General features: G+C 43.5%; 2 protein-coding genes and 1 pseudogene across 3 annotated transcripts; 2 read left to right on the forward strand and 1 right to left on the reverse strand.

Annotated features, from left to right (window-relative positions):
- Positions 1-15,307: 15,307 nt before the first annotated feature.
- NEFM (neurofilament medium chain) lies at positions 15,308-19,940 on the forward strand (the record flags this gene model as incomplete). The annotated part of the gene is made up of 3 exons (XM_080926580.1): positions 15,308-16,381; positions 17,124-17,248; positions 18,596-19,940. 3 exons carry the CDS (start codon positions 15,308-15,310, stop codon positions 19,938-19,940), a joined length of 2,544 nt encoding a protein of 847 aa, XP_080782706.1.
- Positions 19,941-38,801: 18,861 nt separating this feature from the next.
- On the forward strand, positions 38,802-39,738 carry LOC308428361 (CD48 antigen-like; annotated as a pseudogene). Its single transcript has 2 exons — positions 38,802-38,873; positions 39,098-39,738. The product of its transcript is annotated as a CD48 antigen-like (transcript).
- A 5,770-nt stretch (positions 39,739-45,508) lies between these two features.
- NEFL (neurofilament light chain) lies at positions 45,509-49,048 on the reverse strand (the record flags this gene model as incomplete). The annotated part of the gene is made up of 4 exons (XM_080926581.1): positions 45,509-45,648; positions 46,179-46,498; positions 46,844-46,968; positions 48,002-49,048. The coding sequence occupies 4 exons, from the start codon at positions 49,046-49,048 to the stop codon at positions 45,509-45,511; spliced, it is 1,632 nt and encodes a 543-aa protein (XP_080782707.1).
- Between the last annotated feature and the right edge of the window lie 23,041 nt (positions 49,049-72,089).

Here is a 72,089-nt window from a genome sequence, read left to right on the forward strand (position 1 = left end):
GTTCTAAAATATGGTAATTTCTAGATGCAGAGGCCTGAGAAGAAACTGTCTGGTCAGGGGACTATTATGGTATGGTAGATAGAAAACAATGAAAGAAAGAACAGTTCGGAAGTATTCCTGAATATTCCATTAGGTTTCAGAGATAAAGACATTTGCATCTCGATGACACGTTCTCTAAGTTGACTTGGTATATGTACAGCACACACGTTGGACCAGTGGCTACACTGCTACGATCCAGAGCAAGCCTCCGCCCCAGCCCCCAGCAATATTTAACTAAAGACCATCATAAAAAGTGGGTCCTGGGCTGGAGAGATGGCTCAGTGGTTAGAGCACTGACTGCTCTTCCAGAGGTCCTGAGTTCAATTCCCAGCAACCACATGGTGCCTCACAACCATCTGTAGTGGGATCTGATGCCCTCTTCTGTTGTGTCTGAAGACAGCTACATCATACTCACATATATAAAATAAATTAAAAAAAAAAAAAAAGAATGGGTCCTTTCAGGTCCTACCTCTTCCATGACAGAATTTAGAATCTCCCCCAGGACACCTGCATTTGAGAAGCCTCTTGTCCTCCATTTCATGTGTTTTATTTTAAAACAAATACAGACTCTCTTCTTTAAGTGTGTGTGTGTGTGTGTGTGTGTGTGTGTGTGTGTGTGTGTGTATGTGTGTGTGTGTGTGTGTGTGTACACCCATGCCATGGTAGGCAGGGAGATTTTAGAACACAATTTCCAGGGTTGATTCTCTCCTTCTGCCTTCTCAGGCTGCATCTGTGTGCACTAGCTGGTGTGGGAGCTTCCAGGCAATTGTCTTGTCTTCAGCTTCCATCGCACCAATGCAGTTGTGGGGTTACAGCTGTGAGCCACCACATCTGGCTTGCTGTGGTTTCCAGAGAGTGAACTCAGGTGGTCAGGCTTGAGGGAAGAGGAGGAGAGTGCTTTTGTTTGTTTTTAGGACAAAGGAGCCTTCCTCCTCCTCCTCCTCCTCCTCCTCCTCCTCCTCCTCCTCCTCCTCCTCTTCCTCCTCCCCTTCCTCTTTCTCCTCCTCCTCTTCTTCTCCTCCTTCTTTGTTCCTACATTCAGTTAATTTCTCAAAAGCCTTACCCTTCTCCAGATGTTGTCATTTTCTTCTACTTGTAAAAACAGCACCAAACAAGAGCCAGGACCTAGGATCAGCTTCCAGTCCTTGCTCCCTATTGCCTGAGAGCTAATTCCTCTCCCAAGGTAAAGTTTAAATACCCTCATAAATACAGCTCGAAAAGCCGACATCCCTGACAAGCAAATCTGAGTGCTTTGGAAGTATAAAATGTGATGTAAATGCTTAATTAAAAAAAAATGGTATGTGACACCTGCTATTTTTATCAGCTGTCTAACAAGAGCCCACACATATGTTTCTAAAATAACTGGGCTGCCAAGAAAAAATAACCCAAGATCTGTATGCTGCCCTCTGTCTTCCTGGGCCATGTGTAATTTGACCCCATTATAACTGCCCCTGCCATCTGGACTGGAAAACACCAGTTTGCAAGGCAGATGTTCCTTCTTAGCCTCTAAAACCAGAGGTTCGGGCTCTGCACGGGTGTCCCCAACAATAATTAGCAGTCTCGAAGGACGTTTTCCTGCCCCTCCTTCTATGCCAATCAGAACAGAGCAGATTCGATGTAGGATTTTAGCTGAACTTCAGCAGCAAAAAACTCCAAAGGTCAGTCAATAGAATCCATAAATGTGTGTGTCACGCCCAGCATGCAGTTTACTTGGCACCTCCACATAAGGATTTTCCTTAGGGAAGCAGAAAGCCGAAAATCAAATTTTTTTCTTCATATTGATTGGAAAAGACCACTTGTGAAATAGATTCTCACACCTTCCTCTTCACCTCAGCATGTACTGTCTAATCACAAGTAACCACGGGCTTTGTGAGGAGAGTCCTGAGCCCTCTGGTCTCCCTAGCTTTCCTTCCAGGTAACACAGATTTGGTGATGATGAAGGTGGACACAGGGGAGAGAAGCCAAGAGCCCCGTGGCTACCATGACCCTTAGCACATACATACTCTTGAGAAGCCACATTCCTGACTCCTCCAACCTTGCTCTTTGCTGCTTTTTGGCCTACACTCTGGGACACAAGGATGAAAAGTTCTCAAACAAGTGTCCTGAGAGGAAATCAAGAGGCCAAAAGCTATACTTGAGAAAACTGTCCATAACAAGGGCCCTGTCCCTTTCTCTTCCCTCGAATCTCAGATCCCTATCTCTGAGACTTTCCCTGGTTCCATTTACTTCAGTCTGCCTAGTTACAAAGCAGTTGCTTTATTCATAAGACAGTCCTACAGAGACGGAAGTGAAACAGTTCCATCCTCGCTCTGATTCAGAGAGCTAAGAGAAAAGTTAAAAAGTAGCAAGAAGACCCTGCCTTTCAGGGTCCCAGAGCCCTCCTGCAGGGACAAGATACACCCAATGGATACTGTGAAAGAGGAGTCTCCCTGAACAGCATGCTGCCAAGGGCGATGCTACGGGAGCCTGAAGAAGAGGAGGAGAGAGCGAATGTCTTCTTCAGGAGGGAGAAATGGAGGTAAAGCCCAGAAGACAGATTTTAACTGGAGAGTGGATAATAGACAAAGCAGTCCAAGCAGTCCAGTCTTAGAATTCAGTTCATCCTGTCCCATTGCTTGGTCAATTTCTTCACAAATGATCAACTGATTTTTTTTTTTTTTAAATTCTGATTCTGATGTATCTAATTTCTCTCCCTCCCTCCCCCACCCCCCCTTCCTGCCACAGAGTTACAAGCCCTGGCCAAGATGATGATATATTTCCAAGATCAGCTTTGTCATTATGAATCCTCCTACCCGGCTAGATTAACATCTTTACTTTGTCTTTCTTGAGTCACTATTAAGAGAGTGAGGCAGGCTGTGCACCCTGCTAGCTCACTGAGGACATTCCGATGGTTAGTGGTTCTCTGTGAGGGTATATTGAAGGTCACACCTTCCAAAAATGGAGACTTATTTGTCCACCAAAATCTACTCTCCTCCTACAGTAATAGACTTTTGGTTAAGCCCATCGTGAACGGCCAGAGACTATACCTACCAGCATCCCTGGACTGATCTCTGTGACTTTGTTCCTGCCCATGGCAGATAAGCACAAACTATGTGTGTCTTGCCAGAGGATGACCCTGAAAAACATATTGTGTGTTTCTTCCTCTTCCTGGAATTGCAAAACGGATTTGGCTGAAACCCAGTTCTAAGTCTCTACAGGTAAGGTCTTGGGGTACAGCAAAGAAGCAAACTGAAGGAATCCAGAACCCCAAAAGAGCAACACAAAGTAAAAGCATCCAGTGAAAGCTCAGGATCAGCACAGGGAGGACCCATCCTATTCTCCTAGCAGGCCACTGTGCCAGTCTATCATGGGTGTAGCAGAGTATCTCGTCACCTGGGCCTAGCTTTCTCACTTCATGAGTAACGCTCATGCTCACGATGAAGACGTCATCTCATTTAGATAGATCAGATATTCTTGCCATGAGCAAACTAAAGCCAAGGTCAGCCCAAGGTCACTAGACATGCTAATGTTTTCTTGATCACTGATTCCCAAAGCCACAGTCTTTACATTCAATAATTTCATCATTTCTTATTCCTGCTGTTGTGAACACACACACACACACACACACACGCACACACACACACACACACACACACACATACACACGAAACCTTTCCCCTTTGGGTGTTGATACGAGTTTGACAGGGTTGGATTTTACATTTCAAATATAGATCCCAGATGTTAAATTAAGCTGTGCACCGTGGCCTGGCTTCATAATTATTGCTATTACACATTTGCTGCTACTGTCAGATTGCAAGACACACCGGAAGACATAACTGCAAAACAGAGTTCTGGAATCCAAGGTAGACATGTTTGGCACTTGAGGATAATTTACACCCATAATGTAATTTAAAACGAGGTGATTTGCATTCAGATTTGCACGTTGCAGTATTTTCTCTGATTATAAATTTTTTAAATGTTCTCGAGAGCACAGGAAGTTTCTGAGCATTGTGACAATTATTGTTTCAGATAAATGGTGTCGGGAAGGAGGCCTCCTAGTCTTTTCTGAAGGCTTTGCAGTCAACCAAGAAAACAGCAAGCCGTCTGTCAAATATTCTAATGACAAGCATGTTCAGTGCGTAACTGTTTACACCCCCACATCATTTTTGCAGAAATATATTTATAATTTCCCTCTGCTTCTCACCTATTGATAGGGAAGCCTATAAATGAAAGATTCCAAGAGTCATAAGTCTAACCACTTAAATGGATAATAAACCAAATGCTATACTAACAAGAAAATTAGGGCTTTGAGTTATGATAAAGGGATTTGCAGATTATAGGAAACATGTGTGTGGTGGGGAATCTCTAGAACTGAGAAGGAGCCATTCCCAACACCTAAAAGATCCTCAGTGAGGAGGATTTCAGCATCATTTCTCACTGCTGTCTTAAAAATGAACAGTAAAGCATTTCACCTGGTTATTAGGAATATGAAGTATGTTGTTTGAAATACGTTCCCAGCATACCACAAGAGCTCAGTAAATACTGGTGACATTGTTAAGCCTAAATAAAGGAAAATGGACAATTCTGCTTGTTACCACCACTTAGCACAACTTCAAGACATCTCAGAGGATACTTAGATTGGACCAGACAAGGAAACGATTGAATAGTTATGTCCAGGTTCACAAGGATGAAGAACAAGACGTCAGTGCAGTTCAGATTTGAACTCAGGCAGCCAAATTTCTTTAGATTTCGAAGATAAAGATTTCCTCTCTCGTCCTACAAAGAGACTTCATCTCCCAAATCTATTTTGGTAGGATTTTGGCTTTGTGCCCTGCCAGATACAGCACTGGTAGCCATACCATGTCACGCCTGAGATCAGAGGGAGATGGAGTTTCACCGGGTTGCACGCACTGCTCACCATAAGTCAATCTGTGTGCTTCCAGATCCAAGAGCAAAGAGGATGTGCCTGGAATATGGAAAAGGAGCAGAAATGGAAATCAGAAACCATAGGTCTGCCCTACACAACCACTGCAAGGGTTGCCTATGACACGGCCGCCTTCTCTCCCATGTCACATACGGGGAAGGGGTCCGATAAATACATCCACATAGTCATATGGGAAAATGTTGTCACTAGAGGAGCTGCTGAAACCGAGCATTCGGCAGCGCTGACTGCGTTGTCTGTAACTCTCACTGCCCGTCCTGTGAGCTGAAACACATCCGTCTGTGCCCCCTTTACTCCGGCAAAATTCTTCCATGAAAGAACCAGGCGTGTTTCTTTAGGTTTGCATGACACGTACCCGTGTGTTCTGCCAGCCAGGGTGGAGCGATGACTGGCCGTGTGACTCTAGGACTTACTGAGTATGGTCTAATCCACCAGGTTCTTTACAGGGTCATGCTATGAAATCAGACCCCTTGTCGTTGTTGATTTACAGATGAAGACAAAGAAGGTTTGAGTGGTTAACTTACAAAAGCTACAGGAATACAGCATTAAGAAGTCCATTGCCCATCTAGGAATATAAACTCAATTTAAATCGAATGTAACGAAGTTCCCTCTGTGTAGCAGAAGCATATTGTGCTACAGAGTGAAAGTTGCCCAACTTTAAATTCGTCTTTTTAAGGTTTGCTTTTGTTTTTGTAATTATGCATATGCATGTATGTTTGTGTTGCAGTGTACAGATGCTTGCAGTTGCCTGAAGGGGCCACAAGAAGGCGCCACATGACCCAAAGCTGTAATCTGCCCAGTTTGGACGTGGGAATTCAGGTCTTCTGCAAGAGTAGTACATGCTCCTTTTTTTTTTCCTAAAGATTTATTTATTTTATGTATATGAGTACACTATAGCCGTCTTCAGACACACCAGAAAAAGGCATCAGATTCTATTACAGATGGTTGTGAGCCACCATGTGGTTGCTGGGAATTGAACTCAGGACCTCTGGAAGAGCAGTCAGTGCTCTTAACCACTGAGCCATCATCTCTCCAGCCTAGTACATGCTCTTAACTGCTGTGTGATCTCTCCAGCCTCTACCTCCATATCCTTACATTTGTTTTCCCCCCTGATTTTTGTACTCTAGATCATACTTTCTTGATACAGATGTTCTCTGTCTTCTACCTCACCCTTGTGAACATCTACTTCCCAGACCAAAGGTGGTCTCTTGCTGATATGATTAAGAAAACATCCAGGCATAATGACACACATCTTTAATCCTAGCACTTGGGAGGCAGAGGCAGGTAAGTCTCTGAGTTCCAGGACAGCTGGGGATACATGGTGAGATGCTGTCTTGGAGAAGAAAAAAAGAAGAGGTATTGGGAACTGAATTGAGTTCTCTCAAGGTTCTCATGTTGAAGCCCTAGTCACACAGCACCTCAGAGTAAACAATATCAGAAGAAGAGACTTTAAAAGAGAGCAATACATTAAAATAATATCAATAGATTAGTATTCTCATTGGTAACCTCATCGGATCAGAAAATGGTAGCACAGACCCACAGAAAGTGATAGCGGTGGGGAGACAGGGAGAAAGAGACATCTAACCTGCCAAGGAGACCTCTGAAGACATTGACCGTGCTGATACCTGTCCCAACGCAGTGAGCCCCACAAACTTCGAGAAGATAAAGAAAAAGAAAGTAAAATAAGATTAGATACATTTCTGTTGTTTGCACTGGGCACGTGCTATTTCAGAGCATCTCTAGAAGGCCAGTCAAGGAGCCCGAGATGGGACGCTTGTCCGAGGTAATACGGAAGGTCCACACAGCTCCCATGAGAGGAGCTCTCGGCAGCAGGGCAGAGGTTAGTAAGGAAAGAATCTATAAGATAGAAGGATTCCAGAGCACACATAAAGGGGTAATGGATTCAATCTAGAATCTCCGTAAGGGGTGCAGAGCTACCAACACCCTGACTCTGACTCAAGGGCAGTGAATGAGTTCCAGCGTTCCAGACCCAGAGCCCCAAGACTGTGTGTTCTTTTAAGACTGAGAGTCTGTGGCAATTTGTTACAGCAGGCGTGCAAGCATCACACTGCCGTTTCACACTGCCGTTTCACTGTTTACTGCATTTGTATTTCTTCTCCAGCCCCAGGATCTCCTTGGCCACTTCCCAAAGATGCACATTTAATCTTATCTGGGTTATTGGAATCGCTTCCAAACTGATTACTTTCAGTCCCTTCTGTCCTCCTCTGCCAAAGTGATTTTTCTAATACGGCACAATCAGGTCAGTCTTCTAATCAATTAAATGCTTTGTCTGGCCCTGGTCAGTTGTAAGTACAATAGTTTCATGACAAACGAGCCCTCCGTGGCTGCTCCGCAGCCCCCTGCAGCATTCGGTAAATGTCAACCTAGACTTTCTGCCTTTGCTCTCTTGTCTCTTCTCACCACCTAAAACTTCAAGCTTCTGCCCCATGCTAAGCCCTCAGGACTCAAGCACATCCTGCTTGACGGTGTTGCTCTTTCTGCCTACGTCACGTCTCACAAGTCATTGCAGGTCCCCCCTCCCCAAAGTAATCTCATCCTTGTCACCAGCTGTTTCAATTTCCCACCCTGTTTTTCTTTAGATACCCTGGAGACAGTAGCCCCTGCAGTCTTCACTAGCCTAAATTTTCTTCTCTTCATCCGAGCCAGGATTCTGCATCTCAAACAGCTTCCCAGTGCCCACATGTTGCTGATGTGATTTGGGGGCAGGGGAGGTAGATCTGTGTGAACTCATCCACACAGACACTCATTTGGTAATCACTCTCAGCAGAACAGTGCGACATTCACAAACTTGCAATACACACACACACACACACACACACACACACACACACACACAGAGCTGACTGGATGTCTACCATCTAGCCTGTGTTAAGATGTTAGAGAAATGACCAGCAGCAGGAATGCCTAAGTAGGTTGCCAATCATAAGTTTCAGAGACCAAAAGATGACCTCATACCTAGAGAAACAATGGTGGGAGGGGGGGGTCTGATAGTTTTAGTTTTCTAAAAGCATCATGGGAGGCTCCTGAGACTGACAAACCCTAAGTCAGTGACTCCCTCTGCTGCAATGTAATAACTCTGCCCACACCTAGTGGCCTCATCAAACCATAAGCACACCTTGAGAAGATAAGTACCTCAGTCGTAGGAGTTGAGTTCTCAAAATATATTGAACATGGCAGGTGGACAGGGCTGTGCGTGCACTATTAGGAGTCAGAAAAAAAAAAAACAGCCAATTATTATCTGTGAGTCACTATGGATGGCTAAGGAAGCATTTTTATCATTAGGCACTGAGTCTCTAATAATTTTATGTCATATAAATCCAGGAGCTGATTGTCGCCATGACTAATGCAGGGTAGATGTTTCTCTTCAAGGTCAACTCTTGCTCAAGGAAAATGAAAAGCAGTTCTCTGCCTTGACCATGATAATGGGTTAATAGAAACAGATTTATACGAATGGGAACGAGTGAGTCAGAGCACTTTACTGCATAAATAACAAAAAAGGAGTTAAGACTGATTCGTCTCCAAGCAACATATGTAAGTGCAATCACAATTTAGTGGTTTTCGTATATAAAATAGACCGCCAAGAGATTCACTTAGAATTATTCATGGCTGGTTTTCACGGTTTCAGTAGATTTTTAAAAGCTTCTGCCTTGCCAGACTTCCCATTGTAAACCTTTACCAATAAGGATAGTGGGCCAAGCTATTTCTATGGAAAATATAAATGTTATGGGTCTCTCAAAGTAGATGCAGTTTAAAGAACATGAGATCCATAAAAGAGAGAAAGAGAGGGATGGAGTGGAAAGGGGAAAGAAGGAAGGAATGACCAGGAAATAAGGGAGGGAGGGGAAGGAGGGAGGGAGGGGAAGGAGAGAGGGAGGGAGGAAAGAAGGAAGGAAGGACTGCCAAGATAAGATTAAAAGATTTTCTTTATAATTCAGATGTAGACAAAGTAGTAATAAGTAAGTTGGCGAATGGTAAATTATGTGTGGAATGAATTAAAATCTCCTAAAAACCCAAAGCATTTGTAAATGTGAAGAATAGACACTAGGGTCTTAGAGCATGGACCAGAGTGTATTTATTACATGGCCTTCAAATTACATAGAAAATTAATTTAGGGAAAAACAATAAAAATGACAAGTGACTCAAAATGTATTTTAATGTCTTTAATAAAGTCACAAATGAAACAGAAATACTAATGGGAGATATTTTAAATGGCAGATTGCTTTTAAAGTTGGAAACAATGACCTTCAGATGACCTTGCAGCTCTGTTTATACTTCCTTGAGTCTCTGAACTTGGTTGCTTTTCCTACACAATAACAAGGTCATCTGAGGAAGTTATGTTGATTAAATAAGTTAATTCAGGGAAGTTTTGACAAAATGTTTAACACACTGGGTGCACGTAAGTGATCAGTTATTATCGTGACCCCATTATCAATAATCTGCCTCTCTGCAGCGTTCATGGTTGTGTTGAAAGTTCTAGTTTGGACTGAGTTTGGCAGTCTACTGAGGGAGGTTTTTCTTGCTAACAATGCCACCAGAAGATCTGGGCCCTGGTCCCAGCGTCACCACTTTGCAGATGTGCAGTATTGAGCAAACCCTTCAGTCAATTTGATCAACTGTAAAAGAAGAAGAATCATTTGTGTTCTGCCCCGCCCCCGCCTACATCCCCCACCCCTGCCCAGACCCAGTGCTAGTACCACCATGTGAGGTTGGTGTTGATTTATGTGAGCTTGGGTTCTCTCTGAAGTGGGGACTGAACCCAAGACTTCATTTGTGCTGCGTAGGTGGATGAGTGGTGGGTAGCAGTAAGCAGCTACCACTGCTGTTAACCCCGCACTTCCTTTGCCTTTCCCTTCTGAAGCAGGCAGTCCTGGAACTTGTAGTTCTCCTGTGTCAGCAGCATCCTGAGTAGCTGGGATACAGGCTTACACGACCAGGTCTGACTTCTTTTCATCTTACTTCTTAGATATAAAGTTGTGTTTGTATGTAGAAGCCTGACAGTGGTATTGTTGGGCTTGGGTCCCAGTAAGTAGAGAGGAGTGTAGACTCAGTTAGCCCAGGATAGCCTGAACTCAGCATAGTAGCAGTACCTTTGAACTCTTAATCCTCCTGCCTGTACCACTCAAATGCTAGGATTACAGTCAGGGGCAGCCACACTTGCTCTGTCTAGTCATTCTTGAGCTACAGAACCTCTAATAATCTTTTTGTGTAGACTGGAAAGTTCGGGTTAAATACAAGGCTCAAACACAGGTTCTACGGCACACAGCACTGTGTTTGCCATTTATTTTGCAAATAGGCATAATATTACATAACCGAGTACTGCAATCTATGTTTAGATTCATCTAAAAACTAGAAAAAGAGATGTAACACTGTCTCTCTGCATTTTGTAAATTTTTATTTTTTGTAAAATTTTATTTTATACCCGATAAATGAATGAAGTATTTTAAAATATATGATGTTCTTGGCACTCCAAGAGGGACTCCGCTCATGAGCCATTGTCAAAGGTTTGTAAAAGATCCCAGCTTTTCAGGATGGTCAAGACTAAGGGGAAAAGCTCAGGTTTTAGATGATAACAATTATTAGATGAGAGGTTGAAATTTATATCCCTATGTTTAGCTCAGAAATTTCACCTCCAAACCATAGATTACAGATGTTACAGTTACAAAGTTCTGTACCATCTGTCTCCAGTAAGAGAAACCTATTTCTCTGAGTCAGGCCGCAGGATGCTTGAACTAAGATACAATGTTACAAGGCTGCCCTGGGGTAAACGCAGAGGCACTGCAGCTTTAAGAGTTGAGGTGCACCTCAAGAGCTGTCCTGACTCGGTAAAGCCAGCTTGACCACTAAAACAAGCTGCAAATTAATATAACAATACCTCTCCGATTCATCTGTGCTGAGTACTTGCTATAGAATTTCTCCGGGTGAAGCTCTAGCGTTTTTTTAAAACCTAAGTATCCTTCTTCTGGCTTTTCTGGAATTGCAGAGTACTAGCATTACACAGCAAAAAGGCAAGCCAGCAAGCTGGTGTAAGCGGACAGCTAAAGCTTAGCCCCGGAAAACATGGCATTTCTATGGAGAAAAATTTCAAGCTGACTAAGTTCACATCCATAAAGATGGAATGTTTTAAGATTTCTGAAGGCTTCAAACTAACTTTATAAAGGCAGTGACTGGTAGAAATATAATCTAATATTCAATGTATAAAGTATTTGGTAAGAGAAGTAAGCATACTCAAGAACTCGGGGGACTTAATGCCAGAAAAGAGATACTGCACCAGATAAATTTGTTTTAATTTAAAAACAATAGCAGCATACACATATGGCCCAATTTTTCTTATAAAAAAAACTTTCTTTCTCTCCTGGGGTTATTTTCACATTCCTACCAACAAATGAAATGAACAACCCTGGCATGCTTGTAAACTTTGACATCTGAGACTCAAGCAAAAATAAGTAAGTGGTCTGATTTTCTTTTCAACTCATATTCTCCTTTCCAGCAGACTTCTGTTCTGTGCCTCTTACGCCAACCACCCCTTAAATAACCAAAGGAGAATTCATAAAGAATTATTTATTATGGGCTCTAGAAGTAGATCCCAGGCTATAGCATGGGACTCACACCACAGCAGGATGCTGGGCAGGCAGATGGGACCGACACACTGGGCAGTGTTTCCCTCCCTCCCTTCCTTTCTTCCTTCCAGAGCTTCGTGTTGCCACTCTCCATCTGTGTGTGTGTGTGTGTGTGAGAGAGAGGGGGGGGTATAAAAATCTTAAAAGAAAAAATAAAAAAGGAAGAAAAATATGATCTATATTATATGTGTGTATCTTCATTTTTGACCCAATAAATGAACCTTTTGTGCAAATATTGTATTTCCATTTTCAATCAAGAGCTATCTTGACTCTCAGTAAACCCACTTGACCATTAAAAACATGCTGCGAATTAGTATAACAACACCTCTCCAATTCATCTGTGCTGAGCTCTAAATGTAGGACTCCTCCTGGAGATGCTCTAGCATTTCTTAAAACCTAAGCCTCCTTCGGGCTCTTCCAGAATTGATTCACAGCACCAGACCCTATAAATTCCTTATAGTACTTTCATCTTAATTCAAGTTAACATTCATGTTTATTCTAGTGAAGGAATTAGAAATAGAAAGAAGATGCTCTTCAATTTTCCAAAAGGCAATTCAAAACAGACAGTGTCTTATGCAACTATTCAGAGATAATTTCATTAAAGCTCTTACATCTGAATTATATGTATAGCTTCCTTCTCTGGAATAAACCATAAAAGTACTGTAGTAAACCCAGTGCCAGCCCCACAGTGCAGTAAAGTCAGATACCTCTTTTTTTGGCTCATTTTCTCTGTTGCTAGTATGTTACAGTACAGCTGCTATGATGTCGCCAAGAGAAAATACACAAAACACTTTTATGAAAAATATTAAGGAAGTAAATTTTCTTCAAAAACTCAAGGGAGAAAAAGAAACAGGAATCACTGCCAAAGTCATTTTAATAATAATGATAATTTTAAAAGACTGCATAGTGCATTTACCCTTCAAGTCACCTTCGGGACAATTACAGAAAAGAAAGGACAAAGGGGAAAACTGCAGAAAACTAGGGAGGGACTGAAGCCATAATTTTTAAACTATTAGTGCGTTTCCCCCTTAACAGAGAAACATATAAGTTCCTGCACCATCCCTTAAGGCCCAGATTAATCAATAGTTCAGGTGACATTGTAGCTAAGATGTTAAGCACCAGGTTTAGCCTAAGTGATTGGCCATGACTTTATTTGCAAGCAACACTTTCCTTTCTGCAACTGGCTGGATGTTTAACAGTTTCTGAGCTGGTTTAGACACGAGGCAGAACAGGCTGATTGTGAAGTTAAACACATGCTTCCTTGTAAAATGTCTGCAGCGTCATCTCATTGCCAAAGCCCCACAGAAAACTCGCAGCTGAAGCCTGTTTGTTACCCATGTGCCTCCGCCACAGGGAGCTCTTCCCGTTCCTGTGCAGTAAGACACTGCGGGCAGCTTTCCGTGTCTTAGTAAAAGCAGGCAGCCACACAGAGCTCAAGGATAAATGCCGCAGAGTTAGGATGCTGCAACATCTACATGGTACCCTACTGAGGCCCCACCCTGCTAGCCCACGTCAGACAGACCCACCAAGTTTTTCGTTTCCATTTGCTTTTCCGTAGGAAACTGATGCATTTGGTTCGACAACATTTACAAGTTAGTCCTCCTCACTTTGTGGAAGTCACTCTCAGGGACTCGAGCCTGGGCTCTCTCTGCTTGAGCAGTAAGCAACTCTCTGCCGAGCAGACCTGCTTCATACCCAGCCCCTCACCCTCCACCCCCGCGGCCCGCAATGCTGCAGTGTCACATTTGAGAAAAGTAACTCCTTAAATGAGCCCTTAAAATTCCCTTCTACCTTAAAATATATGGGCCGGGAGCTTATAAGACTACAAAAAGCAAAGCCTCAGAAGGACCGGCATCTGTGACTACTTACTGATTAATACAACTCCATCACACAATGAAGCAGAGATTAGAGAACATATACTGAAAAAGGAGGAACACCAGTCTGCTGCCTCTGCTTCCAAGCACTGGTTTATTCTGGTCCACAGCAAGCATTTCACAAGGGCCACTCCTTCCTGTGACCCCCCCCCCCCCAGCTCCCGGTGTCAGGACTGCATCCTCACTTTCTCTGGCAGGACTCTAAACTTTTTCACTCTTGAATTTTCCCAAACTGTAACCCAAAATAGAAGGGCATCTCCAGTTAAAAATACACAACCAAAGGAAACCCTCCGTGGAATGTTGGTTTAAAGACATGCTTAAAGAATGGTTGATCTATTCCAAATCAGTCATTGAAAATCTACATAAGGAAATAAGTTGCATTTTTTAAAGGGGAGGGGGAACACCTGGTTTATTCCAGCCTGAGATGTATCGGCCCAGTTACCTTTCAATTAATATAAAACTAATCCAGTCACCCCGACAGCTGCTACAGCAAACATTAGTATCCATTGAGAACGATGACTATGCAACTTTCAAACTTATCATACACGCTATCTCCCTGGATTTTTTTCATCTCGGATTTCCCCTTCCCAATGAATAGTTGACCTTCAAATTTCAGGCCTTGTGCCTCGTTCTCTCCTCCTAGTATCCATCCTGTGTTGGTAAAGTCAAACTGAGTTTCAAGTCTCTATTTTCCTTAACTGAGTTTAATGAATTTTTAGTTGTTTTCAAAATCTGCAGCTCATTGTGCCAACTCTGCACTGCAGAGAAATCTTAGCGTGGGATTTCCGGCTTGATTCCTACAAGCAAACAGTCGCTACAAACAGGTTTAGTACTATTCACTGGGGGAGATGAGCCAGAAGTGACCCTCCTCTGGGCTCTGAAACCAGCAGCATCCAAAGGGCTCCTCTGGGCGCTGTCCTTGGTGCTGCCGGGTCCTTGGGTGTCGCAGCGCCTTACCTGCTGAAAGCTGCATGATGTCCCCCAACCTTTAAGCAGACTGGAGCGCCACTTCCCACTTTTAAGATAAATGACTAACCCAGCCTGTCCTTTGTCCCCTTCCCGGAGATTTCAGGCGGGCCGTTCCACAAAAACTCTTTTTCTTTTCCCTTCTGCATAACTCTCAGCTCATCTCGCTGCTTTAAGACAAGAAGCAGGGGGAGGAAAGGGAGGACAAGAAAGATAAAGATGGATGGGGGAAGGAAAAAGAGAGTGGGGGGCTAAGGAGTGAAAGACGAGGCTGCAAAGAAAAAAAAATCCCAGGGGGAAAGGGCTTCATGGGAAATGCCTGGTGAGAAGAACTTTAAAAAAAAAAAAAAAGTAGAGGGAGGGGAAGAGGGTGTGTGTAATAAAGAGCAGCAGAGCCTAAGGCCAAAAGTAAGGAAAAAAGAGACTAAGAAGTAGGTGGCCAAAGAAAAGCCAGGAGGCTGAGAAGAGCTGCCAAAGGGGCCAAGAGTGGCCGAGACAAAGAAAGGGCGCTGGGAAAGGGCACTTGCTCCAAAGCTGGGAACTGCAAACTGCAGTTGAAAAGCAGAGAATCTACTAGGTGACAACTGGTCTGGAACCCAAGGGAACGCTAGGAAAGGGCCGGCCCGGCGACACCCAAGTGTGGGGTCCAGTGTGGCTCGGGCCCACGTGGAGCGTGGAGCGGCCGCTGAATCACCGCAGGGCTTGTCTCCCCCTTTCCCCCACCCCGGCCCGGTGCCCGCAGTCCCCGCCTCCTCGGCCGCCGCCTCCACGGGGCGGGGCCCTGGCCCGGGACCAGCTGCTCCGCTATAAAGGGGCTGCGGCGAGGCCGGCAGAACGCTGTGACAGCCACACACCCCAAGGCCTCCAAGATGAGCTACACGCTGGACTCCCTGGGCAACCCGTCCGCCTACCGGCGGGTCACCGAGACCCGCTCCAGCTTCAGCCGCGTGAGCGGTTCCCCGTCCAGCGGCTTCCGCTCGCAGTCCTGGTCCCGCGGCTCGCCCAGCACCGTGTCCTCCTCCTACAAGCGCAGCGCGCTCGCCCCGCGCCTCGCCTACAGCTCGGCTATGCTCAGCTCGGCCGAGAGCAGCCTCGACTTCAGCCAGTCCTCGTCGCTGCTCAACGGCGGCTCCGGCGGCGACTACAAGCTGTCCCGCTCCAACGAGAAAGAGCAGCTGCAGGGGCTGAACGACCGCTTCGCCGGCTACATCGAGAAAGTGCACTACTTGGAACAACAGAACAAGGAGATCGAGGCAGAGATCCAGGCGCTGCGGCAGAAGCAGGCCTCGCACGCCCAGCTGGGTGACGCTTACGACCAGGAGATCCGAGAGCTGCGCGCCACCCTCGAGATGGTGAACCACGAGAAGGCTCAAGTGCAGCTGGACTCTGATCACTTGGAGGAAGACATCCACCGGCTCAAGGAGCGCTTCGAGGAGGAGGCGCGGCTGCGGGACGACACCGAGGCTGCCATCCGCGCGCTGCGCAAAGACATCGAGGAGTCGACGATGGTTAAGGTAGAGCTGGACAAGAAGGTGCAGTCGCTGCAAGATGAGGTGGCCTTCCTGCGGAGCAATCACGAAGAGGAGGTGGCCGACCTGCTGGCTCAGATCCAGGCGTCGCACATCACGGTAGAGCGCAAAGACTACCTGAAAACAGACATCTCCACGGCGCTGAAGGAGATCCGCTCCCAGCTCGAGTGTCACTCAGACCAGAACATGCACCAGGCCGAAGAGTGGTTCAAATGCCGCTACGCCAAGCTCACCGAGGCGGCCGAGCAGAACAAGGAGGCCATCCGCTCCGCCAAGGAAGAGATCGCCGAGTACCGGCGCCAGCTGCAATCCAAGAGCATTGAGCTCGAGTCCGTGCGAGGCACAAAGGAGTCCCTGGAGCGGCAGCTCAGCGACATCGAGGAGCGCCACAACCACGACCTCAGCAGCTACCAGGTAGGAACCGCGGCTGCGCGGCCGGCCTGCGCCAGCGCCAGCGCCGCGCGCCCCCGACAGGACACACGAGCGCGCACCCAGAGGTCCTCTTGGTCGCGCTCCCTGGTGGCGGCTTTCCAGTGCGCGCACGAGCGCCGCAGAAACGAGTTAGCTTTAGACCATGGTCCTTGCTCCGCCCCTCTTCGTTGCCCCACCCACCTGCCGCAACTACTTAGAAATCCCCATCTCCTTTAAAAACTTACTTCCCCACTGAAGATTCTACTGTAAAAGTAAAAAGGCACTTTCTGGTGGTTGAGAAATACACCGTTTAATAAGCAGAAGCACAGATACTCTCTTGTATTCCTGCCTCCTTCTTCGCCCCACCCCTTTCCCCCACCCCCACCCTCACCTCACACCCTCAACCCCTCCCCCAGTCCCTACCCCGTCTCCAGCCAGGATGGACCCAGCTCTCAAAGATGACTTCAGTCCAGAGTTTGGGTGGGGATGGGGGGGAACCAAGTCCACCAGGGACCTTCCTTAGATTCCACAGTGCTCCCTTCGAGGGACGTTCTGGGTTTACCAGTCTCCCTTCCTGTTGTACCTGGTTGATTTTTGTTGGTTTTGAATTCTACTACCATAAAAGAAAAAGCAATAGCTAAGAGAGGTGGGGCGGGGGGAGGAAAGAACTTGGGGCGGGGAAGGGGGATAGCAAGTATTAAGTATCATGTAAAGGAAGTTTCTAGAGATTCCCTGTACCTTTTAGGACACCATCCAGCAGCTGGAAAATGAGCTTCGGGGAACAAAGTGGGAAATGGCTCGTCATTTGCGAGAATACCAGGATCTCCTTAACGTCAAGATGGCCCTGGACATCGAGATCGCCGCATACAGGTACAGGGTCGGGCAGTGGAGGCACCGCAGAGACTGCAGCAAACAGCCCTCCCCGAGAGGCCTGGTCCCCCAGCTCAATTACAAATCAAATCCTACGTATTACAGATACAGTTTCATCAATTTTATTCAGCTTTGAAGAGTGACTATGAGGAGCAGGGGGAGGGGGGAGGGGTTGAGGGAGGGGACCCAAACATATTGTCTGGAAAAAAAAAAAAAAAAAGCCCAAAGATGAACAAAAGAATGGTACTTTTGAGTTGCTGGGGGCCATACCAATAGGTTTTAATTCTTGTTGTAAGCATCTGTGTGTCTGTTAAGCAGATGAGGTTTGACTTTCTAATATTTCATCTGATGGCTCTCCTTTATAGTGCCAAGGACAAACACCAGGTCATTCTTCTCCTGTTCTTCCATTACAGCTTACGGTTGCCATCCTCTGGCTGAGACTAGATATAGACACATTAGAATATAGGTGCACTTACTTACTTTAAGTCTATGGATGATATACATGCATTCAATCTGGCTATAAATATAAATTTAATATATATTTATCTACATATGTAAAGTATGATGCTCTCATATCTAGATCTATATAAGCATATATGTATAGAAACATACACAACTAAACATACAGGCAAATATAGGCGTGATCTCTTATCCGTAAACTAATGGTTCTAGGTCTCCTGAGTAATGCTTTCTTTCCTTTAGCCAGATTCAAAGCATACAGAAGGCAATCATTTCCCGTAAGGCTGTTATAGCAAGAATAAACTGCACTTACTTTTTAAGGGGACCAAATGATTTTTACAAATAGACATTCAGTCACTGAAATCGCAGAACAAATTATAACTTGGTCCACCTATATTAGTATGTAGCTATAATTTAAATTCATCAAAATTCTGACTTGTGCCCAATAGCTTTAATCTTTAAACTGAACACTTTATTTGTTTTTAAAATGCATACAAATCTTGACAATTCAAATGATGAGGGAGACCACCGTTTAGAGGACAAAGTGGGTTGGCCACTAGGGACCATTTTAGCACATTCATGCTACACCAATGGTGAGCCTGCTGCAGAACTGGATTTACTAGCTGGGTGTGGTTCATTGTCTACTGGGAGTGGCTAGACACTGCAGCAGAGCGCTGACTGGCACGCTTGGAGAATCTGCCACTGAATATGATCACCATGTCCCATGTGGATGAGATGACAGTGGGCACTCACTGCACTGGTAGCAAGAATGTTTTCTTATGTGGTTCTATTTATTCAAAAGTGCCCACGACATTAAGCTTGTGGTCATGAAGATTAGAAGACAAAATAAGTCTTTACTGATGTCTCATCCTCTGGTTCTCTCCTTAGGAAACTCCTGGAGGGTGAAGAGACCAGATTTAGCACATTTTCAGGAAGCATTACTGGGCCTCTGTACACGCACCGACAGCCCTCAGTCACAATATCCAGTAAGATTCAGAAGACCAAAGTCGAGGCCCCCAAGCTCAAGGTCCAACACAAATTTGTGGAGGAGATCATTGAAGAAACTAAAGTGGAAGATGAAAAGTCAGAAATGGAAGATACCCTCACAGCCATTGCAGAGGAGTTGGCAGCCTCTGCCAAAGAGGAGAAAGAAGAGGCAGAAGAAAAGGAAGAGGAACCAGAAGCTGAAAAGTCTCCCGTGAAGTCTCCTGAGGCTAAGGAAGAGGAGGAAGGGGAAAAGGAGGAAGAAGAGGAAGGCCAGGAGGAAGAAGAGGAGGAAGATGAAGGTGTTAAGTCGGACCAGGCAGAAGAGGGAGGATCTGAAAAGGAAGGCTCCAGTGAAAAAGATGAAGGTGAGCAAGAAGAAGAAGAAGGAGAAACTGAGGCAGAAGGTGAAGGAGAGGAAGTAGAAGCTAAGGAGGAAAAGAAAACTGAGGGAAAAGTCGAGGAAGTGTCTGTCAAGGAGGAACTCAAGGTCGAGAAGCCTGAGAAAGCCAAGTCCCCTGTGCCAAAATCACCCGTGGAAGAAGTAAAGCCAAAACCAGAAGCCAAGGCTGGGAAGGGTGAGCAGAAGGAGGAAGAAAAAGTTGAGGAGGAGAAGAAGGAGGTTGCCAAGGAATCACCCAAGGAAGAGAAGGTGGAGAAAAAAGAGGAGAAGCCAAAAGATGTTCCAGATAAAAAGAAGGCTGAGTCCCCAGTGAAAGAAAAGGCTGTGGAGGAAGTGATCACCATCAGCAAGTCGGTAAAGGTGAGCCTGGAGAAAGACACCAAAGAGGAGAAGCCTCCGCAGCAGGAAAAGGTGAAGGAGAAAGCAGAAGAGGGGGGGAGTAGTGAGGAGGAAGGGGGTGACCAAAGCCCCCAGGAATCCAAGAAGGAAGACATAGCTATCAATGGGGAGGTGGAAGGAAAAGAAGAGGAGGAGCAGGAAACTCAGGAGAAGGGCAGTGGGCGAGAGGAGGAAAAAGGGGTGGTCACTAATGGCCTAGACGTGAGCCCCGCAGAGGAGAAGAAAGGGGGGGATGGAGGTGATGACAAAGTGGTGGTAACCAAGAAGGTAGAAAAAATCACCAGCGAGGGGGGCGATGGTGCTACCAAATACATCACCAAATCTGTAACCGTCACTCAAAAGGTCGAAGAGCATGAGGAGACCTTTGAGGAGAAGCTGGTGTCAACTAAAAAGGTAGAAAAGGTCACTTCACATGCCATAGTCAAGGAAGTCTCCCAGGGTGACTAAGATTGGAGTCCATTGCAAAAAAAAAAAAAAAAAAAGGTTAAGCCATACGACAATTTCAAAAATGCATGTGATTGACAGCTTCAAACCAGAATGGGTTCTCCCATGGGGGCTCCAGACATTGTATTTTCCTTTGTGCAATATGAGGGAACTGCATGCAAGCTCAGCGTGCCCCCGCTCCTCAGTCCTTGGGGGGAATTCAAATGCATGACTGTGTATGTACCTAGGGAATTCGCCAGTTTCCTAAGCTGTTGGGAGAGGGGCACTCGGGGTGGGGGATGTCTTGAGATGTATTATGCAAAGTACCAACTGAGCCAAAAATAAGTGACACAGAAACTCTCTTAGCCTTAAGAAAGCTATATATGAATACTTATGTTTACCTCACTGGTGCATTTAAAATGGACTTCTGTTCATGGGAGAACCTTGCTGATCTATCTGCACAGTTCGCAACCTTATGTTGATCGATGTTAAATGTCACAGCAGTCCCTGCTCAATAAAGGTCATACTGGAAACATAAGCCAGATGCGTGGCGACATTCTTATTTCACAGTGAAGTACCCGCCACCGAGCGCTGCCTTCCTTCCAGAACACATTGTCTCTGGGAATTGTTAGCGAACCTGCGCATGTCAGTTTTCTCAGAGAATCTAATTGAAAAACACTGTGTAAGACATTCTCATGTGTTGGCACGTGTACTTAGCCCAAGCTTCGTCCCCAAACATTAAAACTATAGTTCTTAAGCAAAGATTAAAGCATCGTGGGTAAATCAAAGTGGAGAGAAGTCTTCAATCTGTGGATGGTTTCATCCCAAGGAACATGATCAAAATCAAGGTGAGGGGTAATAATGGAACCACAGCAAGCGCCACAGAAGCAGGGAAGTCACAACCAGGAAAAGTCGTGTGTATGTAGATGTGGGGTTAAATAGTCAAGAAATACCCACCCTGGCTAGTGGTCATTTCCAACACTGACTCTGAATTTGGTTGAACAGGATTTATACTACTGGTCTTTATTAGTTGGGGGAAACAATACCAAAAGTAAATAAAATACTTTTATTGGGTTTATTTTTTTTTAATGAAGTTTTGATTTAGGTAGGTAGCAAACAATTTTAGGTGAAAAGCCCTGGTCTGCACCAAGGGGAAATCACACTGTTTCCTTTCCAAAGTCATGTGCCTTAGAGCTTTATATCCATGCATAAATTAATAGTGTATTATTTTTTCCAAGTCTTTATTTTTTTTCTGTTAATGAAACCAGCCCAAGGATATCCTCCTTTGATATTCTCTAATTTGAAACACTGAATGTACCCAGGGAAGCTCAGAGTTCATCACAGGTTCACAGTGGTCTTTCCCCAGCCATTAGCCAGACCTCAGTTTTTAACCAAACCTGTATATCACCTACACATATACTTATTTATATTTTTTCTTTAAAACGACTTGAGATTATGTTAAAACACTCATTTTTTTCCAGATGCAATATCCGTGACACCCCCAACATGAAATAGGGCTATTAAAATATAACAAGCCAAAAACCCAACTCTATGTGGAATTTAAAACTAAAACAAATATACTGGCGGGATCCAGGGTAACACAGCTAGAGAAAAATTAGCTGATGAAGCAGGTGTTGGGAAAGGGGAGCTGGGATAGAGGTCACAGACAGCCCAAGGCTGACTCAGCCCAGGACTAAAGCTGCTTTGATGAAAGTTCCGGAAAACAGCATCATGTTTGTCTCTCACTTCGGCCAATAACATAAGAAGCATCTTGATTGTCAGTCCAATCAAGTCACTGGCAACAGTGGGGTTGGGGCAGCTCCTCCCACCCGCCCCCATCCCCCCCCCCCCCTGCCTGGGAACAATCAGAAGAAAGAAGTGCCCAACCTGCCCTGAATCTGAATCTTTCCGAGCACCTCATTTGCTTTTCGAGGGACACTTCCCTGTATCAAAAGAGACAGGATCACTCTTTTGACCGCCTCACAGAGAGAAGAACGACATCTCTTTGGCAATCCACCTGAACACGTCTTAATCAATAAATGGCCTTACCTGCAAGTAAGATTAGAGGTTAGCTCTATACGAGCTATATATAAGGCTAATCCATATAAGCCTTAAGTAGCTACTACGTAAGTAAGCATTATTATAAAAATAATCATTTGCTCCTAGAGCAGTCTCATCAGTTAAAGTACAAATGGAGGAAAACGGATTATCAATAATTGTCCCTCGGGTATAGAAACTTTTTCTTTAATTTTTGTATTGTCTTGTTTTCCAGCATGTACTATTTAAAAGCGGTATCAGTCGGCTGAGCTCTCTCTGAGGCCAGAACTGTGCACTTACTTCCCAGCCCCAGCCCTGTTTCCACCTTCCACACATGCTAAAAGACAGAATTGCTATCTTGACCTCCTTGTGGACATTTCTAATTGAATAAATTCATTGTTTATTCATCAATTGAACAGAATGATCACCAAGAACCCCTGGTGACACTGTTCTTCACCCCTGGAATTACAGATTCTGTTGTGAAGGACAAACATTGCACTTTAATGTAAAAGACAACAGTCTGAAACTCATGCATCCAAATATATTCAGTGACAGTGAGAAAGTGTATCCAAAGCTCCGAGACTTCAGGAAGCTAAGGCTGAGGTCTCTAACTATAGTCTGTCTCGGCTACAGGGACTGAAGTATTGAAAGAAAAAGAGAGTTGTCGATTGGTCAATACATTGCCTTTGAGATGCTGTTCATTATGTTATATTGTGAGAAGTATCAAAGCTCCATTTTCTTAATTGAAAAGTAAAAATAAAATAATTTCCCTGTAAACCTTTCTCTGGTCAGAAGTTAGATCACTGAGCTGAGACTTAACTAGGAGTCCAGCTCCGGAGTATACACACCACGTCTCAGGCTCACTCATGGTGGGCAACTCATATTAGAAGAATGCCCATCTAACTCCTCTGTTTATTTCCAGAGGAGCCATCCCATGAGCTTTCATTTAGCATCCTAATCTCTACATCACGAAGTTAAAAAAAAGACGCACAGTGATTCTTCCATTTCCAACATCCTTCCCTCTTTGATGGACAACAGCGTTGGATTGGAGTTCCAATGCCCTCAAGGCAGCACAGTTGTCTACCTCGGGGTCATTATGCTGTAAGTTTCCCCTTCTGTACCTGCAGACTGTGGAAGCCGGGGTCCTCCACTGACATCTGTGTGAGTCTACCATACGGCTGCAGAGTACACGAATTCGCCAAGTGCTTTTCTCCTGGTAAACTTGCATATTTGACTTTTTTAAAAAGGAGTTATTTCTGGTGTGTTTTAGTATATGCCAGTCACTACACAGGCAGTATTAAAACATTAGGATAGCCGTTTCCACAACAAATAGGTTGCTAGTTCCAGTTTGGAACAGGTTTTTTTTTTTTTTTTTTTTTTTTTTCCTGGTGGTTTATATAACTTGTCCAAAGGGAAGCAGACATTATTTTTAAGCAAGCTATTTTATTAAGACTACACAATTTCCCTCCATTTCCAAGATCCCTCCTTCTTTAGAAGGGTAGAGGTTTGACAGCAGCATTGGATTAGAGTTCAAATGGCATCAGGGACAGCACAGTTGTGTGCCTTGGGGTCATTTTCCTACAAGTTTCCCTTTCTGCCTACAGACTGTGGAAGTCGAGGTTCTCCACTGACGTCTATGACAGTCCTGAGACCATTGAGATCTCAAAACTCAGTAAGTCCTTGCTTTGCAAACCTGACAATCTGAGTTTCATCCCTGGATCCCTCAGTGGAAAGAGAATCAACTCCAAAATGCTATTCTCAAACTCCAACACAATCACCCTGGCATGTGCTTGCCCATGATCACACAACTGTACACACACACACACACACACACACACACATGCATACACACATGCACACACATGCATACACACAAATATACACACAGGCACACACATGCATACACACATGCATACACATACACATATGCATACACACACATGCATACACATGCATACACACATACACACACATGGATAGACATGCATACATACACATGCACACACACACACACACTGAGGATGATGATGAAGAAAACAAATTTTCCAGCAGCATAACAGGCACAACTGTTTGTTCATATTCGGTATTAAACTGAACCAAAGCAACAGATAAATGATTGAATTACTTTGAAGACAAGAAACTAATTGGTACATTAATTAGCTTATGTGACTTCAATGCAAATTAAATAGCATTCATAATTATATGAGATATAATATATGTTCAAATGTACATATAATTTTCAACATTAAAGTGTGTGTGTGTTGGGTTGTATGGTACATGCATGTAACCGTGTGGGTTCACATATGCAGTCATATGCAAAGGCCAGAGAAGGACGTCTGGAGTCTTACTCTATCATTCCCATCTCATTGCCTTGAGGCCTGAAGATTGTACAGTAATCATATCAGGAACAAATGGTTGTCTACACATCAAATCTATGAAAGTTCCTTTGCTTTCTTCATCACCAATCAACAAGCGGATTTAGTCCATGTTACTTTTATGTTTCTACACAGTTAACCCAACTGCTTCTTCAGAGTGTCATAGATGGACCACAGAACTTCATCATGGTGTGTGGGATCTGACTCATCAATGCATAGAGGATCAATGCCCTTCTAGGATGTGTTTAAGCCTTTTTCTCTCTACATTTAGGGAATAGCTTTCCTCGATGTGTTGGCATATCCAGGCTGGGTTTCCAATTTTTAGCAGCTTCCATAGGAGCCAGGGTAGTGTCAGCACAAAAAATCAGCACTGTCAGAAGCAGCTAAATGTATTGCTGTGTGCCATAAATAGGTGTGTTTCTCACCAAGTAGGTTGCTAGATATGGTTTTGAAGACTGCATAAAAATTGAACATTCAGAGCCTTTGCATGGAATACGTGATCAAAGTTGACTGGTCTGTATTGGTGAATTAGTTATACTACTTTATGATCCTGGTAGGTCCCACTCCCAGCCACACACACACACACACACACACACACACACACACACACACACACATTAATTTTAAATGCCTTGACTAACTCAAAAAACATGGGTCATTCTAATTCCCACTCTCACACCCACAGCTAGCACACACTTTCCTCCTGTAATCCTGGCTTAATGCCCTCTGATTCTGTATTTCATCTCTGTTGCCCTGGCTCCTTCTGGGCAGCTCTCTAGTCTGCTGCTTAAGACACTTCTGCACAGCCCCTCAGGGACCACGTTCCTTCTCGCCTACATTTTGGATGATTTTTCTTCCGAAGTCTAAATCTGATCTGTCCCCCTCCAAGTCATGGTAATCCACTTCTCCCTTCCAGCTCCTATTCCACACAAACCCAAAGGTCCCGCCTCAGTTTTCCTGCTCAGCCTTTGGCCACTGGCTATTTACTGATCAATCAATTGGGAACAAGAACTTTCAGTGTTTGGACGCTCAGATTTCCGATCTGGGAGAGAAGGATTAATCAGAGCATTAGAGCCAACCCCCCGCCCCCAGACACTGGTCCTTCAGCCAGACCATGAACACTCTTAATTTGGTGTAACATAATTCATTAAATATTCACTGACACTTTTGAGGGTCCCCATACATGAGGCATTTTATGAAATCCAAGGGAACAATGATGGTGTCCATCAACCCATAATTTCAGACCCCACCAAAATCACACAGCACATAATACCCCATGGAGCCACATTCACAGCTATACACATCAAATGCAGAGGCCAGGTGGAGAAAATGTCAGGGCAGGCCCGGGGTGCTACCAGGAACCCAAGATCCCAGCATGTACCAGCTGCAGGTGTGGGGCTTTGAAGGAGTTTCTCCCCACTAGGTGAGCAAGGGATGAGAAAGTCCTCTTGCCTGCTATGGAGAAGACCCGACTGTTCACTCCACAAGCTGGCATGCAGCTCGTGGGCCAAATGACACACAGCTCATAGAGAGGCTGAACATCATCCCTGTTGGAAAAGTGTGCCCTTCGCCTATAAAAACTATGCAAAACAATGTTGCACGTATGAACATCAAAACCCCGCCTTGCCCTTTCTGCAAAGCGTTGTTCTGGCCAAATTTACCTACTTCTTTCTATGCTGAATTTCAGGGTGACTTACATAAAATTATAGATGTTGGACTCACAGAACAAATAACTACAAATCCTATGTCCTTAATAAATGGGGAGTTCCCATTGCTATTATTATTATTATTATTAACAGTAATGACTAAAATAGGCATATTGACTCAATCTCCGTGTCTGTGAGACATACGCACAAAGATTTGACAAGTAAAAGAGTAGGCACCTACCTACTGTTGTTTAAATTTTGTTTCTTATTTATGGGTGCCTTTGCTTACATATGCCTGTGCACCACGTGTACACTATACTCACAGAGGCTAACAGAGAGCATGGCATCCTCTGGAATTGAACTTGAAACACATCTGAATAGACATGTGACCACTGGAAAGGGAACCCATGCCCTCTGCATAAGCAACAAGTTCTCTTAACTGCCAAGCCATCTCTTCAACCCATCAGATACCAATCTTTACAGCCATGTTCACGTGCTCTGTCCTTCTTAGACTTAGGAACCCTAAAGGTTGGATTAGCTTTAACCTCTCAATCCCCTTCTCACTCCTAAGTGTGACTGAAAAGCTTTTTGGAGCAAACTATTCCCACGGGAAGTTGGATGGCATTTGCGAAGCTTTCTAACTCCTAAGTTCCAGTAACTTCTATCTTCTGGAGCAAATCTGACTAGTTCAATAGTCCCCAGAGTGGGCTTTCAGAGAGATGAGGATTTGTCCCCATATTTAACTAGTCCAAAACAGTCATGAAAATCACACTGTTACAGGAGATGTAGAACAATTTCACTCAACAATAAGGTCCCCTGGACACTGAGTTCCATGATTGTGTCCGTGTATGTAACACTGCCTTGCGAAAAAATATTGCCAAGTACATCAAGATTCTAATTGGTGCTGGGGACCAATTTCTACGTTTCCATTTTTTAGACTTTTAAATTAGAAATTAGATTTAGAAATAACAAGCTAGAATAATTTAAGTTTGAAATAATTAAAAGGGTGTTTTTACTAGCTAGTCATCGATAATGACAGCCCCTTAGAGCAAAGTCATGTGCTCCTAATAATAGCTGTGACCAACCCTTTGTTCTTTAGTGATTGACACAAGAAAAATCTTCAGGATCTATTGAAATGACCAAGCACCCAATAAAACTTATTTTGATCCACCAGCAGCCCAACTAGTCCAGGCAGTTCTGATAAAGCCTGGTTTGGATGTATCATATTAAAATTCTGGACAAATTTGGATAAGTCGCTTCAACCCCCCGCCCACTATCATCTGTCACTACCAGAGCCTGGGATGAGATTTCCCCTGCATTGTTGTGAAGCTTAATAATCACCGTGTCCCTGTGAACACAGTTAGCTGTGTCCACCCACTGAGTTCATTCTCTTGGCACACCAGGATGAGCTTATAATTAGAAGAAATCACATTGTCCTGACATTTGAAGAGCTGAGGCTTATCTATCCCTCACCACTCACCCATGAAACGTGCCACCAAACACTTCAGAACCTGTCGACTTCTCCTTGAAGTTGGCAGTGAGTAAATTCGTTTGCCAATATTTTGCTAAGAATCTGTTTGGATACTTTGCTCAGGAAACAAATGTCCCCATCAAGAGACATCAGAAAACGGGAAATAAAGAGAATCACTTCCAAAGTACCCCAAATATCTCTTGGTAGCAAGAGGAGAAAGGAAGGAGGGAGAAAAGGAAAGGAAGGAGGAAGAGAGAAGGAAAGAGAATCTTTAACAGAAAAGATGTGTTAAAGGCTGAGAAAAGTCAAGAACATTCAAGAGCATTATCTTGCCCATATTAACATCCTATGACTCGATATTATAAGATAAAATTAAGTTACATATATTTCACCATGAAGCTGACATTCCCTATGGTTGAGGGCTTGTTATGCCTTCACAATACATTTGAGACCTCTATGGAAGTTGGAAAGTCTATGTTCTCTTTCCATGAGTCTGTATTTTCACCATTTTTCTACAACAGTAGAACCAATAACCCCCCATTTGCCATTATAAAGACTCTATTAGAAAGTTGCTTTTAAAGCCTTGAAAAAATCTGAAACATATATTCACATTGATGCCTTTGGGGACCACTAGTCTTGCACAATCTCTCCTATTATTTCCTTGGCCCTTCCATCAAAGGGTGGGCGGGCGATTACAACAATCAAGAAGTACAACATAGCTTTTAAGAACACAAATGTTGTGGTTCTGCGAGACCTTGTTTATAGCAGAATGAATCTCGACTTCTCTGTTTGATTCCACTCTAGAAAAAGTGCGTATTCTAGACTCAAAGCTGCAGAAGAAAAACAAACAAACAAACAAACAAGTTCCAGGGTGGGTGGGGCTGTTCTCTACCTGAGTTAAGTGGAAGGCATCTGCCCAGGTTGCAGAACAGAAACAATTACAGGAAACAGATGCAAATGCATTCAGTAATTAGAATGCATCAGAGTGGACACAGAACAGAATGCAGAGAGCAGACAACTCAGAATCCAGGTGCTGCCCACAGCAATGTTACAGAAGTAGCCATTTGAGGACTGATCTTTGCCAAGAAAACCAGTTAGTTTTCTGTTGGGACCAACGGTACTTCCCTTATTCTAGGCTTTTATCTTTGAGGGTTTGATGTGAGCATCAGGTCAAGCATCCACACTCAATAGACAAATATAACCGGAGTGTGTCTGGTGTCGAGGAATGGCCAGAGCAGAGAAAGCTCTGCAGCAGTGCCTTCCATCTCTGTAGCTGTGTCCAAACATCAAAAGCCTACAGCGCATATGCTTCTCTCCAGACTAGACCTGCTATCCTAAGTTTCACAACATGTGAGTCAGATGTTGAGAACCTTCTTTCCAATCTGCAGAGGTGGAGCCTGGAAAGTTCTTCATCGGGTCCAGAGGACAGTCACCAGCAAGTGCATTTCTCTGGGGTTGATTTCTAAAAGGAGTGCTTCACACTTTAAATCCTAAGTGTGATGGATATTTGATGTAGAATACTGGCACTGTACTATGCCCAGCCACACTTCTGTCTGTCTTACATTGTTTGGTTGTGAGCTTAGCCTTTAGAGGCTGAGCCATCTCTCCAGCCCTACTTCTCTGTCTTTCTTGGTCTCTACTGTGTCAGTGTATGTCCATCTTTTTTCATTACTTTTTCACACACCAGTTAGTAATGACTTGGCCATTCTGAGTACAACATTTAGAATCCCACCTACTCAGTAACAATGTATTATAATTGTTTTCAGTAACAATGTATTGTAATTGTTTCCCTGTTTTATTTCAAATTCGTGGAGCCTACATGTCACTCAGCTTTTAACTTTCTTCATATCCTGTCATCCAAAGAGTTCCCCCACCATGAGCACAGTAATCAGTTTACTGCAGTTGATTCATTGGCTTCAAGTTAATTTATACTACAGCCTCACATTATAGATTATGAAAGTAACACATTTAATTGATAATAATAATCTTTACCAAGGTGACACTTAACACTTGTCACTTCTTAAAGGCCTCTAAAGACTGCACACTAGCATTGAGCTGATGCAGAAGACATGCCAGCTATAGCACTGAGTGAGCTGATGTTGGATTTGTCCCACTTAAATCTGAGTCAGCATAAGCAATCTGTGCTCAGATGGTTTGGGGTTCAAAATTGGCACTAGTTTAAATAAATACCAATGGCAAAGGTCAAACTGTAGGCATCATAGAGGTGGAGAAAATCCCCAGATAAAAAATGATTTGAGAGATTGAGGACAGGTTTGGAAAATGAGGGTCCTACAAGGACTGGAGCGGGAGGTCTAAAAATGAAGGGCAAACGGTGGAGTGTGCAGTCAGAAGGACAATCATCTTCTGGTCATGTCCCTTCCTAGATTCTCTGAATCCAAAGCTGGGACACTGTTATCATCACGTCTACACTCTGTTTTATGACACTTAAATGTTACATGAATATATTCACATATTCATATATACATATGTATGCATGTATATGTATGTATATATATATATATATATATATATATATATATATATATATGCATGGAATCCATATATGTATATGGAATCAAATGAGGAAAGAAAGCAGCTGAAAGGAGATGTTGACTTGGGAGAGAAACTTAAGCGGGCACTGTGCACAGTCAGGTGTGCCTACAGGCCCAGAAAGGCAGGGGCAGGTAGATAACTGGACCCTTATACCATATATTTAAGAACCTAAAACCATCTTCCTATACTTTCCAGTGTTCACTACATGGCATATCACCTGATGCAATAAAAATACAATGTGTGCAGTTGCTCTATATGGTTCAGACAATAACAATGAGGGAAAAACCTCCAGGTGTCATCAGAAACAATGTAAAAAAAATTCTTGACACACCATTGGCTGAATCCATGAATATGAAAAATCTTCCACTACAGAGAGCCTGCCTATGTAAGACGTATATGTCACTCACTGCCTATCCAAGACACAGAGATAGCCCTGAGACAATGCACCTCCAGACAGAACAGATGGAAAGACTCCAGGGAGAAACTTGTGTTGCAAGGAGGCAGAGACCCAATTGTTAGGAATTAAGGAGGGAAGATGGATAAATTAATTAATTAAGAGGGCAAGTGAGAACTGGTCAAGGAGGACCTTGTGGGACTCAGTAAAGATAAGGCGTTGGAGCATTTTGAGTAAAGAAATGCAATCGATGAACTTTGAAAGAACCTCTCTACCTTCTTGAGTACAGAATGTCCGGCAAAAATAGCTAGGAAGAAAAGGTTACATAAAACTATTGTAACGCTTTGGGTAAAGGTTTCAGTGTCTACAAACAAAACAATGACATGGAGGATGGGAGAAGTCCTGGGCTACATTCTGTAAGTGAAAGCTATGGAATGTGAAGCCAAGACCTGAAGAATGAAATCAAAGGTTACACCATAGTGCCTGGCCTGTGAAGCTAGATTATGAATTCACTGTGATTAGGTATAGAAACCTGAAGAGGCGACTTTGGAAGGCTTGAGGAAATGGGAGGGATCAATTGGCCCAGCCATGGAAATTGCCAGCAGGTATTATAGGGGAGATGGTAACTCTAAGGAAACTACCATTGTCACAGTGCTTCTTGTTTAGTGCGGGGTATGTGTCCCTTATCCCTTAGTAGCATGATGAGGAAGGATGGCAGTGCTTTAAGAGGTCAAATGTATGGTTCATACAAGTTGCCATGGTAGTGACTATCTTAGTGTCCTTTTCCTTTGAAAGACACACCATGGCCACAGCAACTCTTACAAAAGGAAGCATTTACTTAGAGCTTGCTTAGTGTCTCAGAGGCTTAGTCCATGATCATCCGGGCAGAGAGCATGGTGGCACACGGGCAAACACGGTGCTGGGAAAGTACCTGAGACTTCGACATCTTGATCCAAAGAAAATGGGAGAAGAGAAGACACTAGGCCTGGCTTAAGGTTTGGAAATCCCAAATCCCACCCCCAGTGGAATACTTCCTCCAACATGAGCACTTCTGCTCTAACAAGGCCACACTTCCTAATCTTCTCAAGTAGTACCACTCCATGGTTACTAAGCATTATATATAAGCATATATGTGTGTGTGTGTGTGTGTGTATGTGTGTGTGTGTTTGTGTATGTATGTATATATATATATATACATATATGTATATATGAGCTGCTTATGGGGGCTATTCATACCATCAGAGTGACCAATTTTATTACAATTCAAATTATAATCTCAATGATGAAAAATCAAAGGAACTGACAGATGGGGAACTGGTAACGTGGGCAGGGGTATGAAGATCAAGCTTGATCACAGACATGTGAAATTAATTTTCTGGCTTTAGTGGTGAGCCATGGCTTTACAAATAACAGAGCTGCCTGATCTCCCTGAGATTAATTCATTCACAGTCATTTTATTATTGTGGTGCTTTGCCACCAGACTGTTCCTGACCAGAAGATCTGCCTTTGCTCCTCAGAAATTATGATCAATCACTTGTCTTAGAAGAAGTGTCTTGCTTTGTTGCACATTGTTTAACCCTGTGTGTCAAAAGACAGGGTCTGCAACTGTCACCTTCACCAACAAATTATACACTTACTTCCAAAATAGTAAGTGGTATCTGGAGCTATATGTAGCATTAGCCACCAGAGTCAGTAGATAATGGAAAAAACCATTCCATGCTACACAATACAGACCTATTCTCTGCTGTTCTATTGCTTCTGAAAAGGACCATTTTAACTAATGTACATATGTACATGGTTTGCCGTAATCATAGCCACCAAAAAGAGCTGGAAGAATAAAAGCAGCATTTCTCCTCAGCCAGAACAGTATCCTGTGAGCAAGGAGCTGGGGCAGTACCAGAAGGCATTGCACAGTAAATACCGCTGGGCAGATCTAGGGCAGTGCCCAGAAGGCCATAGAAGAGGTAAGGACTTAGGAAGGAGATGGGGTAATATCTGGGACGTTTCTAAGAAACCCATCTTGGTCCTTGCATCCTGTCAGCATTCTCAGAAGCATCTGTGACCAGGAGATTGGGATAGCACCCCAAAAAAGTCAAACACAGGGAGAGTCAGGGCTGAGTCACATCAATTACTTTGGTTTTTTGACATGTTCATCTCGGGTAGCTGTGTAGATTATCACAGGTTGAGGAAAGGTGTCTAAAATAGTCTTTTCAGATGATGTTTGTGTTGAGTGCAATCCCAAAGGGGATGATGTTAGGAAGACAGCCTTGTGGTGCTCACAACCAAGGCCACTGCTGTGAGTAACTGTGACAAGGTGTGGAGAACAGACAGCAGGCGTGGGGTAGAAGTGCACTTTTCTGCCCATGTTGCTGAATTATCATCAAACAGGAATAAAGTGTTGCCATCTAAGAGTGCAGGAGGAAGACAGGAGGCTGTGAAGACCCTTGGGTTTCTGTTCCCTGTCTCCATGGGGAACTGCAAAGAGAGAAAATGGGGCTTAACACAGTCACACACACACACACACACACACACACACACACACACACACACACACACACATACACACACACACACACACACACACACACTGAATGTGGGAGCCAGTCAAGAGGGGACTGTGATTACTCTCCCCTCAGAACTAAACCTTGGTTTCACATATTTGACACCAATTTTTCCTCTTTAAGCTGTGAACAACTTGAGATTTACAGGAGAGAGTCTTTTTACACCTAAAGCCTTGTGTGACTGGGAATTGGTATAAGGGTTCTCTCCAGCTGTGCATGGGAGGATGCTTGTGTCTCTGTGTGTGTGTGTGTGTTTCTATTATACAGTGGTGACACATCTCCAGGGAATAAACTATTAGAAACAAGTACCAAGTTACAGTGGTCATGAATAGGTCACTTTCTCTTCCTGGAAACAAAGTCTTCATTATGGGGTTCTGTCTTTGCCAGTGGAATCCTTCTCAAACATGTTTGATGTCCAGTGGTCATTTCAGGAATAGGTCTGAGCCATATGAAATTATAGTGATGAGTTGTCTATAAATTAAAAGAGGTGACATTTAGCTAAGAATGAAGAGATTTCTGGCCATCAAAATACAGACTGAAGAAGCTTGCATTTCCCCTATCTACTGAGAAAATGAAGACCATTATCAGCAATCAGACTGCCAACATTCCCAAAAACATTGACACAATTTTGAGATAACATTCAGGGCCACATAGGAACCCTCTGAAGGGACTTCAGTCTCATCAATGTAGAGACCAGTCTACTTGGAAAGAACAAGAAATGAAGGGGAAGTGGAAATATCCTGGCCACTGTCCACACCATCTTCATTTGTGTTCACAGAGTCAAGAGTCACAAGGCTTCCATATGTGGTCTGTGTGATCTCACTTGCCCAATGATGCCATTACTCAGGTCTTTGGCTGAAATCTAAAAGTTCTTGAGAAAAATACACACACACACACACACACACACACACATATACACATACACACACATAGGGTCTGGATGAAGATAGATGTTGACTGTTCTGTCTTTCAGGCCCAGAAGGATGTTTTAATCCTTTCGAGAAGCAGTATTACGCAGGTTTGGGTTCAGCAGCTCTGATTCGGCAAGCTGCAACAGTTAAGAACAAGGGTATCGGGAAGGTTTTGGACGGTCTTTGGATGGCATCTATGAGTCTGAGAAGGGAACAGAGCAGCAGGCTGATGAGTAAGACCTCAATTACCAGCTCCAGACACAAGACCCCAGATTATCAGTACAATTTAGGATGTCTCTGGGAAAAATAAAGGACTGTTATGAGGGGTAGGCATTTAATAAATCCCAGAAATCCAAGCTAATTAAAAAAAAAACCTCTGCACACTAAGACATTGATTAGCTCCTTCATAACAAACTGATTAATTTTGTGTATTTGTTTAGTAGAAGTTGTTCATGTAAAGTCATGTTTCAGACCTAAGACATTGTTCTTAAATCTAAGATGTCAACTGGGATAAATCTGTGCATAGAAGAAAATAGTTAACAGTATCATGTTTCTATCATAACTTACTATAAGTTCTATATTAGCTGCTCACATATTTATCCCCAATAAATAGAGCAATATTAATTTAATTCCAAAGAAATTATTGCAAGAACAAAAAGGTCTTAAAGCATCATGCCCGTGTTTGTAGAAGAAGAATATGGAATATGGAGGGGGATGCCTAGGTGTGTGAAACACTGGCTGTGTAAGTGTGAGGGCCAGAACTTGTATCCTCAGATCCCAAGTAAATTCCTAGGAGTACTGATATACCTGTGATTCCAGCCTGCTGGGAAAACCAATATGGGATCCCCAGAGCAAGCTGGATAGCCGGACTATCCCATAATCAACCAGTCCTGGTTCTCTTGAGAGACCTTGCCTCAATAAAAGCAGTAGAGTGACAGAGAAAACCTCCACATGCCAACCTCATGCTTCCAAACACACATAGGTGACCGTGCACCTGCACACACATGTGTACCACACACATATGAATACATATACATGCATGCACACAAACCACACACACATACACATGCAACCAATGGCAAAACAAACAAACTAACCTCTCACAAACATGAGGCTCTTCATCAGGAATGATTAAAATGAATGTAATACCTTTTTAGTGAAGTATTTATCTTATGAGTATGAATGTTTTGCCTGGATGGATGGATGGATAGGTGGGTAGGTGGATGGATGGATGGGTGGGTGGGTGGATGGATGGATGGATGGATAGGTGGGTGGGTAGGTGGGTGGGGAGGTGGATGGCTGGCTGGCTGGCTGGCTGGATGGATGGATGGATGGGTGGGTGGGTAGGTGGGTGGGTAGGTGGATGGCTGGATGGATGGATGGATGGATGGGTGTGTTGATGGATGGATGGATGAATGAATATATGCATGCATACATGTGTGTGTGTGCTGCATGCATACCTCATGCCTGCAGATGTTTGTTAGGTACCCTGGAACTGGAGTTAAGAATGATTGTTTACCACCATATGGATGATGGGGACCAAATCCAGGTTCTCTACAAAAAAAGCAACAAGTCTCTGAGACATCTCCTCAATCCCACGATACCTTTTTAATACATAATTTCACCAGCTGAATACTTAAATAAATACTAGAAGATCATGTATGTAGATATGCATTGGGTGGACATGCTCATTGTCAAACTGTTTATACTGGAGCACATAATCCAATAAAAATGAGCAACTGATAGGAATGGGGTAGAAGAACATCTAACATTAGAATTGTTTCAGAACCTCCAAACGGAAGCTTCCTGATTATAAAACCTAGTAATCACATGCCCAATGTAATGGCAGCTCTGACCAGGAGAGTGGTGGTGGTGACGATATTTGACTTCGAAGGCTGTGTCATAAGAGACATAGCATGTGCTGCCTCGGTTTTGGGCAGCCTTGCATTGAAGAAGGCCAGCTGCCATGTTGGAAGGATGGTCAGCCTGCTAAGAGGGAGAGGCCAGGGTCAAAAAGAAATTACGGGCCACAGCAATGAATCACCTTGAAACAGATCCTGCAGCCGTGGTCAGGGCGATACATACCAGTAGCCAATGAAGGAATGAATGATTTGTTATGCAGCAGTGAATGAATGATTTGTTATGCAGCAGTGAGTGACGCAGACATGCTATGTATGCTTTGATATAGGTTATGTTGTTATCAAAAGAGGATAGTGCTTGCACTTTCTATTTCTATATACATGTGCACCCATCAAGAAATGGCTTATAATCCCAGCCCCCCAACCCTAGCACACATTCCCTTGGAACACACAAGTTAAACTTACTGGGGAAGCAAGGAGGCCAGCCAAGCAGCTAGGCAAGCTGCAAATTTCCACTGTTACTCTTCTCCTCCAAATCCAATCCCCCAGCCTCATACCCATCTCTGTAGCAGACTCTCTGTGTGTTCTCTCCTACTCTCTGCCCCATTTCCAGGAGAGTGAGCAGGTCCTCGTGAGACAGCCTGCCTTCCTTCCTCCCGTACATCCTCTCACCTCTGCCTCCTAGCCCATCCCCATCCCTAAGTGTCAGCTGCCAATGCCTAGAAACACATTTGACTGGGAACTCCCAGTGGCCACACCTAGCTAGATTCCAGAAGAATTCGCTACCAGGCATCACACGGCCACCACACCCTTCTAGGAACCACAGAGACAAAAAGAAACCAAGGGGGTGTGATGGCTTGCATAGCCCAGGGAGTGGCACTAGTAGAAGGTGTGGCCTTGTTGGAGGAAGTGTGTCACTCTGGGGATGGGCTTGGAGACACTCCTCTTAGCTGCCTGAGGATGCTCAGTCTGTTCCAGGCTTCCTTTGTATGAAGATGTAGAACTCTCACCTCCTCCTGCACCATGCCTGCCTGGATGCTGCCATGCTTCTGCCTTGATACTGGACTGAATCTAAGAACCTGTAAGCCAGCCCTAATTAAATTTTGTTATTTATAAGACTTGACTTGGTCATGGTGTCTGTTCACAGCAATTAAACCCTAACTAAGACAGGGGGGAAGCACCTACCATATAAAGACAACATAAGAAACACATCAGCATCTAGAATTGCAGTCTTCCCAATCCCATTTTCCTAGCTATCAGTATGAAAACACAATAACAGCCAGGACAGTATGTCTTCACTAGAGCCCAGCAAGCCTGCCACAGCGTCCCTGAGGATTATAAACTAGCTGAAGCCCAAGAAAAAGACCTTAAAACAGCCTTTGTGCATAGGATAAAGAGGGAATCAATAAATTTCTTAAAGAAATTTGTGAGAACACTAACAGACAATGGAAAAAAATTAATAAAACAGTTCAAGATCCAAAAGTTTTTTTTTTAAAAAAAAGGATCAATCAATAAAACCCAAACTGAGAGAAATCTGGAAATAAAAAAGTAATAATTTTAGGAACTCAAACAGGAACCTCCAAGGTAAACCTCACCAACAGACTAGAAAAGATAAAAGAGAGAATCTCCTGTATTGAAGATGTGGTAAAAGAAATGGATACCTCAACCAAAGAAAAATTTAAATCTAAAGAGTCTTGGCACATGTTCACCCATCACAGGAAATGAGAACAGAGACCACAGCCAGACATTAGAGAGTGTGAGGGACCTTGGGATCCCAGCCCTATGTGGGATTTCTCCATCAAACTCTCCCCTCAGAGCTCAGAAAAGGAGGCAGAGCAAGTGTTAAAGGCAGAGAGGATGGAGGACACCAAGAAAACAAGGCCTCTAAGTTAACATCATCAAAACTCATGTGAAATCACAGAGACAGAGGCAGCGTGCACAGGGTCCGAATGGGCCTGCACCAGGTTCTCTGTGTATGTATTATGGCTTCCAGTGTAGTTTGCTGATGAGGCTCTTGAGTGTGTGAATAAATGGGTCTACGAATCTCATGTCTTCTGTTGGGCTCTGTTCCCTCTGTTTGTCTTGTCCAAATCTGTTGTAATGGGTTTTTCTTAATCTGGTTATGATTTTGTGTGTGTGTGTGTGTGTGTGTGTGTGTGTGTGTGTGTGTGTGTGTGTGTTTTATTACTATTTCCAAGCTGTTCTTTTCCAATGAGAGTCAGAAAGGGAGTAAGTAAGAATGAAAGAAGAGGTTGGGAGGAAGTAGGAGGAGAAACAGAGCAGGAAACCGTAATCGGGACATTATGTGAGGAAAGAATCTATTTTCAAAGGGCAGGCGGAGCTTAAAGGGGAAAATGCCTGAAATAACCTTCAATATGTAGTAAAGAATAAAACTCACTTACATGTGTCAGTATAAAGATTGAGTCAAAAAAAAACAGTCACAAAGCATGTAAGAAATCTAGGACACTATGAAAAAAGAAAAAAGAAGAAGAAAAAAAACCTAGGGATAATAAGAACAGATGAAGGAATATACAGTAATATATACATGTGTATAAAAATATATAGTAATGTATACATAGATATGTATATTACTGATATATTACTGTATATTATAAAAAAAAAGAACAGATGAAAGAGAAGAAGCCCAGGTCAAATGCACAGAAAATATTTTCAACAAAATAATAAAAAGAAAATTTCCTGATTTAAAAGTAATGGCTACCAAGGTGTAAAAACCACAGGGCGCTCTCCTCAAGCCCCACAGGCGACAGCGGGCTCGGCCTCACTGCCCAGAATGCACCGTGAAAAAGTCCATTCTCTTAAGCCGAGTTATCTTTCTTGTTGATCTCCAGTGGGTAGGAAAATTAGAAATTTCATGTAATGTATTGTGATGGTAATGGTGGCTTAATGGCCCTCCTTCCTGATGCTATGGTAATTAAAAAAAAAAAAAAAAAGGAGAGAGAAAGAAAACAAAAACCTCATATAACTTCCTGCTTGGGTTTTTGTTCCTGGTTGAAGGGAAGAGGCCCCGCCTTCCCTTACAGTTGTTTCCAGTGTTCCAGGGAAGCTTCTCGAAGTATTATGTGCTTCAGAAAACAAAGATGGTGTCTGGTCCTGGAGTCGCTATTGCTGCCTTTGGTAACTGGATTTCAAGTTAATTATATGATGTAATATATATATATATATATATATATATATATATATGTGTGTGTGTGTGTGTGTGTGTGTGTGTGTGTGTGTGTGTGTGTGTGTGTGTATGCATATGTGTATGTGTAAATGTATAATGTATATGTACATGTATATAATTCCTGCATATCTGGGCTAAAGCCTACTTTATCATGACAGATAATATTTTTTGATGTGTCTTGGATTCAGTTTATCATTCAATACAAGATGTAAATGCCACAACCGGCAGCAACCCTGAAAATCCTTAAGAACCCACTTGGATCATATAAATGTCTCACCTGGCTTCATACTACCAATCAGAAGATTTTAGAGTGCCCTTGTGGAGGTTAAAAGAATATCTTCGAGTCTGCATTTTAAAGACAGGGTTGAGCTTGAAAAAAAAGCAAATGGTGCACTTCATATCTATAATGTCCGGAAAGAGAACAGAGGCACGGACTACATGAGGGTGTTGCATGAAGCTGAGGACCAGTGGAAAAACCCTCAAAGTGTCTGATCCTGTGTCCAAGCCTTCCATAAAAATTGAGAGGACTGAAGACTTGACCGACTCCTGTCACCTGAGGCTATCACGTGAGGTAGAGGACTAGCGTGTTGACTATACTTGGTGTGAAGACTCCGGGGTCCTTTCTCCAGAAGAACCCAGAAGATGGACTTGAAATCATCATCACCCCACAAAACAAGTCTATATTTTACACCTGCCAGGTCAGCAATTCTGTAAGCAGCAAGAACGACACTGTACTCCATTCTGCCCTGTGCGCTGGCCACATCTTCTACAGTACATTGGATGGCAACTTGGCTATGGTCATGGCGCCCATCAGTCACAGCATCCTGCTAACCTGACAAGATCTCTTCTCACTCAAGAAGGAAACCTCAAAGCCACGGGATCTTGCTGTCATCCCAGCAGTGCTCCTGACCAGCGAAGCAGCTCTGGCTCTATAAGACAAAGGGAAGTGTGTTATTGAACATCAGTGAGGGACCTTATTCAGTGCTACACGACTGATCTGTGTGCCCAGCCCTTTACTAAGAGCTTAAGTTAACCTTTTAAAAACTGCGGATAACATCTAATTCTATATATCCTAGTTGTTTCCCAACATACATTGAAGATACATGCATTCTTTTTACCTAAATATGTGACTACATTATGCTAATGTTGTTTATCTCTCTTTTTAAAATAAAGTTTTTTACATACAAAAAAAAAAAAAAAAAAAAAAAAAAAAAAAAAAAAAAAAGGAAGAAGAAGAGGAAGAAGAACCACAGAAAACATCAGTAGACTAGGCCAGAAGAGAAATTTTCCTGGGCACTTAATCATCAAAACACAAAGTATAAAGGTCAAACCAATCCAAGAAAGCACAAATTAAATAATCCCACACCAGCAAATCAGAAGAGAGCAAACAGCAAACACACACACACACACACACACACACACACACACACACACAACACTACAACAAAATAAAAGGAATCAACAAACATTGCTCATTGATAACTCTCTGCATTGTTGGTCTTAATTCCCCAATAAAAAGGCACAAACTAACAGAAGATAAAAACAGGACCCATTTTTCTACTGCATCCAAGAAACACACCATAACATCAAGGATAGGCCTCATATCATGGTAAAAGAGTGGAAAAAGATATCCCAAGCAAATGGACCTAAAGAGCAAGCTGGTGTAGCCGTTTTAACATCTAACAAGCAAGACTTAAAACCAAAACTAATGAAGAGAAATGGAAAGATATATACATATTTACCAAAGAAAAGCTACACCCAAGAGGGCACTGCAATTGCTAGCATCTATGTATCAAATAAAAGGATACTCAAGTTTATAAAAGAAAGACTACTATACTTTAAGTCTCATACTGAACTTCACACCAGTAGTGGGAGATTTCAATACCCAGCTCTTGCCAATAGACAGGTTATCCAGACAAAAGCTAAATAGAGAAAATCTGGTGTTAACAGATGTTATAAACCAAACAGACCTAACAAATATTTACAGAACATTTCACCCAAACAAAAAAGAAACATACTTTCTTCTCAGTACCTCATGGAACCTTCAGCAAAATTCGCCAAGTATTTCACCACAAAGCAAGTGTATTAACAGATACCAAAAAATTTTTTTGAAATAACACCCTGCATCCTATCAGATGACCACAAATTAAACCTGGATGTCAACAACACCTGAAGCAAGCAAGCAAACAAACAAACAAACAAACAGAAAGCTTACAAACTCATGGAAACAGAACCAAGAGGAGACTGAAATTCGACATGGGGCAGAGCTTAGACTAGGAGACCTCAAAGCCCAGCCCCACAGCAACACTCTTCTTCCAACAAGACCACACCTACTCCAATAGTCCATACCTCCTAATGGTGCCATTTTCTGTGGACCAAGTATTCAAACACATGAATCTAGGAAAGTCAAACCTATTTAAATCACCATAATATTAGAACTTGAGAAGATGTTCCATGTTGTTGAATCAATAGAATTAGTACAGTTTTGTTTTCTTTACTGGACATTCTACTAAAAGCAATTTATACATTCAATGCAATCCCTATTAAAACTTTAACACAATTCTTCAGCTTTCCAAAGGACAATAGAAAAACAAACAAAAGCAAACAAACAAAAACAAAACAAAAGAACAGGATATTTATCTAAAACTACTCTGAATAACAAAAATCCTGCCAGAAGTATCGGCATCCCCAACTTTAAATTGTCATACAGAACTATAATAATAAAACAGCATGGTATGGGCACAAAACTAGATAAGTTAATCAAAGGAATCAAATTGAAGACCCAGACATATATCCACATACCCATTAGTGCCTGATTTTTGATTTAAGAAAAGAGACAGAAACACACTAGAAATCTTCAATAAATGGTGCTGGTCAAGTGTATGACTGGACATGGGAGAACACAAGTAGATTCGTACTCACCACCCTGCACAAGACTCAACCGTAAATGGATCAAAGACCTTGACATAAAACCAGGAACGCTGAACCTGTTAGGAAAGGGGGAATAGCTCTGAACTCACTGCTCCAGAAGACTTTCTGAACCGAACATTGCTGCAGGCACTAAGATCGGCAAGTGATAAATGGTCATCGTGAAACTGAGAAGCTTCTGCACTGCAAAGAACAAAGCAGCAGCTCACAGAATGAGAAAGATTTTTGCCAATTCCACATCTGATACAGGGCTAATATCTGAAACAAATAAAGAACTCTGGAACCAGATACCAAAAATCAAGTGACCCAAATACAAGATGGGGTACAATCTAAACAGAATTCTCAAAACAAGGAAACTCAGTTGGTTCAGAAACACTTAAAGAGATTGTGGCATCCTTAGTCAACAACAACAAAATGGTAATGAAGACTGCTTTGAGATCTCATCCTACACCCGTCAACATGGCTAAGATCAATAAAACAAACGGGTGTTCATGCTGGTGAGGGCATGAAATAAAGGGAGTGGAAAACATTCTTCTTTTGCTTGTGGGAGTACACATTTGTCCTGCCACTGTGGAAACCAGGGTGGCAGTTCCTCCAGAAGATGGGAACCAATCTAACTCAAAATTCAGCTATAACCCTTGGTATGTTCCCAAAGGATGCTTCATCCTACCACAGAGACACTTGCTCAATCATTTTCATGGCTCCTATTTATCATAATTACCAGAAGTTGGAAAGTATCTAGATGTCCCTCAACAGAGGAACAGGTAATGAAAATGCATATATTTACACGATGGAATATCACTGACATTTAAAAATGAAATCAGAAAACTCTCAAGTAAATAAACGGGACTAGAAATATCATCCTGGATGTGGTATCTATATTAGTCAGGGTTCTCTAGAGTAACAGAACTTATAGAATCTCTACACATACACACACACACACATACACACACACACACACACACACACACACACACACACACACACACATATGTAAGCTAAATGAGAAACATGTATGATATATGTTAATAAAACTTCATGTGATAAATGTACACTACTTAAAAGTTTAAAAAGTAGTAAGTGTGGTTGAAGAGATGGCCCAGAGGTTAAGAGCATTTGCTGCTCTTGTAGAGGAGCCAAATTCATTTCCCAGAACTCACATGAATGTTCACAACCATCTGGAACTCCAATTCTAGGGGAGCGGATGCTCTATTCTGGCCCATGAGTAATACTGACTTGAAGGAGGCACACATATACATGCAGGCCCAAACACTCACACATGTAAAGTAAAATAAATGAATTTTTTTTAAAGTGGCCAGCACCTCCACCCCATACATTTACCATTTGAGACTGCTCACCTATACGGACCTACTATCCAGACTCATTAGCTCCTTCCCTGTGCTGTACCAAATAAACTCTGAGAAGTTCTGGGCTGTGGGGATAGTAGATGTGGCCCCATCAAACACGTGGTCCACCTGATCCCAGAGTTCCTATAACCACATGTTTGCCATGTCTTCAGCATTACAGTCCTTTTTACATTCCTTCACTACTCTACTCGGAGTTTGAGACCCATGAAGTAAGGGCTGGGCACTATTATAAAATGTTGGTTTCAGTGGCCACAGTGCATACTGATTAAGTCCTTGGGGCAGCTTCAGAGTTCATGTGGAGGTATTCGTGGACCTAAGCAATCAATGGGTTGGGAAGGAGAAAAACAAGGGGTACAATGTCATGAAAGAGCATCAGTTTTGTACTTCAAGAAGACCTTGGGTAGTCTTGCTTTCCCCCCTCAAAATCAAATTTGAATTAAAAGTTATTTTTCTTGATTATATCATGGGCTGGGTGATTGGGGAGGAGGGTCACTGAGACAGGGGATGAGGGATGAGAGCTGCAGCCTGTGCTTGTAGGGAGTGGGGGTGGGGTTGTGGGCAGGAAGACCGGCCAGTGGCTCCAGTTAGAGGAATGTGTTTTCAAAATGACTGCACGCTCATTGAATTTAGATTCTTTTTTAATATTTTATTATGGCACACAGGATTGAGTATGGAACTGTGATCTTCAATCAAGTATTTCTTAGACCAAGCAAATGTTTGCATCAACTCATGACTGACACATGCAAAGAGCTTGTAGACCCGGAGCTTCCTATCTACGAAGGAATGCCAAGAGCCTTCGAATTTCAAACTCACATCATAATAAAGAAATGCTTTGCCTACTTGTGTAGTAACACATATTCAAGTAGAAGTCAGTGACACAAAGAGACCGTGTAAGTTCAAATGGAGACCACTTTGGTTTGGGGTAACATCCCCATGTCTCAAAGGTCATCTAAATAACAAGTAGTGAAGAAATCAACAAAGCGGTTCCTTAAGAACATCAGAGCTGTAGAAGAACACCAGGGCAGTAGATAGGCAAAGACATCATCTGTATTCCACACCAAACACAAGTGCAAGAGTTGCCGTGGCTTTACCATAGATGTGGATGGATGGGAAAAGATGTGATGTAGTGTCCAACCAGGCATTGAAATCCAAATATTTACCAATTAAGACATGCAGATCAATGCCAACGCAGCACGCAAATTTATTCTCTCCCCCAAGAAGTGACAGTAATATAGTTCCATTACCTGCTTGTGTGGTCTCTCAAGGGTTTTTTTTTTTTTAATGTATAGCATTAAAGGCAATTATGTGAGGCAGTAGAATTAAGCAGACAACACACCATTCATGAGCTCAGGATTCCAGGCAACATGTTTGCAGTGGCAGATAACCTCTGATCATCTTACTTCGCCTTACGTCATTCCTTTCAATTATATCATGGGCTCAGGTTTCAATTTATGTCCATGATATTCAAGAGTATATTAAAATATAACCATAGTGACAACTGTGTGGGATTCGTAGTCTATCTGGGTTGCACTGCTACGTAATAGTTCTTCATAATTTCAAAATTGTTATTTAGAAAGGTGTCGCTCCAGATATTGTTGTATGCTTTGCTTGGTGAATTTACACTGTTTTTCATGAATGATCTCACTCATGTTATCAGTAAAGTTTGGTATATTTTCTAGTCTTGACCTATTTGTCCCTCAGAATGTCCAATTATGTACTGCACTCACTATGATTTTTACTTTATAAGAAAACTGGAGGTCAGTAGTCCACTTATATATGGTTTATGTTGGTGCCTTGTTTAAGGTACTTTAATTAAGTAAAAATCACAGCAAAAAATATATGTCATTCAGTGTAACTTTATTTACTATTTATTGCACATAACTCGAGGTCTTTAATTTCTAACCACTGAAGTTTCAAATGACTATTTTTCCATGAAGTTGCACATGAACATTAGTGAACTCAGTTATTCATGTTGTGTGTGTGTGTGTGTGTGTGTGTGTGGTTCTTTTTATTATTATTGTAAACATCAGTGTGATTCACATTGCCATAGATCCTGAACTCATAAGCATGGACCATGCACAGGCTGGCAGCAAGCCAAAAGCCACTCTGCAAGCAAACAGATACTCTGAGTAAGGAGGAAATTCACAGCACAACATTGAATGTCCAACCTAAGTCATCTCAGAATTATACATATATTGACTTTTTAGTTTCTATAGGCTCTGGAACTCAACTGGTTGGTTGGTGATGAGGTTGACCTGATTTGGGGAGTTTGTTTGTTTGTTTCCTGGGGTAGTTGGGAATGGGGCTCAATCCTTCTTCTTAGCCACTGGCTCCTCCCCGGGACTTCCCTCTTTCTTCTCTTCCTCTTCAGATTCTTTGGTGTCTTCCTCTTCACCCTCACCACCTTCTTCTTCCTCCTTTGTGTCTTCAGACTCATCCTTGGCAGCTTGAAGAAAATACAGACTGCGGGTTAAACTCTAGGCAAACCATTTCTACTGAGGCTTTGTGGGTTACCAAACATTGGTCAGGCTGTGTCTAAAAACCTCTTGGCCCCACTCACCTGAAGAACATGTTACAGACAGTACTTGCCATGAACAATTTGCAAATACAATGTAAAAGGAGTTTACTTCCAGATGCTGGAAGCTCCTCTCCTCTCCAAGACCTGGCCTTAGTATTTTTTATGTGTCTGGTACTCATATTCTTTAGGACACAAACAATTCTTTGTCCTCTGGCCAACATCGCGTATCCTTTTGGACACCAAACCACTATGTTAAATGACTATGTATGAACCTTTTACAGTCTATCATCTGTGCTTATTAAACGTATGTATTCTCATCCTGTGTGTACTGTTTATGACTGCAAAACTCACATAGAACCCTCTAGGTAAACAAGGCCTGAATAGCTCATGGATCTCCCAATAAACATCCATAGCCTGTTCACAATAGAGTTTCCAAAGGAGCTTTCTGCTTTACAAACCTTCTTCCTCCTCGGCGCCTTCCTCTTCCTCCCCCTCCTCTTTCTCCTTCTCCTCCTCTTCTGCTTCTCCTTCAGAGGGGGGCTCATCCTTGGCCTCCTCAGCTTTTGTGGCCTCAATGGTCTCCTCCACCTCCGTCTGCTCTTCCTGAACGTGGCTGGTATAGTAGGCTGGGAATGAGCGAGCAGACAGCAAGTAGGAGCTGCTCTGCAAGCCACTGTAAGCAGAACGGCCAAAGACCTGCGAGCTCTGAGAGTAGCCGCTGGTTATGCTGCCCACGCTGGTGAAACTGAGCCTGGTCTCTTCGCCTTCCAAGAGTTTCCTGGCGGGGAGGGAACAGAGAACACAGTTAGACCAACACTGGGTGCGTTCATGACTTACTCTTAGCACGCATTCATCCCTTTCCCCTACAACCAACCTCAAAGGCAAATACAAGGTCAAACAGGGGTAGGGATAATCAAGGATTAATCAGGAGCTCTCGAGAGACCCCACCCAAAAAGAGCTTCCATGAATCCCTATTAGATTTAAAATATAAATGCTAAGAACAGGGCTTATGTTACATCGGGGTTAACTCCTTGCACTGGTTCAATGGAATTCTGGGCTGACTCTGGGCCCCCTGCTCCATCCTGAGCTGCCACGCCCACTGCCTGCACCAGTCTCCTGTCACCTGTAAGCTGCAATCTCGATGTCCAAGGCCATCTTGACGTTGAGGAGGTCTTGGTACTCCTTCAGGTACCTGGCCATCTCGCTCTTGGTGCTTCTCAGCTCGTTCTCCAGCTTGTTGATTGTGTCCTGTTGGAAGATTGTTGTCGAAATTCACAGCACAAGTCTCTACTGCGGTTGTTTTACTGTAGTATGTGTGCTAAGGCCTGGCCTCAGTTAACTCCAAATGTACAGCTTCAAGAGATCTCCCTTAAAATAATTGTGTTCGGGAGGGGGTGGTTGGAGGGCCTAAAAAGCCCTGTCTAATGAAGCAAGAGAAGAAGGGAAGGAAGAGGAGGGGAGTGGACTGATATAAGTGATTTTAAAATTTGTCTTCAGTCTATTGATTATGGTAAACTTTCAAAACTACCAAAGTGATGATATTTATTATTATTATTATTATTATTATTATCATTATCATTATTAACCACTCTTACCACACTTCTTTCAGCCGGGTCACATTAGGGGAGGGGAATGTGTGTGTGTGTGTGCATGCGTGTGTGCGCGTGTGCGTCCGTGCACTCTCCCATGTGTATATATTTGTTTGTCTAAGTAAATATATAAATAAAAATAAAAGTATATATTTGTGTATTTGTCTAAAATGCTTTCCACAACTCTATTCTTCCCCAAAGATGAAGAACTTATTCTTTTAAGTGAATTGCAGTGATTAGTTGACCTAAAATATTGTGACTGTATTCTTGTGTTCCTGTTAAAAACAAAAACTATTCCAAGTCTGGGTGGTCCAGAACTAGTGAGAGCTAGCAGTGTTGCTTATTAACTAGGAGATCCCGGAAGTACTGAGGGTAACTTGGAGTTAAGGGATGTCTGTAGAGAGAAGGCATTAGATTGTTGGCAACGCCCTACTCCGACTCCCTCCGCCCACTCCTCCCAACCTCACCCCTAAGAACACTGATCCAACCAGAACAAGCAATTCCCAGGCAGCAGTCGCGCCCCGCCCCCTCAGAATGTCCCATCCTTTCCACCACCTCTGGGAAGCCAAGCCCTAGGATAGCGGTTCTGTGCGCTAGGACCCCCTAGCGTTCACTCTTCTGAGTACACCCTGCAACCCCGCCCCGACTGTGGACCTCCTCCCCGCCCCCACTGAACTTAAACCGTGCCGTACCTGCATGGCGCTGATGTCTGCATTCTGCTTGTCCTCCAGCTCCTGCAGCTGCTTCTCCAGAGCTTCGTTCATACCCCGGCAGGCTTCGATCTCCAGGGTCTTAGCCTTGAGCAGGCGGCGGCTCTCCGAGACCTCATCCTTGGCAGCGCGCACAGCGTCGGTGTTCTTGGCGGCGCTCTCTGTTAGCACTGTGAAGCGGCTCTTGAACCACTCTTCGGCGTTCTGCATGTTCTTGGCGGCCAGTTTCTCGTACTGAGCGCGGATGTCCTTGAGAGCGGCGGAGAGGTCGGGCTTGGAGGACACGTCCATCTCCACGGAGATCTGAGCATACTGGATCTGAGCCTGCAGCTCGGCGATCTCTTCCTCGTGCACCTTCTTCAGGAAGGCGATCTCGTCCATCAGGCTGTCGATGCGCTTCTCCAGCTCGGCGCGGGCGAGCGCGGCCTCATCGGCGCCTTTGCGCGCTTCCATCAGCCGGCCCTCGGCGTCCTCGCGGCTCAGCACCTCCTCCTCGTAGCGAGCCTGCAGGTTGCGCAGAGTCTCCTCCAGCCCCTCGCGCTCGCCCTGCAGCGCCTGCTTCTCGTTCGTGGCGTCTTCAGCCGCCAGCCGCAGATCGCGGATCTCCTGCTCGTACAGGGCGCGGAAGCGGGAAGGCTCTGAGTGCTTCTGGCGCAGCACCAACAGCTCGGCTTCCAGGACCTTGTTCTGCTGCTCCAGCTCGTGCACGCGCTCGATGAAGCTGGCGAAGCGATCGTTGAGGTCCTGCAGCTGGGCCTTCTCCTGCGTACGGATGGACTTGAGGTCGTTGCTGATGGCGGCTACCTGGCTCAGATCGAGGTTCTCCAGGCTGGGCATCAAAGAGCCGGAGCTGGACGAGTAGCTGCGGCGCACGGACAGCGAGGAGGAGACCGGCGCGGAGTAGCTGGAGTACGCGGAGCGCGCCGTGCTGTAGCCGCTGCGCACGCTGGAGATGTGCACCCGGGGCGTCTCCACGTAGCGCCGCTTGTAGGAGGTCGAAAAGTACGGCTCGTAGCTGAACGAACTCATGGTGGCGGCCGGTGCACCCCTCAGGCCTGGGGCGGAGGTTGGGGGACCTAGAGAGAAGAACGGGAAGAGAAGAGGGAAAGGGGAGGATGGATGGCTGTGTGCGGCTCGGCGCCGTCCTGCCGCCTCTATTTATACGCAGGGACTCTGACGCAGACTGTGATCGATCGCGGTGCGCAGGCCAGTGGGGGCAGCGCGCTGCTGCAGCCAGGGGGAGGATTCTGCGCAAAAGCAAAGGCGGGGGCCAGCGACCGGAGGCTAGTGAGCTGCGCCTCCCGCCTGGCCGCTTTTCTCTGCAGCCCCCAACTTTCTCCTGCATAACTTTCCTGCTCATTCCTTTCTTGTCCTACTACCCCGGCCCATCCAAACCTAAAGTCCGCATCATTTTGACCCTTAAATGTTCCAAATAAAAGGTGGTCGGTCCCTACTGACGCATCAACTTTTAACATCCAATGTCACAAAGACACCCTTACCCCCACGCTAGCCCACCCCCAGCTGGCCCTTTCTGTCTCAGGGACCCTCTCAAGCACCCTGATTCGCGTTTAAGTAGCATGGTTGTGAGGCCAGGGCGGTTAGGTTACTGACAATAGCTTAAGGTTTCGCACTCGCGACATTCCTGCAGGAAAAGTTTTGCGTGTCTTTGTAGCTATTTTCTGACATTTCCTTGAAGTCGTCCCCCTTTCTCCTGCCTTCTTTTGTTTTTATTTTTATTTCTTTCCGTGTCGCTCTGCTTCTCAATACATAGGGGACGTGCGCCGCTACACAGAACCGGAGGACAGCGGGTGTTCATTTTGACATTTTTAAACCTTACAGCAGCTCATCTGCCTGGCACCTATCATAGAACCCTCCCTTTCTTTGTGGGAAATGAAGTCCGGAAGGCTTAGGAGGAGTTGAAACTAACCAGGCAAAGACTCGCAAGGTGACAGAGGAGCTCTGCAGCGGGAGAGCTTCAAGGTGCTTGTTAGCTACCGCCATTTCATCCAAACCCTTTTCCTCTCCTTTTCGTGTGTGTGTGTGTGTGTGTGTGTGTGTGTGTGTGTGTGTGTGTGTGTGTGTGGAGTGGGGGAGAGGGAGAGAGAGAAACTGCTGCAAAGAGCTACCAGCTCTGGGTGTGGTCTTCAGGAAGAGAACTCCGTACAGAGCCTGCTAATGTAATTCACAGGTAATGGATGCACTTAGGAATCGATGGGCTTCCTTCAAGATACCCAGATGCCACAGTGGGCACAGCAAACGCATGTGGGTGGAGCATTTTCATACTCGAGCTGTGAGTACCTTCAGTTTGAAAGAGATACTGCAGAGATGTGTAAGAAACAACTAAAACCTTTAGCCAAGCATCTGTCTTGTTTAGTTTGTTCACTGGCTTTACTGGTTCCTTTAAATGGCACCGTGAGAGGGAACAGTTTTCAAACTAAAAAGTAGTGAAGATTTTGGAGCCGTACCCGGTCGCTTCTGGAGACCGAAAAGAGGGTGAAGAGAGGTTTATTCTACACACTCCTTTCTCGTGTTGCACACATTGTGATTCGGATAACTTTTCCCTTGACGGAGGAGGAATGAGCTGAAGCAGAGGACTTCTGTGAGGTTGCCAGTAGCTTAAAGCTGCTAAGTCTGAGCCATATTAGAAGCCCACCCATGTTCACACAACCTGAGCTCTCAAACCTAGCCACCAGGTTGCCTGAGTGTGGAGCTGGCTTACGGAGCCAGGCGTTTATTCAGATGTCTCTCTGTAGCCTGCATCTTCTTTTTCTCATCCATCACTGATCAAGGGGACTAGAGGGGGGAGGGGACAAGGAGAGAGGGTCTTGGATACGCCATAGCTGTTCTTCCTTCCCATTACTAGTATAGATGAAGAGTTGCAATTGCCCCTCCCCCAAGCTCACTCCCTGAAACTTGGATTATTTCGCAATCTTTTGTGGAGGGTTTGCACACACATCTGTTGTTCACTGTTCACTTCTGCCAGCCCGTTTCCTTGGGAGTTACGGGTCATTCTCAGAGATCTTAAGCCTATCTGGTGTGTGTGTGTGTATGTGTGTGTGTGTGTGTGTGTGTGTGTGTGGTTTCTTTGGGGCAGGCAGGATCCTTGATAATGCTGTTGGCTGCAGAGCAGACTGCCCACAGGGGAGTGGTGCAGCTGGTGCTGCAGGGCCGTGACATGCTGCAGAGAAAATAGACTATGGGGCACCTTCTGTGGTCCAGTAAGCAGCAGGGAGAGGAAGCATGTACTTGGGCTTGATGGCAAGGCTGGCATCTGCAAGTCCGACTGAGCATCCAGGACCCTTTCCCTTATTATTCCTGACCAGTACAAGCAGAGGGACAGGTCCAGTATTCAGGAATGGGTGCGTCTCTACTCTTTTTTTTTTCTTTTTAATAGCATCTGTCAATAGGCACCGGTTATAACCGCATCACTTCAGACCTGCATTGAAATGAAGGGGTGTCCTGAATCTCTTTTGTGACCCCTCCTTTTATTACCCTGATTTATGCTCTCCTCTGCTAGGTGCCTGTCTCTTCTTAAATATTCTGCTCAGTCATCCTCTCTTCCCAGTCCTCTTGTCAGCATTTGCTCTGAGAGTCCAAGTGACATTTGCTTGGTGTGTCTGAGCCAAGTTAGAGTAGGACACTTTTCAAAGGAACAGCTTGACTTTCATTTCCCCCGCTCCTAAGTATTTCTGCCTTGGTGATTTCTGTAGTAGGTCATTTGCTCTACCCCTCCTTCTCTGTCTCTGTCTCTCTCTGAGTGTCTGTGTGTCTCTGTCACTGATGTGTGTGTGTGTGTGTGTGCATGTGTGTGTGTTTTCTCAATAAAGCCTAGGAGTCTTATCATCTTCATCTATTTATTTTCCTATAAACATAAGAAGACAAACATGGGACCGACTGAGAGTTTCCAGTAAGACATGATTTATAGATACATAAAACAAAAGATAAAGATAAAGATGAATTAGTGACAAAGTTCAGACTATTTTAATTACCTCCAGACATCTCACTATTCCTTCAAAGAACTGTTCCAGGTCAGTCAGTTGAAAGCAAAGTACATTTGCATTACAGTCACACAGTAACAGTGTGTAACTGTTTTAGGACCACTAAAAAGATATATTACTTCTTTTTCAGTTGATAATAGGCTCTGTGAGCTTCAGGCAGGCACCTGGTGACTATAGCTTTTCTGTTACTTATTCTAAAATCCTTTGGTGCTGCAACTTCTATATTGGCATTTAGTTTGTGTGTGTAGGCTTCTGTCCATGGTCCTGAGAGCCAAATTATCCTCCCAACAGCAATGCAGTCAAACAGTCCTACATCGAACAGCAAGTGGGTCTCCATCCACCATCAAGTAGATACATCGAGGGTTACAGTGCTGGTGTGCATACATCAATCCAAGGAGATATGAAGGAAATAAATACAAAAGGGATACCCACCAAGTAACAGGCACTTACTATCTATTATTTAATAATAAGGACAAAAATCTCTCTGAGCAGGCTATTCAGAGAAAACACCCATTTGAAATCACACAGCTACATCAAGCCCAAGCTGTGTGTGCCTCCAATCTGAGCACTGATCTGGTCTTCTGAGTTTGCATACTCTCTGCCTTTGTTAGCCACACACTGCAGGATGTAGAATCTAACATGCGTGCAGTAAACCTTTCCTGTTTGGGTAACGCCAACACGAACTGATCTACTTAGTAAGGAATAAACCCAGAGTGTTCTCTTTAGGCAACTAGCAGAGGCAATGAACTGCGGGACTGTTATAAGTTTCCCTAAACATCGAAGTGGATTTTCCCAGTAAAGAAAATACATGACAGTAAATTAACAATGTAACTATTTTCAGATGGGGCCTCGCACCCATTTGTAGGATAACCTGTTCACAAGTTGCTAAGCCAAAATGCAGCTCAGTCCCCAAACTCTGCAGTAACCACACCCTGACTTCCAATTTCCTGGGCTTAAGCTCCTCTTCATCTTCCTCTGCTATTCTGTTTCTCATTCTCTCAGCCTTTGTAAATAGGTTTCCTTCAGATTACCTTTAAAATCTCTGCAACAAATAAAAGAAAAACTGCTGGTACTCAGCAGCCCAGAATTGAAGTGGACCATGCTTGCCAAATATATTTTTAACTTTTTCAAAAGAAATTCCAGCATAATGTCATCTTGTAGGTACACTTATTGAAGCTATCTTTCCTCTCTTTATCTTGACACCAGTTAATTTCTTTGTAGTCATCCATACCCATGACTAGACTCATAGTTGACTCTCCCTCCTATCTAGGGAAATGCTTTTTAAAAACCATGCCATCTCGTGTAAAGGGCATCCAATTTAAAGCGCTGCGTTCTGAAAGTGATACATCGCCGATGTGCTGCAGGGCTGTATTGGACTTCAGGCTGCAGCAGAAGGGCGGATGACACGCGGATGCATTAAAGATGAGAAGCTTCTTGTTTCCATTCAGAGCACGTTCACCCCCAGGAACTGACAGGAACGTGGTGCTGTCTGAGCAGAAATGATGGTGATGGGGCCAGACCCCTAAAGGCTTGTCCCATGGAAGTAGCCAAGGTAATGTTTTTTTCTCCCCAGAGGCCTCACCCTCCATCACTGTCAAGAGGAGTCGGAGGTTCTGCTGGGGACAGCACTCCAGGCAGGTCACTGCTGCAGGTCAGACCTGACAATGTCTGTTCAGTCGCACTTTCCTGACTGCAAAGGAATACACACTGCTTCTGCGATCTAGGTCGTTACGGCTACAAAACTATCCAAGCCGCACCTGGGTTTCTCTGCTGACCTCTACCGTGCTTTAATAAATCAATCAGAGGAATGTGAGGTGTAAGGCTCTCCAAAGACAGAGGATAAGCATTTCCACCTGCCAGAGACAGAGCCTGAGGCTGGAGCCCTCTCAGCTCGACTGGAGCCCAGCCAGGGCAGCAGTTCACTCCATCTCTTCTTGCTGCAAGATGGCAGCAGATGCCTCTGAGTCGCAAAGGGGCGGATCCTGGGACTCTGGAGACACTGCAGGCCCACTTCCGAAAGCCATGTGTCTGTCAGGTTCTTCGGTAAGTTAAACATTAAGGCGCCATCTGCATTTGAAAAGTCTTGGCTGGTGCTTATTGATTGATTAAATAACTCATAGGTTCATGCGCCCATTGAGTCACAAAATGTCAACAAAAATGCTCAGAATGGGCAGAAATCTATATGTGTGCCTTAGTGAGTACAGAGAGTCACAGCCCAGCCACAGTCTTCAACGGGATTGAGAAATAGCTGAATATGATCAAAGAAGCCGCTACTGAAAACACACAACAGAAATGAACATCAAAAAGAAAAAAATAGAAAGCTGGACTGACTATGAGAAATCTTTGATAAAGGATTGCATGCTCTGTATTTCCATTTCCATGAAATTCTACAACAGACAAATTGACCCAGGCAAGAAAAACTGCAGCAGTGGTTGCTTCTCTGAAGGTGGGGATGACAAAGGAATGTTCTGCGTGGCAATAAGGTTATCTCTTGAGCAGTTTGGACTATGCCTTTGGGGTCTGCCTTTGTCAGGATGCCATGTGTTTTACTGAATTCACTTGTGTCTAGAAGAAATAAAGCTACATATATATGTCCACATTTATATTAATAATTATAAAAATGAATACAGTTTATAGAACATAAGTATCAGACATTGTTTATAAGAACAGATAAACAGGAAAAAAATATTATTTACATAGAATTTCAAAGAACGAAAATGCTAAGAGTTGTTATCATGAGGAAGAGTCTGGTAAGAGCAGTACTTGGGGCGACTTGTGAGAGGAAAGGCTGCAGTGGCCAGGGGTCAGTGCTTTGTGTAGCTGACTCCTATGCAGCATACTTGGTAGGTGTTAGATTTAAACCTCTGCAGTTCTAAGTAGTGGGTGCTTTCCTGCTCTGAAGATGTGTGTATGGTGTTGTATTTCAGTTATCCAAGCCTTGTGTTGCAGCTGCTTCATATGAATTTTACATTGACTTTAAGAGGCATTAAACGCCATTTATACTGAAACTTTTTGGTAAAGCCCAAGCTGTAACCGTGATTCATTTTTCTTTAAATCTCCTCTTTAAATATTTTTGACTTATTCAACCCTGATGAAATACGTCATAAACCTCCCAACGTCGTTCAAATTGGAAAATGGATGTCTGTCCCGGGGTATCTGAGGCTGGGCACCCCTAGAGTCCTTTCTTAGAAGCTATTCTTACAGGGTACAGGGATCTGTAATTTATACAATTGCCTGGTGAGTCTTCTATCTGCTTCTTTGTCTGCTTCGGGACTTAACCTTTGTCTGCTTTTTCATCTCTCCTGATTTGTGGGTTATCCCTTCTTTTCTGTCCTTCAAACTGCAGGCACTGGGCATTGCTTCTAAGAAGAATGGATAAGACATTTCTAGAGATACCTGAAAACACGGATGCTTTAAAAAAAAAACAATCTTGGTTTTATTCTTTTTGTGGTTTTATGCTCCTGAGTTTTAATTTCTTCTCCGTGTGTGACTACAGCATCCTGCTTCTAATCGGTAACTGTAGAGACGTTTCAGTGAGAAGGTGACATTCCCGAGTTAGTGTGCTGATTCCCCACAATCTTTCTGTGAGGCATAAGCTGACTCTGCAGGTGTCTGGTCCTCGAAAGATGCTGAGAGGTTTGAAGGAGAAAGGACATGTACCTCAGACAAGTGTCGGCAAGGAAGCCAGGCCTAACACCCAGGTTTCTTGTCCTAGTGATCTTTGAGGTTCTTCCTCGAAATCTTTTGGTTTTGCATGTCGAGCTCCATTGCAGTGCAATTCTGCAAAGGCGAAGGAGCATCGAGGTGTAATGGTCCACACCTGTGCCTGAGAGACTGAGGTGCTGAGGCAGCAGAACCTGGAGTTTGGAGCTAGCCTGCACCATAATGAGAATTCTAGGGTATTCTAGTCTACCCCATCCTCTCTCAACAAATAAAATCAAATAAACAAATACGTAGAAAGATGGGGAACCCTTGTGGCCTCTTACTTAATGACTCTCTCTGATGTGTTACTACTCAAATATAAGAACGCCATCCTCTTTGCTTGACTTAACTGCTAAAAGACCAGTGTCGGGAGGGGGGTGGAGATTATGGAAAAACTGTTATACCTCTGCTCTGTGATTAAGCATGGTTGTTTCAAAAGGTAAGGGGTGAAAGAGAAGATGCTGAAAACATTCAAACAGTGAGCATTGGAAAATCCCTGTGGGAGGGAGTGTGTGGCCAGAGTGATCGGAATTACAGCAGCGGTGGAGACAAAAATAAAACGTTCCTTTCAGACTGGGGTTCACCGTGCTTCAGCAAAGGACTCAGTGCCATCTGATTGGAATATCATCTGTAGTCATTTTAACCAATTCATCTTGGGATGTTCCAGGTGAATTCAGATCTGGGTGCTTTTTCCCAACAACAACAAAAAAAATTCTGGTAATTGACAGGTACTGGTTTAAGATCATCCTCTTTCTTGAGTACTCCTGGAGGACACTTGTCACCCAGCAGAGAGAGAGAGAGAGAGAGAGAGAGAGAGAGAGAGAGAGAGAGAGAGAGGAGGTAGTCATAGAAGAAATATTGGCAGATAGGCCTCACACATAATATTCAGCCCAAGGACTGATGGGGAATGAAATCACAATCCTAATAATCCTATAAGGATAATCCTTGGAGAGTATCCCAGGAGAAAAAGAGAAAGGAGAACTTGTTTTAAGATACTTTGCCTAATCAATAATGTTTATTAATAATATCTATGGGCCAAGCACTGTGCAAAGTGGTTCTCTTGAATAATTTCACTTTATCACGGCAGAATCCCAAGAAACTGAATTCCTGAGTCATTCTCATTTCAGAAATGTGGTATCTGGCCTGCTGACAAGTGTCTAAACACTATGTCTAAAGAATCTGATAAGCATATGTCCTTAGGTCTTCACAGAGAGGAGGATTATTTTCATTTTACAATTAATGAAATGATGTTCGGAGAGTTTAGGACTATCGATCAAGGTCATCCAGCCAGGCCATACTCTGAATTTTCACACTCCCTGCTATGAGCAAAGCAGAAGAACGTTCTGAGTAATTGCTATACCAATAAGAAGTCCCTGACTCCTGCCCCCTACAAAGTTCCAACATATATTCTGGTTTTTTTAAAGCTTAAATATTTAGGCTCAAGAATGCTTAAACTATATACAAATAAGTATTTCATTCTATTGGAAGCTCCTTAACATAGATTTCCATCACTGAAATAATTAGAAGAACAATATTGTTTTGGAGATCTCTCTTCGGATACAGGCTGGATGCCTGCTTGCTAACTCACAAATCCCTTTTTTATTATATTACCCTGAAGGAAAAAAAAATCACTAAAATATCCCCTGCATCTTTTAGTTTCACTTTATTCTATAAATTTAATCAACATAGCCACTAAATCATGTTAGCATAACAGATGGGCTTTTTGAACAGGCCTAGGCTATTCCAATTTGCAAAGTGGCCCTTTTTACCTTGAGCCAAAGGGGGGAAACTGTTTCGCCCATTATGATGATTAGGATTTACTTTAGAAGTCATCCAAATTAAAATTGACTTCCAATTCAGTTTCCAGAGTGGAATTTGGAAAGACGGCTGAAGTAGGAGCCACGGCCGTCCACCGTGAAATGCATAGACAGGAGGCAGCTGTAGGAAAGGATGGGCTGGCTCCATTTCAGAGGCTGAAGGGCTGCCCCAGGGATGAGGCAAGTATGTTTCACAGGATTCACCCCACTTCTGAGCTAGGCTTGGCCATGCTTGGCCTTTACGATGCTCAGACAACCTGATATTCTGTGATGCAAAAGTAATGAAAGGGTAGAAAATATTCAACAGACAAGGGCCAAGGGTCAGTGCTGTCTTATGGTGACTGTAGTGAGAGGCTGGCAGAGTAAGGCTTGCTTGTGCCTAATTCAGATGTGAGTACCTACCGGGAAGCCTCTAGGCGGAAACCTGCAGAACAAGGTATTTGAGGAGTTACTAGTTGGAATGGTTGCAGGACATACACCTTTGGTTACTTGCGTAAATGTATCTTTCCTGCCAGAGGGGGCTGAGTCGTAAACGGCAAGATGACTGACTATATTTTATCAATCAGATCAGACCTCCTCCCATAATACGATGAATTTATGCACCCACATATTTTTGTTAATTCATGGGTTAGTTATAAAGAAGAGAAGAAAAGCATGCTCTTTTTTGTGGCTTTGGGGTTATGGATTGAAGCATGTTAGCATCCATGTGCACGTCTCATGGAAGCCCCACTGTGAGGAACTGAAATATTCCCTCACCCTACATGCCTCTTTCATTATACCTTCCTGAGATTTATGGATTGATGTTCTTTTGAAAAATAGAAATGGAAAGTCTGAAGTCAGTGGCTAGGGACTCATAGACCCTGAAGTCTGAGGTTTATAGAGAGGACAGAAGAAGAATCTGGAGTTGTTGCCATGGTAACACATCCTGCGTAGCAATTGGAGTCTGCAAAATCGGGAAAGAAAATCACCTAAGTCAGATAAATGCATTGTCATTTTCTCCGGACAACTGTGTTTTTGCAGATTTGCTGTTTCTCTGTAGGTAGGTTTGAAAGTCTAGATTTTTTTTTTTTTTTTTTTTTTTGGCATTGGTTTTGGGGATTTTTGTTTTGGTTTTTGTTTATTTTTTATTTTGTTTTTTAGTGTGAGTTTATTATTCAAAAAGGTGAGTTTTCCCATGTCTGCTTCATGTGTGTATATCACACATTTTGATCAGCTTCTCCCAATGTCTCTTTCAGAGTTTGGGGAAGCAACAGTTTACAACTGAAATGATACCTGACGGGGGCTCAGACACTGACCCTAGAGTCTAGCTCTGCCAAGAACCACCTACAACTGTCCCCAAAATGGACCAGCCCGAGGGAGCCTGGAGCAATTTCTCATCGGTCCACAGGCACAAAGAATGCCAGGGGAGTTCCAAGACTCAAGGAGCAAGGTGTAGTCTCCTTTTCCTAATTAGTGAATTAGTGAAGATGTAACCTACGCTGGTCCTCCTGCATCAAGACTGGGTTGACAGGTATGTGCATGCCCAGTCGGCTGTATTTTTTCCCCAAACCAGCCTGCTGTATGAGCAGGAATGTCATGAGCTGCTCTTGAAACAGTTACCAGGTAACTGGCCTGCAGAACCCGATGATTGCATTGCTTCTGCCTCTGTGGAATCCATCTTTTTAAATAAATCACCTAATGTCTGCATCCATGTAACATCTCTTTAGAAACAGCACCCCCCCATCAAAATGACACATTGCTACCCTTAAAGATAGCAATTCAATCCTCTTACAAGATGAACTTTTACAAAAGGCTAACATTTGGGTTTGTCATTTGTCTCTGAAAACACAATTTGGAACTGTGCAATTTAACTGAAGGGAAGAGGGAATGTGGAGGGGAAATGCCCTCACAAGGTGACTTCCAAGCGATGAAATTCTCCAAATTTCATTTATCTGGGTGGGTGTGCAATTGTATGAAGATATTCAATGTCATGTAACTTAGTAGAGTAAATGTATTTTGTCAAATACAATTTGTTTCTCAGTAAAGGTGGTAAAAACGCTTTCCAGTTTTCTTCATAAGCATTTTTGATGACTTGCTTATGTCAAATGCTTTTGGTTGCATTTCTATTACACTGAAGCGTTCACCAGATATTATAAAGCAACACATCTCCCAGCTTCTAGGTCATTTGCAGAGATTATTAAGATTTCTATAACAAATTGTGAACTCTGTGGGTTATCAAGAATAAAAGCAATACTCCATCCCATTCCTGAGAATTGGAGTATCACAGGACAGCGGATTTCATTTAGAGGGAGAGACTTTATTGTAGTCTCCACAGCATGGGAAGGGGTGGGACAGACATTCGGGTCTTCCCTAACAAGGGGGGTAATCCCTGTGTGTGAGATCCAACTTTCCAAAGAAACAACTTGGCACCATTACTAGAAGTCTAGAGTGTCAGGGTATGAATTTTCATTAAGGCAGAAATAACTTTCTCATTTCTCATGATGCAGATGTCCCAGATAACATGCCTGAGTTCGTGAGTGTGTGTGTGTGTGTGTGTGTGTGAGTGTGTGTGTGTGTGTATGCGCGCACGCGCGATGTGTTTTGCACAAAAGCTAAAGCAGGATTCCAGTGCCCTGCACTGTCATTCTCTGACTTTTTTCCTTGAGACGGCGTCTCTCATTGAATCTGGGACTACGCTGGTGGCTGGTGACTCCCGGCTATCAGCCTATCCCACCAGCCTCCACAGCACTGGGGTTATAGGCCCTTAGGTGACCAGACGGGTACTGAGGATTTGAACTCAGGTCCTCATGCTTGCTTCTATGCCACCTGCCACCACTGCCACCAGATGGCAAAAACCATGACTTGGTCTCAAGGCTCTATTACCCACATACGTAGTTCGTCTGTCACAGTTTGGTCAGTGTCTCAAGGAAAGCCGGGTCATTTCCACACAGAGGGTGGTGTGGAGGAGAGAAAGGGCTGAAAATGCCCAAATGGCAGTGTTCCTGGTGAAATGGTAAGGGGGAAGAACAGATATACCTGTTCATCCCAGAGCCCCTCCTACAAGCCCTTCCATCCTGCCCTGTGTTCCTGCCCTCTCTCCACTTCCTGCCCATCGGTGGCTCGGCCGCTCCTTCGCTTCTACGTTCCACACAAACCATGAGCTCTCTTTCTGTGTTTGTCTCCTTAGGTCAAACCCTTTCCCCCTCCAACTAGCTTGGAAGTATCACACTGTGTGTTCTCACTCCTGTCCTGCAAACACTGTGAAATATGTTTTTCACTTCTTAATCTTCGTTTTAATAGCATCTCAATACACGAGATAAATATCCCTATGTTAAATCAGATAGCCATATTATTTTATTATTACTTCTCAAATATTGAAAAATAATCTCCTTATAACGTGTTTTCAATCCACCACCCACATTTTTCATAAGTTCAACACACACACACACACACACACACACACACACACACACACACACACACATTTTCCCTAGAGGTTTGTGTCTGCATCTGAAGGTTGTACTCATTCACCAAACTATTTCATTCAGAATAAAATGATGATAATAATCCTCTTAAAAATGAGTAACAGTCGGGAATGACAACTCAGGCTTGTAACACTAGTACTCAGAAATCTGAGGCAGGAGGATCATACAAGTTACAATCAGCCAAGTCGACAAAGCAAGACCCTACCTCAAAAATCTCAAGTAGATACATAAAATAAAAACAACTAACAATCTTCATCGAGAAGCTTCGAGGCAGAGCTGGGAAGCTCACTGCAAAAATTATGTCTTAATTGAAGATTGTAGAAAATAAAGATTTTATAATAAATGCCATATAACTTTTCCTTGGTTTCCAAATCTTAATGTTTCATCAAACTTAGTTAGAATCCTAAAAATTCATAGGCATAGTGAAAGTCTTCTGTGTAGCTTCCCTCCATTTCCTTCCTGCCTCCCTGTCCCAGAGGCAAACAGCACACTGAACCCGTGTTATTTCTTCCCTTGTGTGGTATTGGAACTAAGTACAGGTAATGTGAATATACAATGTAGGCTTGTGGATAATAAAGAACACAATCATGTTGCATTCCTCCAATCTTTAATGCTTATAATCTTGTTCATCTTACGCACAATTCTAATCTATGATAACATGCCTTTCCATTTCTTTCCCAGCTTAAAATAATTTTTTTGAATTTTTATATAAAACAGGTTTCTTTAGGTTTGAGGGAATTCGCTTTATAAGGTTGAGAACGTTACCTTCTGAAGGACTCTAGCTTGCTGGAGGCCCTGAGTTCAATCCCCAGCACCGACAAAGAACCAACACAAGGAAGAAAGGAAGTTTTCTTCCATCCCTAATTGGCTAAGAAATTTGCTATGAATTTTGATGAATTAATTTTGTGCGGTAACTTTTCTTTAATATCACAAATCTGTTCCTTTTATTCTTTAAATTGCACGGATTATATTTGCGTATTTTCTAATGTTGAATGACAGTTAACATGCTGTACTTGGGTAAGTTGAAAATGATAGATGATGGGTAGGGTGGGTGGGTGGGTGGATGATGGATGGATGGACAGACAGACAGGCAGGCAGGACAGACAGGCAGACAGACAGACATAGACAAGTAGCAGAGAGATATGTAGGTGGCTAGATGCAGCATAGATATAAATCTAAGTGTAATTCTTCCCCCATGAACCTTGTCTATAATTGAAGTTTTGCGAATATATTCATTCATATGGTGAGGTTAGCCTCTGCTTTCTCCTAAAGCCCTTGCCTGATCGTGGTCAGGTTGTACCGACTTCATTAACTGAGTCCAGTGGAGTTCTGTTATGCCTTAATTTCTGGTAGGATTCATAGAACACTGAGATGTTGGTTTCTTGTGTTTCACTAAAGTTGTTTCTGAAATCCTCAGGCATGTGACTTTTGTCCTGTATGAGTTTGACCTACTGAAAATTATCTTCCTGACTGTAGCACTATTCAGCCCTCTCTTCTATCTTGTGCAAATAGAAGTGTCCATATTGTTACAAGCAATTGCACATTATAAATTTTCAACTTAATCAACATAAGGTTGTTGTCCTCGGTAGGCTTTCTCACATTCTTGTTGTTGTTACTGTTGTTGTTTTGTACGGTTGGGTTTTGTTTTGGGTTTTTTGTTGGGTTTGGGTTTGTTCTGTTCTTTATTGTCCAGCTTTCCTTTTTCACTCCTTGTTTACATATGTCTTCTCTTTAAAATTTTAAATTGCAGCAGAAAACCCATGATAATTGACTATGTTGTGCACTTTTTATTGTTTTACGTGTATAGACATTTTGCTTACACCTATGCCCAGACGTGCATCACATACACACAGTATCCACAGATGCCAGTGAGGTCATCAGATCCGCTGGAACTGGAGTTACAGGTTGTAAGCTCTCATGTGGGTACTCAGAACTGAACCCTGGTCCTCTGCCAGAGCATCCAGAGCTCTTAACCACCACGCCATCTCTCCAGCTTCCTATTTCGACCATTTTTAAGTATACTGTCCAGCGTCAAGCATGCTCACACAGCTGTGCAGCAAAACTCTCGGGTTTTCATCTCACACAACCAGAGTCTGAGTGATTTAAAGTCAGCTGTGTCACCAGTGTGGGGGACGACTCACAAAAGCTGCATCCCTGGAGAGTTCCCTTACATACCATGCATGTGGCTCCCCCTGACTGAAAATCAAAGTCCTCTCCCCAGCCATGGTCACAGCTTACATGACTCTGGAGAAGGACCTTGAAGATTGGACCATTTTCAGCCTTCTGTGACTAGTGAGTTTTATTTACCTCTTAGGTTTTTGTTAAGGTTCATTCACTCCCGAGTCTTAAAGAACCTTCCTCCACGAGAGGGTCATTAGTTTTAAGAAAACACCAGTACAATATGAAAAACTAGGAGAGCATTTTAGAAATTGATTTAATATGACAGGGTCTCACTATATAACCCTGTCTTTCCTGTAAACCTGCTATGTACATCAACAGTGTATGGCCTCGGACTTGCAGAGGTCCACCTATCCTTGCCTCTCTTTTGCTTGGGTTAAAGGTATGCACATCCACACATGGCTTATTTTCTTGGTTTTCAGAAGTCTGCTTTTCCTGTTTTTGTCTTGCCTTGCAGTGCCCTCTAGCCACTGTCATCCAGTCAATGGATTGCTGTGCCCATGTACATTATGTTTTCAGTGCAGATGACCATGTGGTTAGTTGTGGGAGGCAAAAAGGACAAAGGGTTTCAACATCATAACTAACCGGAAGGCTCCAGCCAGCAGCCTTCCTTTTCTAGTCTGTAAGCAGAATCAAACGTGCCCAGCTTCCATGCAGGGAAGCTGATAGAAGACAACGCATGTGCCACCTCAGTGCCGGAAGACCAGTGATGACATTGTTTGGCAGTTCCACAGTTACGTTCCATTCTTTCAAATCCTTAATGTTTATAAGGATTTTTTTTCAGAGTCTTAATCTTGAATCCTGGATTGTTAAATGGAAACAGCTTCTTGTTTTGATTCGTGTGTGTGTGTGTGTGTGTGTGTGTGTGTGTGTGTGTTTCTGTATGCATTATGGATCATTCTGGGTTTGGCAAGACTACTGCTTTCCAACCTATGAGCTTAAGATGTGGAATCTCATGGTACAATCCACTGATGCTCTGCTCTTCCCAAAGGAATTGTTATCTTCTCCCCAGCTTTCTGTAAGCTTCATAAATAGAGCTGGTTATTTGTAAGTGATAAGGGGTTGTCCTGCTGGGCCAAACAACTGGTCTACCCACAAAACAAGGGACATACTCATCTTACAGTTGGCACTATTATCATCATCATCATCATCATTATTATTAACTTGACTTGGCTGGGGAAATGAAGCAGAAAATTTCAGAAAAATAAAAGCGAACTGTTCAAGTAAACACCAAGCTTAATGCAGATGAGTTTGAAAGGCTAAGATTTTTGAGCAAACTTGTGCGACATAGGATGTTAGCATCTGAGGTCTAGGTTCTGACAAACCCTTCACAGATGGTCCAGGTAATCCATGAAGGGCTTTGACTGTGGATCTGAGTGGCTTAGGAACCATTAGGCTGGAATGTCTTGGCGTGGAGCTATTGAGTTGTGGTGATGTAGTTTATTTATTTTGTTTCATTTTATTTTATGTGTGCTTATTTTTGAGACAAGATCTCACTATGCTGTCCAGACTGGCTTCAAATTTCTACACTCAAAGAGAGTCTTCTGTCTCAGTTTTCAAAGTACAGGGAACAATGCATGCAGGATACAGGATTAGTTTGTATAGAGTTCCCTGTTTATATTGCACGATACATATTAACTAGTCAAGGGCTGGTGAGATGGCACAATGGGTAGAGTGTGACCGGAGGGGGAAGAAGAAAATTGACTCTCTACCCCCCCCCCCAAATTTTCCTCGGATCACACTCACACTTTGCGTGTTCACTCTCCATAAATAAACGAACAAATTAATTAATTACTAATTTGTTTTATAAAACAGCCAAATAATTAGCTGGGCTTTTTTTTTTTTTTCAAGGAATTTTTTATGCTTTATCTAATAGCACTTTTAACATTGTTACCCGAAAGCCTATCTTGTTCCCGAATGCCGCAAGACCACCCTCTAGTGGTAGAAGCCATACAGTGCAGTACGAGTTCAACCCCGAGATTTTAAGGATTGTGTCCAAGACTTCCAGAAACACCAATTCTCAAAATCCAGAGTTCCCGGAAGAGCACCCCACAAAACAAAGCTGTCATTCGTAAAAGTCTAGATGCTCGGTTTACATAGTAAAGGAAATAGTCGCTCAGCTTGTCTTCGAAGGCTCACCCGGGGGGCAATGATTGTATCAGATTTTAGGAGGATTTTATATCACTGTAAAAGATACAACTCGAATTTTTGTCTTTGTCTGGTGCTGCTAATATGGATCCGAATTCATGATACTGCAGATTAATTTTGATGTAAAAATAAGCTTCCAATTGAAGAATTAGTTAATTTATACCTCGAAGTTAGGGACATACTGCCTTAGAAAAAACAAACGAACAAAAATACATTGTATATTTGCTCCAGAATTTATAAAATGTATAAAATTTATTTTAAAGTTCTTTATTATTTACATCTCAAGCTCAGTTTTATCTTGATGTATAAAAATTTTCAAGAGGAAGGCAGTGAGAGAAGGGTTCAGCCCATGACACTAATGATTCCGTTTGTCCTCTCCTCCGCTAGTCTGGAATTTGGAGATCTTCCTCCTTCTAAGCCACCTGTAAGCCACCTTCCAAAGCCCCTTTCTCACTCTCTGAATAGGGATTTAGACATTAATAGCACAGTACTACAACGTGACTGTTTATCCACCAACATCCATATGTTTTGTTCAGTATCTATAGTGGGTATTAATTTATAAGAGACTGCTTCCAGATGCTTACTGAGTCTGCAACTGACTATCAGAACACACATGCATTACTCTGGGGCAGAAGTGTGGATGAGTACATAAGCGAATATTACAGCTATGCATTAGCTTGGGTTGTAAACGTTGATGGGAACTCCAAGGCAAGTAAGGTTGGTTGTTACATTGTTCTCTTAAAGACCAGATTAAACAGGTTGGCTGAGGCTCGGTGGGAGAGCAGTTCTAAGTCTTAAGTAACCACAAGGTATATCACTAATCCTGGCTGCAGGGCTGGAGAGATGGCTCAGCAGTCCTGAGTACAATTCTCAGCAGCTACATGGTGGCTTACTTACCCCAGCTGCCGGTCCAGCAGAAGTTCTAGTCTCTCAGAACATGAGGGGCATTTCCACAATATCACATCACTGTGACTTTTTTTCTTCTTCTTGGATCTGCTCAAATGGTTCCGTTCAATATTAAATTTGTAGAGCCATTTGAGGACAAAGGGACAGCTGAACCAGAGTTGCCAAAAGGAAACTGGCTGGGACTGGTCTGACTTGAACTATTGAGAGAAGGTGAACTCATGGTGCAGGGGCTGAACCCAGATGAGAGCTGGGAATGGGGAGACCTTAAAAAAGCTTGTTCCCCTCACTTCATAGTAAAGTGTCTATGTTACAGGTTTGGGGGACAAGGCTTACACTCACTCGCAGGCTTGCCTTGTTCGATTCCACTGTTGGGAGATTGCCATGTAAACAAACCTCCGGAGAAGAAAAAGAACATCTATTCACCCCAGATATGGCAACAACAACAATAAACCATATATATTCCACCCAAGTCTGGCTTGGTGAATCTAAAGAGTTTAGTTGGACTTATTTACTGTAGACTAGGCAGCTTTTGAGCGGCCGTACCACTGAAGAAAAGGTTTTCCTCACTCCAGAATTGCCTATAAATCCTCAGGGAGATGTAGTCTCATAAGATTCCACCATTATGAAATAATAGTGGGCCCAATCTTGTGCGGTTTACATGGAGGTTGTCACAGATGCAGGCAATTTGAGAGAAAAGAGAGAGAGAGAGAGAGAGAGAGAGAGAGAGAGAGAGAGAGAGAGAGAGAGAGAGAGAGAGGGAGGGAGGGAGGGAGGGAGGGAGGGAGGGGGAGGGAGGGAGGGAGGGAGGGAGGGAGGGAGGGAGGGAGGGAGGGAGGGATGGAGGGAGGGAGGAGAGAGGGAAGGAGGGAAGTAAGGAAGCAAGAAGAAGGGAAGAAGAAAGAAAGGAAGGGAGAAAGAGAGAAAAAAAGGAGAGAGGGAGGGAAGCAAGGAAAGAAGGAAGGAAGGAAGAAAAGAGAAAGAAAAGAACCACGCCATCTTCGGGGGACAGTGTCCCACAAAGGTCGAGATGCACCCTTGAGCTTTAGTGATGGACTGAAGGCTACAGTTTCATCTCTGTAATACGACCTGCCGTAGAGTGATCAGTCACAACGAACCTAGCACTAGGCCGTCCCAAGAGGTTCTTTAACCTACGTCATTGTACGGGCCAGGAAAGGGGTGTCTGGGACAACTAGTACTCTTCTGGCCCGAGGTATAGCCGGTTCCTTTAAACCCAAGCTCTTGGTCTGCATTCTCTTTGGCCTTCCTATAAGGCCAACGCTGTTGTGTTACAGATCAACACAGTAAAGGCCAAACTGTCCATATGCCCTGAAGAGCACACGCCTGACTGTCCTCGGCTACATGTTTCTGTCATGTGTCCCTCACATGATTTCAGCTGTGGCTGTGGTATTTCACAGGCAATGAGCAGAGGAGTGGAGGCACCTCATGGCTTGCGTTCTTCTTTCATTTACTAAAAGCCTGATGTGTACCAGGCACTGCACCAGCCACTTAAAGTGAAGAAGCCCTTGCCCTTGAAGAGTTTATAATCAAACTAAAGAAAAACGTGAAAGGATGCCAACCTTTCCTGTGGCAGGCATTGTTGGTAGCTTTGGCAGTGGATTTGTTACCCAGCCCTTGGGCGGGCCTGGGAGAAACAGGAAGTATCTAAGGTCATGACAGCCAGTATTCACCAAGTGCCCACTTCCTAATTAGGTAAAAACTTCCCTATGAATTATTTAATTGCTGAGGACCTGCCCCAGAAGTTGACAGGGTTCCCAAGAGGAGATAAAAAAGTCAGAGAGGGAGGTGAGTCAGGGAAATTTATACAGGTTTCACAGAACACAGATGGACCAGTGATTAGCCAAGAAATATAGAGTATACCATTTTTGTCTCTGGATATGTTTGGTTCTTCATTGTATGTGTGGAGTTACATGTTCAGTCCAAATTGGAAAGTCCAAGTAGAACAGATTTTAGTCCTATGACTCCAATTCAAAGAATCTGAGGAATGTCTTCACCAAAGCAAACGCATTCATCGTATAACAACCGGCTTTCAGGCTGGTAGTATTTGCAGGTTTAAAGCACTCTAGACAAGAAGAAAATATCTGAATGAATAGTATGAATAGCAAATACTAACTCCTTCATTTATATCCTTTTATCATCCACACTATTAAGTGAGAAAAGTTATTCTGGTGAGTCTGTCTCGTTTGCTGAGTTCTCTTCCTCCAGGGGCGGACTGTGTATGGTACTCTCTTTAAGCTACATCTTCAGAGAGCTCTAAGTGCTTTGTAAAAAGAGACCTTGAATCTGTTACCAAGTCTCCTGGCTGGTTGGAATTTGTCAACTATCTCTAAGTTTATCCTGTTTCAATTATACTGTTTGAGAGAAGATCCCTGGAGACACGGTATCATAAAGAAATTCCTAGCATCTTTGTGATTATCTGTGCTTATCACAATCTCCAGGGCATAAGACTTCCAAGTAGGACCAGAGGAAGTTACTTCCCTAAAAGCAGAAGAGATGGTAAGTTTAGGACTTTCTAAAGAGACTCAGAAATAATTTTCTCTGGAAAAGACAAGAAACAAATCCTAATGCAGAAAGCCCCTAAGAACGCAATATGCAGCGACCAGTACCTAAAGCTGAGAGACAAAGCGACAGCAATCTCAGCATTTGGCTCAGCTTTGCTGGAACTGCATCAAGCAGCTATACTGGCTTCATGACTTTTGTCACTGCCAGTAGATATGGCGGTGCCATTTAGTCCCAGCCATCACTGTATGTAGAGTCTCTTCTCATAGCTTTATTGGACAGAAGATAAATAAATGTGCCCTGAAGTTAAAGACCATAGCCAAGGTCAAAAGGACAGAACTCTGTGTGGTCTATGACACTGAAGTCAACGGGGCTTCACTAGCTGTAGTAGCCCTGCCTATCTCCAGAGGCCAAGAGACACTGAGCCTTAGTCCATGAATAGCCAGTGGCCAGGTCAATATGGGAAGAGGTTTCAAATTTAAAAGAAGGAGGAGGAGGAGGAGGAGGAGGAGGAGGAGGAGGAGGAGGAGGAGAAGAAGAAGAAGAAGAAGAAGAAGAAGAAGAAGAAGAAGAAGAAGAAGAAGAAGAAGAAGAAGAAGAAGAAGAAGAAGAAGAAGTTACACATCCAAAGGCCTGGAGATGGAAATGGTGAGTTTGGAGAAAAAAATTTTTTTTTTTTTGGAGTACTGGGAAATGCCCAGATTTGAAAATGGAGACCCAGCTAACACCTGCCTGTGAACACCTTCCCATCATGCTCTTGTTAGCACTACTGATGACTGACACACTTAATAATAATGTGCATTTATGTAGCTTGGTGTAATGCTCCATTGTACTATATTTACGATGCTTTGCACTGGAAGCATTCAATTTTTTCTATTATGTGGACTAAATACACATTAACTGTAGCTTTTTAAAATGTACCCTAATTGACGCATGTCTACAGGTTGCAATGTGACATTTTAATATGCAGTAATGATCAAACCAGCTGGGAGGTCCATTTCTCTAGACATTTATTATTTCTTTGAGTTAAAAATTCAGTCTTGGGAGATTTTGAAATATGCAATAACTTGTTGATTGTGGTCTTCAGTGGTATGAGACTTGACCTTTCTTTCCTATGGTTTGTTTAAAAAGCTTCCATTTCTAAAACATAAAATAAATAAATTAGAAAGGTGAGTGATCTGGTACACTTCACCCACAAAAGCTTCTGTGACTCCCGGGGAAAGACAATTAGCAGGAATCTTGGTGTATGTCTCCCATTTAGTCCGTTAAAATACGAGAGCTGTCATTTGAACTAATTATGATGTGAATGATTAATTGGAATTTCCAAAATTGCAGATGTAGGCATACAGTAAAATATCAGACCACTGAAGCATTCAATTAGAAACAGAATTTTGACAGATTTCTGTATTTAATGCACTTTTCCTCTCCTCTGCCAAGCTGAGAGAAGCCAAAGATCAGATATCCTCCCAGCCCTGACCCACCCTCCCCTGTCTAGAGCATTTTACAGAGAAGCCAAAGACCAGATCCTGTCTAGAGCATTCTACAGCAGGACCTGTAGCATGAAGATGAGGAGCCATAAGAGCTCTTCGGGCAGCTGGCCAGACTCAGCGTCAGCCTCTCCCACTCCCCCTTGCATGCCTTGCACCAGGTTAGGACACCCAGCTACTTCAAGCCTTTGTCTCTGAGTCTGTAAGTGGGATCGACCATAATGCCTCCTTCAACAGTACAATACGCATCACAGGATGAGTTGTCCATCAGTGACAACCACTACCGTGATGAGGAAACTCCGGGCCTTAGTTACTGTTCAGATTCCCAAATCCCATCAGAACTATATAGTGTCAGTTTCATACAGTGCTCAACACACAAGCTATCCTCTAACACCCGGGACGGTGGTCCTGCTATGTGATGAGGATGAACACAGAATCAGCATCATTGTGTCAGATGCTCCACTAGCAGGTTAATGAGTACCTCACATGCTGAGATCAGTGCTCAGTGATGTGCTGTTGAATGGGAGTGACTGACTACAGCTACCTCTCGCTGCCCTAGGGATTCTCATCCTGATCCTAGGCGTAGCTACTCCCCTGCATCTCAAGTTCAGCCCTTGACTGGTTCTTTTGATTAATGTTATGTGCGTGAGTGTTTTACCTGCATGTATCATCTGTGTATTCGTGGGACCACAGGGGTCAGAAAAGGATATCAGATCCCCTGGATGGGATGGTTGTGAATCGCCATGTGGCTGCTGGAAATTGAACCCAGGTTCTCTGCAAAAGCCACTGATAAATAAATCTTTTATTGGATATTTTTAATTTACATTTCAAATGTTTTCCTCTTTCCTGGTTTCCCCTCCAGAAACCCCTATCCTAGCCCCCCTCCCCCTGCTTTTATGAGGGTTCTTCCCCCTCCCACCTCCCTTCCCTGACATTTTTCCTACACTGGGGCATAGAGCCTTCACAGGACCAAGGACTTCTCCTCCCATTGATGCCCAACAAGGCCATCCTCTGCTATGCAGCTGGAGCCATGGGTCTGGCCATGTGTACTCTTTGGTTGGTGGTTTAATGCCTGGGAGCTCTAGAGGGTCTGGTTGGCTGAAATTGTTATTCTTATGGGGTTGAAAACCCCTTCAGCTCCTTCAGTCCTTTCTCTAACTCCTCCATTGGGGATCCTGTTCTCAATCCAATGGTTAGTTGCAAGCATCCACCTCTATATTTGTCAGGTTCTGGCAGAGCCTCTCAGGAGACGGCTCAATCAGGTTTCTGTCAGCATGCACTTCTTGGCATCCACAATATTATCTGGGTTAGATACACAATATATTGCTGTATATGGAATGGATCCCCAGGTGGGGCAGTCTCTCAACTGGTCCTCTTAACCTTACAACCACTGTAGCAATGTCTACAGCCCCAGTGACACATTATGTTGGAGATTTATTGCTATTTGTGTTTGTGTGCCTGAGGATATGTATGTGCACCATATGTGGAGATTCTCACAGAGGCCATAAGAGTAATTAACTCTCTTGAAATTGGAGTTATAGGTACGTGTGAGCTTTCTATGTGGGTCCTAAGAACGAAACCCAGGCCCTATGTAAAAGTAGCAAGTGTTCATAATCACTGAGCCATCTCTCCTGTCATTTTGGCTGTCATTTTAATCCTAGTGAGGAGAAAGGGTCAGGAATCACTTGTCAAGGATACAGAAGAGTCCAGTGTAATGAGATTATGACGCATGCTTTAAAAAAAAAACAAATGCTCACATACACTCACACATATTCTCACACACACTCTCACACATACACCCACACACTCATTCATACACCTTCACACATGCTCACACACACCCATACACACAC

Source organism: Micromys minutus, assembly GCF_963924665.1.
Source record: "Micromys minutus genome assembly, chromosome: 12".
NCBI lineage: Eukaryota > Metazoa > Chordata > Mammalia > Rodentia > Muridae > Micromys > Micromys minutus.